Below are 72,089 nucleotides of genomic sequence, written 5' to 3'. Positions count from 1 at the left end.
ATCATCTGTCGGGAGCCTTTGTAGATTATCTGTTGGGAGTCTTTCTGCCACTTGACTCTATTTCACTTGTACAGAATTACAAGACATCTTATATTTACAATTAGCCAATCTATTCTGTACATCAATCTAGTAGTCATCATGACTTACAGAATCCTACAACATCTACTTAACAAAAACATGTTGTTTGCAGAAATGTGCTACAATACTTATTGTTACATAAGCTACACCATCGATGGATGTTCAGTTGTCATCCGTCAGGACTATAAAGCTCATCCGTCGGGACTATATTAGAACATTCGTCGAGAGCTACAAAATTCACTAAGTTAAATCTACTAAGGTGTTTTGTTTAACTTATCATCAAGTTCACAACATATTCCTAACAATCTCCCCCAATTTATGTCTACTGGAATTGTAGCCATAAATTAAGAGAAACTTGATAATAACAAAACACCCTAAATGTACAGATTGAAATATAGTAGATAAAACTGATAAGTGCTATAATTTATTGAAAATTGAACAAAGTAAAGTGTACAAAGAGTTCTCACAATCATTATCAAGGTGCTCCTCTAGTCTGAGCAGATGATTTTTATTTCCTTGATTGTCTGAATTTCTTCCCAAGCTTCCTGTTGTTTTCCTCTATTTGATTTTGGAGCTGCCTGTGAAATTCAAGTTCTTCAACATCTGACAGATCCAGCTTTTCGTGCATTTCCAATAGAGTCTCATTGCTAGAGATATTCAATTGGTCATCTAGTCTGAAGAATCTTCTATCTTCTTAAGGACCAATTGGTCATGTGAAGGGAATTGATAGAGTCTTTGGGGGTGCATATTTGGCTTTATTACTCCTTAGATCTTCTATCTTCTTAAGGACCAATTTCCTTGCAGTTACATTAAAACCAAAGTTTTTCTTGAAGGATGAGAAGATCTTTATCAGTACAAAGCAACTTTCTTGAAGAATCCTGTGAAGAGGCCATGTGATCTCTTTCCATCCCTTGTACTTAAACACCAGTCTTTCAAGAAGATGTCTGTGAGCATTAATTCCTCTTACCTCTTCCAATTTATCCAAGTAGAGATTTCTATCTGAAAATTCCTTGATGTCATAGATGTGGAGTAGATCTTAATTCTTTCCTTTTCTTCCTTCTTGGCTTCTACAAACTGAGGGTGTCCGACCACCACACAGATTTCCTTACCATTCCTGTAGATCTTGGCAATTCTTCTTTTCAGCACTGAATCAGTTGGATCTTTAAAGAATACAATTGACCTTGCCAACAACTTCTTTTCATCTGGCCTTGGTGTCTCAAACATAAGATCCACACAATTTTTGTTTGAGAACTTTGGATAGTTCTTTTTAGGCTTCAAAACCAGATTGGCCTTTGGAGACTTTATGCATGAGGGTTGGCCCTTTTCCAAGCTACCTAGACTCATTTCATTCACAGTGATTTGCTTGACTTGTGAGTGATGATGAAAGATCTTGTCTGGCTTCTGTATCTGACCAAATTTATTCTGAATTTCTTCATCTATTTTCCTTCACTTATCATCTAATTCCTTTTCAACAGCTGCAACATCAAGCTCCTTGAAATTTGACTTAGAATCCAGCTTAGCAGCTGCTATTTGGATCAGATCAATGCTGTCCATTACTGTTGGCTTTGGTAATGTAATTTCTGGAATACTTGGCTGATTTAAACATTTAACACATGCTCCCCCTCACTGTTTTGCCCTCCTTGACTAACTGAGATGGTTGAATCTTTCTCCCCCTTTTTGTTATCATCAAGTAGAATGGAGGTACAAGTTTGTGCAGCCACCAGCTTTTGAAGCAACTGAGTTTGTTGTGCTTGATGTAGATGAATAGCTGTGAGAGAGGCTTCTACTGCTTTCAGTCTTGTGTCCAAGGACTCCACTTTTGTTGCAAGATTAGAATTCTTCCTCAACTGTCCGTTGAAGTCAAGCACTATTGTATCTGGAAATTTAGCATCCAATCTTTCAGAGGCATCCTTTCTGACTTGGTCAATCTCTGTTTTGATTGAAGTGACATCTTGATTGTGTTGAAGAGATTGAATTTGATGTAGTTGTAGAGAGTTGAGGTGTGCTTGTAGGAGCTTCTTGGTGCTAGCATTAGTGGTGGCTTGAAGAGTAGTGTGTGTCTGTTGAATGATGTGAAAAAGAGTTGTCTTGAAAGGTTGCTCATCACACTCTTTAGAAAACACCCAAGGTGGAATGTTTGATCTAGAGCTAATGCCTGCTTCTCCCCCTACGTCCATGAACTCTTTTTCATCACCATCTTCATCATCAAAGAACTCTTCAAACTCACCAGTTCCATAGTCAACATCATCACCAGCTTTAGGTGGCATGGCTGTGATGGCATCCTTTGCTCTTTGCATTGAAGCAGTTGTATGCACCAAGTTAAGCATCTTTTCTGCAACCACATTATCCTTTTCAGCTAGAACTTGATATGCTGCCATAGGGTGAGTAAATGCCTCAGCTTCAAAAGAAACAGAGTCTAAAACAGCTTGATATTCTTGCTGAATTAGCTGTCTCTTGTCAGCCTCATTGACATCCATTAACTCACTTACAATGGGCTCTTCCCATTCAGTTATACCTGCTTTTCTTTCGTTTTCTCTTTGTTCTTGCATCAAGGGATCCCCTTGGCTCACCACCCTCACCTTCACCTACTAAGGTGGAACTCCCCTCACTTACTTTTGCCAGGCTGTAAGAAATAGCCTGCATTTGTTCACTCTTTTTCTCTCCTTTTTCCTGAGTGCAACTCAGCCTCTCACTCATTCACTCCCTTCCCTCGGTCCTAAGAGTGATTGTACAACTACTAACTCGTCTACACTTGTAACAATTGTTGAAATTTCAGTGTGTGTAGTGAGTACCGATGGATGAAAAACATCCATCGGGGTAGTAGTTAGGATAGCCGACGGATGACTACTGTTAGGAACATCCATCGGGATACAATCACTAACTGACGGATGAACAATATCCACCGTAATAGAAAAATTGATAGAATTTGGAGTGGAAACTATTGCAAACTCTGTGTAGATTGATGATAATTTAGGCACAGATGTCTCAACAGTTCTTGAAAGAATTGTTAAGTGAGCCAACAAATCATCTAAGAGATGGTGCTCACTTGCACTAGATTTTGGCTTCTCCAACAGAGTTAAAGAAGGAGAATTAGGGATTGATGTGTTGATCATATCCATATCCAGAGAATTTGTGGGAGAGTTTGGTGTTTGAGGTGCTTCTATGATTAAAGATTTTGGCTGCGACTCCACATTTATTGGAGCCACATCAATCTGAATTTGTGATGGTGTAGTGATTGAGTCTTTAGCTTCAGTTTGCACTGTGTGTGTTCCCTGTGCATCCCCAATGGTTTTAGATCTATTATTTCTAGCATAAGTTTGGGGTGAGCTTGTGTCCCTTACCCTCTTGGCCTGTGCTCCTGGTTGGGAGCTTGTTTCAATATTAACATCCTTTTGGGAGGATGAAACTAGAATTAAGCAGATTTCCTTATTAATCACCATAGTTTGTTGGGAAACTGTGGTGTGGCTAGGCTTGGGTACACTTACCTCTCCATCCTTATCCTTGGGGTTTCTTTGATGTTCACCATGTCCCTCACCTACCTTACCACCCTTCACACTCCCCTCTTTAGTTTTGGTAGATTTTGCAACTGGTTTCTTTTGAGAGAACTAGAGGGGGTTTTCTTTGGTTTAGATTTGAAAATTTTGGTTTTGGTGGCTTGGGTAGGAATCTGTTGGGTCATTGACACAGATGCCATAGCCCCACTCAAAGGCAAAGAAATTTGGGAGGTTGGAATAGTAGAGACAGTTGTGCTTACCTCACTTACCTGAGGGCCCTCCATGATTGGAAAATAGAAAAGGGGCACCTCTTTGTATTGACTTGCTCTGTTAAGGTCTGCAATCACTCTCCTTTCTTGAACCCAACAATCCAATTTGTTGGTTGGGTTCTCAATGACAATATCCTCAATAAGATGGTTAGCAAGAATCATAAAGAATCTAGCATAATAGACATTTTTACCTCTCTTTTTAATTTCCCCTAACTTGTAACCTAACTCAAACATGATCATGTCACTTAAATTATAGTACTTATCAGTAACTAGCATATAAAGCATGTTAAGCATGGAAGTGTTGAAAGAATTAAAATTACTTACATTACCAGAAAACACCTTGGTAACTACATCACACAAATAACTCCACTCTTTTCTAAGACCTAGCCTTCTAATCTCACTTAACTTAGTGGTAGGGAGAGCGTAGCCAATAGAATTAGGCATTGTAACTAAATTAGCATATGTGTGTGGTTCAGTAGTAGTGTTCTCAGGAATCTTAAAGCAAGCTTGAATTGTATCACTGTTAATGCAGAATTACTTACCTTTAAGAGTTAAAGTTATGGTTTTGTCGGTAGACTGGTACACAGCAGTAGTCCATATCTCCTACACAACTTTACAGTAGATTGTGGGTGAATCCAGCATGGCATAACTGAGTTTGCATCCTTTCACAAAGTTCATCATTTTGTGAAAATCTTCAGATGTACGAATTTCTTTGTTCACAAGTGCAGCAAAGTAATTCTTCTCATAGATGACCCCTGACTGAGACATGATTTTGACTACCGGTGCCATTGTTAAAGTGAGGAAATTTGAAGTGAGAGAGAGAGAGGATTTTGCTTTGAGGAAGAAGATATCAGTTAGATGTAATAGAGAATAATGAAAGTTAAAAATAAACTTGAAGTAAGGTTTTATGTATTCTCAGATTAAAAAGGAATAAAAATTAAATTTAAAAATTAAAGACCCAATCAAAATTGCCCAAAATAGCCATTTAGAAATAAAATAAACTGTCAAAATTCTGTCAATTATCTGCCGTGACATACTTACAGACTGTAAGTATATCCGATGGATAATGTTTAGTACTTTTAACGGCTAGGATGTTGACAATTCGACAAATGAGAATAAAGAAATTATCTGTCGGGTATAAAATAATCCAAAAAAGTAATTGATTTTTATTAAGCTATTCTATTTCGACGGATGATCAAACTCGATAGATAATGAACATCCGTCGAGATGTAAATTTTGACTTAGCCAAAATTTCATCTAAAACAGAAAAATCAATTAAGTTTATAGTTGCAATACAACTTGCAAAATTATCATAAATAATTTAAGAATAATTTAGCATACCTAACTCACTTACCAACCTAGTAAAGGTGGATTCATCAAGTGGCTTGGTAAAGATATCCGCAAGCTGCTTTTCACTTGGAAAAAAATGAAGTGCCACAGTACCATTCATCACATGTTCCCTAATGAAATGGTACTTGATGTTTATGTGCTTTTTTCTTGAATGCTGTACTAGATTTTCAATGATGGCAATTGCACTTGTGTTATCACAGAAAATAGAAATTCTGTCCACTTGCAGACCATAGTCCAACAGTTGGTTTTTCATCCATAAAATATGTGCACAGCAACTACCAGCAGCAATATATTCAGCTTCACCTGTAGAAGTAAAAACTGAATTTTGCTTTTTACTGAACCGGGATACTAGCTTGTTTCCTAGAAATTGACAGGTTCCTGTTGTACTTTTTCTATTAATTTTACAACCTACATAATCTGCATCTGAATAACCAGTTAGATCAAAACCAGAATCTCTAGGGTACCAAATGCCAAGTTTTGGTGTTCCCTTAAGATATCTGAAAATTCTCTAAATAGCTACTAAGTGAGATTCTCTAGGATCAGCCTAAAATCTAACACAAAGACAAGTAGCAAATATTATATCTGGCCTACTAGCTGTTAAGTACAGAAGTGAGCCAACCATGCCTCTATAGCTTGAAATATCCACAGACTTTTCGGTAGTGTTTAATTCAAGTTTAGTTGCAGTGGCCATGGAAGTTTTTGCAGATGTGCAATCCATTAGATCAAACTTCTTTAAAAGATCATATATATATTTGGTTTGACTAATGAATATTCCATCACTAACTTGCTAACTTGTAAACCAAGAAAGTAAGTTAGTTTCCCCATCATGCTCATTTTATACTTACTTGGCATCAATTTGGCAAACTTTTTGCAAAGTTTTCCATCTCTAGTGCCAAATATATTATCATCTACATAAATTTGAACAAGTATACTAGAGCCATTAACATTTCTAAAGAATAAAGTTCTGTCAACAGTATCTCTTGTGAAGTGATTTTCTAAGAGAAACTTTGACAAAGTATCATACCAGGCTCTAGGTGCTTACTTCAATCCATAAAGTACTTTCAAAAGATAGTAGACATATTCTGGAAAATTTGGATCTTTAAAACCAGGAGCCTGACTGACATAGACTTCCTCCTCCAAATCTCCATTCAAAAAGGAACTTTTGACATCCATTTGATAGACTTTGGAATTGGCATGGGCTGCATAGGCTAAGAAAATTCTGATAGTTTCAAGTCTTGTAACAGGAGAAAAAGTTTCATCAAAATCTATTCCTTCTTGTTGACAGTAGCCCTTAGCAACCAATCTAGCTTTATTCCTGACAACTATGTCATTTTCATCCATCTTGTTTCTGAATACCCACTTGGTGTCAATTGGATTCTTTCCTTTAGGCTTGGGTACCAGCTTCCATACCTTGTTCCTTTCAAATTGGTTTATGTAATATCTGGGATATACCGTGTAATTATTTTGCTAATAAATAATTATTATGTATGTTCAGTATTTATTCTGTGAATTATTTGTTAAGTGTTAAATGTGTTTGGATGTTTAATAATAATATTAATTGAGTATTTTAATTTTTATATGTCCAAAATAAAATATAAATAATTGTCATATCTTCTTATTTATTTTTATGTTGATTTATGATTTTATTGGAAATATATGGGTTTTATAAAATCTTTTTCCGAGTATTTAAAAACTATTTTATACAATCGGGAACCAACCGATGTCATCCATTTTTACGTTTTTATAACCCGAAACTTTTCCGAGAAGTCCTTCCTAACCTAATTGCAATATTCTGAGCATTTTCCATGTTTTGACTTTTTCGATCTGGCGTACGGTTTGTCATGTGCAAGTCCCGGCGCAACATTTTCGATACATTATTCGTTTCGGTAAATCAATAAAACTCGTATTTTTAATAAACGGGATCTTTTTATTAAACTATCACAATTATCACCTCGTAATACGTGTAACCAGGCGCTGAGACCAAGACCGCAGTACAAATTGTACATATTTGGATAATTATCCCGAAAACCAGTACCATTTGGATCAGTTTTTATAAATAAACATACCATTTTATATCCGGAATGATCCAACGGGATACTAATTTTCCATAATTATAAATAGCCTCTACCGTATTTTATTTTGTACCAGAAATCATTTACAAACAGTATCTACAGAGTTTTTATAGAGAAAACACTATAATTATATTTTGTTCTTCGTAATCAAACACAAATTCGGAGGCGTTATCGATATCCGATTTTGGCGTACATATACTCAAAACGAAGCTACTAAAATCTAGAATCCAAATCTTTCATCAATTTCAACCCAGAAACATCAGGTGATTTCCTTATTAATTATTTATATTCAAATTTCTTGGTATTTAAATTATGATTTTTTGTTCGAGAGATTGTTTGTATGATTTGATGATTGTATGCGGTAGAACTTGTTTTCCTGATCATTTTGGTATATTATACTCTTGATTTGGAGTTCAATAACAAGTTTAATTTTGAGTTTGATTTTCGAATTTTAGAATTAGGGTTTATATTACTTTGAATGTTTTCAATTCGATTTGGGGGTTTCTTATTACGGGATTGTTAGATTATCTAGAGGGGTGGGTTGTGTTCCTTATGCAATTTGCAATCTATTCATATAAGTTTTGCAAATCCACGAGGCCTGTAGAGGAGTGAGTTGTGATTTAAAGTTTTCACCGGAGTTTATGTCGATTTTGGTCGGAGGTTGTGTTCCAGGCATGGTTTGTGATGATTGTTACTTGATTAGTGTTCATGGGAAGGCTGTAAATGAATTCCAAGCAAAAAACCAGACCAGAACTTATTGATTTGAGCATTAATCGGGGTCGCCGGAGCTTCCTGACCTCGCCGGATTCTGCAAAATTTCCGGCGGGTCTGGGTTGTTCTTGGCAACCCGATTGTTGACCCGTTTTTTTTATCAGAAACCCGGTTTTGATTCAAATTACTCCTAAACCCAAGTTATTTTTGGCAGTTTTACAAGTTAGTACCTGAAGTTTCCAGAACTTTACAAATTATGGATTCCTGTTTTGAATTCTTTCATATTTCGGATTTCTTTTTATAAACTATTTTCAAAATTGTTTTTAATTTGAAAAAAATCCGAAAATGATTATTTTAATTCCAAAAATTATTTTTAATTCAAAAATAAATCTGAACTAATTAGTTAATTAATTTTAGTTAATAATTAATTGATTAATTGGTCAATTAATTCGAAAACTAATTGATTAATTGATTTAGTTAATTATTAATTGATTTTAATTAATTATTTAATTAGATTTAATTATTTAAAAATGATTTAAAAATTCCGAAAAATAGTTTTGAGCTTTAAAATATTATTTTAAATTATTTCCAAGGCTCGATAATTATTATAAAATTGTTTTGAAGCCAGATTTGGCCAACCGAACCCTGTTTATTACTTTGAAATTGATCCAACGACCCGTTTTAATTCCGAAAAATGTTTTAAAAATCATTTTAAATACCCGAAAGCCTGTTTATGACCCGAGACTCCTTTATAAATGATATATCATTGATTGTTTGACGTGTTATGTATTATATGTGACTTAGTGATTAATTATCGGTCTATATGTTCGGTGTTTACTTGTTTATTGCATAACTTTCAATCCGTTAATCGGATTTGGGTAAAACAAAGGGTAGATAGAAGTGTGTATCGAATAGAATCGTATAAGTTGAGTATTGATAGATGCTTATGATATGTGAGCAGAAGAGGCAAGGCGTAGGAAAGGGAAACAGATAGTCGAGGAGTAGACGGTTGTGATTGGAAGTTAGTGCAGTATAGCAAGCTAGTACCGGGAAAGTGTTTTGAATTTTCTCGAGATATATTGTAGCTGATTGATAGTCCTGTTCTATATTGCAAGTGCTTTGAAACACTGAACCCTAAACCCGGATTCCAGTAATTGATCTTGAGTCATAAACCTTATTCTTTCTAAATCATTGATTGTTGTATACCCAAATACGAACCACAAATATACGATACTACTCCACAAATACATACAAACTAAATACCAAACACTGAACCGAATTACTTACATATTCAAACCATTGTACCTTATGCTTTGAAAGACCAAATCCTTGAAACCTTGAAACGTTGATTCCTTTGTTATCCAATTCTTTCATTACCTAACGGCCAAGTTTTGAAATTGCCATATTGATCCTTGTGAAGATTGAAACCATGTCATTATTGAACATCCAATGTTATTTATGATTCTGTTTATTGCTTTACATTGTTTATTCAGTTATTATGTTAGAATTGGATTGTTTTTATATAATTGTGGACCAGATTCGTGGTCAGACCATATTAATGGTCAAGTTAGGCCAATGTGTGCCTTGGATCCAGTAGTTAGAGCAGTGTTGTGTGCTTTGCTCGGGGTTAGTGCGTGACTGATCAGCAGCCTAACCTTGGTTTTTAAAATAAAAATATAATATCCAATTCTAAATCATAATTCATTGTTCACTTAATATCATAACCCTTTTTACTTGATGATCATTATTCTCAGTTTTATCATTGTGACTTGCTGAGCTAGTTAGCTCATTTGTGCGATGTTGTTTATGTTCTTTTCCAGTTAAGAAGGAACCGGTTGGTAGCGAGGATCCCCAGTCCAGCGCGAGAGCTAGGGGTTCAGGTTGATCGAGTTAAGCTAGTAGGCATCTTTTGAGATAATTTAAGTTTGTAAAAATTTGTAATAATGTTTAATACTTAGTTCTGAGTTTGAATAGTTGGGATTTGAACGGTTTATAAAAATAAGTGTGTGTCTGGCTTGTGTACATACTTTAACCTATTGCGGTTCGTGGTAGTTGGTAAGTAGGGTCACTGCATATTATTATTATCTTTATTATTGTTATAAGCAGGTTATAAATAAGATGTGTGTATGTGTGGACCCCAAACTTCTGACCCGGGTTTGGAGGGCGCCACAGGTTTGGTATCAGAGCTACAGGTTATGAGTCACTGACACAAGTCTAGGTTGACGGGAATGGGTAGAGGGTTAGGATTAGAAGTAAGAAATAGAAAAATAGAACGTCGAGAGGTTGAGTGCTACGGTATAATAGGTATTAGTATGATTCACATCGTGGTTCGAGATTCTTATATTGCGATATGATTTCAGATAGCAGTGATGGCCGATTTTTCATCCCCGTATCAGCTGATCACTCAGAGCCCTCAGTTGGAGTACCATCTTCAGATCCATATCCTGTTGTTCCACCAGTATTGGCTATTCTACCTCCACCTGTGTTGCAGCCCGTACCACTACAGGCTATTCCACCCCCAGGCATGAGGCCACCTATTAGAGGACCCCCACCTGCTGATTCAGGATTTACCGGTCACTCAGTTTTAGGTGTACCATTCCAGTTCTCTTCCTACCCTGTCCCATATCATCAGTTTGAGGCTTGCCTTATGAAGCAGTGATTTCTATAGGGTTAGATTCAGGAGTTATTACATATCATGCGTACCAGAGAGGTTGGGTGTGGTGAAAGGCGACTTAGAGAGAGGCTCAAGGTGTTTCGTAGAGCAGCTGCTGTGAGGATTGTTGAGGCTACTCATGAGGACATTACCCCTGATTTTCTAGTGGAGTGGGCTAAGTGGGTTCTAGAGGAGCTTGAGGAGATTGGAGGTCCAGACTTGCCATGAGCCATAGATCCAGAGATGAAGATGTTGATTAGAGTTTTTATGGTTGTACAGTATGTACAGTAGTGTGTAGTATGTATCAGTAGACTTTTGGGTTGTATTTATAGACTAGATCTGCTGACTAGTGAGTAAGTTATTGTACCCTTTTGCTTTTACTTCCGAAACGTCTTTACGCTTGTACTACCTAAAACTTTTGATCTATATATATATCAGTACCTTTTCCTTTCCAGCATTGTCATTTACTTTACTGCACCTGTTTTAATTTACCTTATTTAATGCACCAGTTATACCTCTGTGACACCATGTACCCTATTCCCATAACTGTTTATATTCTGTAAAGAAGCATGCAATTTACTTAGTTCAACTTTTACAACTGTTTTTAAAAAGAGATATTTCTGTTTTACCAAAACTTTTCTTTTATGCAAAGGATTTGATTTAAAAGCTAAATAAGTTGTTTGATTCTTTACAGAAAATGCCTCCCAGAAGAAATACCCGTACCAACACCCAGAATGAAGAAACCCACAACAAAAACAACAATAACAAACAAGATGATACAAATGAGAATGTAAACCCAGGACCCGTAGACCCAGCAATAGCCCAGATTTTCCAAATCTTGGCCCAACAAACAGTTCACCTGGCACAACAATAACAAAGACAGACCAATCCCCAGGTAACTTTCAAAACTTTTCAGGCAATAAACCCACCAGAATTCAAGGATTCCCTAGATCCGATTGAAGCAAATGTTTGGTTAAAGGAAATAGAGAAGTCATTTACTCTAGTAAAAGTGAAGGAAGAACAGAAGGTTGAGTTTGCAAGTTATTACTTGAAGAATGAGGCCAACTATTGATGGGAGAATGTGAAGACATTGGAAGGTACAGATGTTATTACTTGGGAGAGGTTTAAGGAGTTGTTTTTATAAAAGTATTTTCCTCAGTTTGTTCAGGATCAGATGGAGCTGAAGTTTTTAGAATTAAAGCAAGGAAATATGTCGGTGACGGATTATGAAAGTAAGTTTGAAGAGTTGTCAAGGTATGTGCCGTCATATGTGGATACTGATGGGAAGAAGGCTAAGAGATTTCAGCAAGGTCTGAAGCCATGGATCAGAGGGAAGGTAGCCATTTTTGAGTTGGATACCTATGCAGGAGTTGTACAGAAGGCCATGATTGCAGAGAGAGAGAGTGAGATATCACATAAGAAAAAAGAAAGTAAGAAGAGAAAGTTCGAAGGGAATGAAGTTCAGTCACAATCAGGTTAGTTTCCAAATTTTAAGAAAGGCAAGTTTCAGCTAGGGAGAAATTTTAACTTCAGAAGGCAAAATGCAGGCGACGGAGGCCAGGGCAACCGTCCAGCCAATGTGAATCAGCCGAATCGGTTAAGGTTAACTTTTCCAGATTATCAGGTATGTGGGAAAAATATGGAGGAGTTTGTAACAAGTTGAATATAGTTTGTTTCTAGTGTAACTAGAAAGGGCACTATTCGAGGGAGTGCCGCAATCAGCCAGCGAGAGAGCCAGCACACAAGGACCAGCCTATCCGGAATCCAGCGATGAAGGTTCTAGCTATTGGATTTACGTGCTTTAAATGTGGAAAGCCATGGCATATAGCCAGGGATTGCAAGATACCAGCCCCAGTTAGTAATGCATTGAGAATTATGGGATCTACCCCCACAGTGAATGAGACTTCAATGGCTAGAGTTTTTGATATGTCTGTGAAGGACGCTATACAGGATACTGATGTTGTGGCAGGTACACTTAATGTGAATTCTTTATGTGCCAAAGTGTTAATAGATTCGGGAGCAACTCGATCGTTTGTTTCACAAGATTTTGTTAGTAAGTTAAATTGTCCAGTTGAGTATTTAAATGAAATAATGATTGTGGAATTAGCAAATCAAGAACGTGTATCTGTTAATCAAGTTTGTGGGAAATGTGAGATTGAGATTTCTGGTAGTAAGTTTTGTGTAGATTTGATACCATTTAAGTTAGGAGAATTTGACGTTATCTTAGGAATGGATTGGTTATCTAAGCACGATGCCCATATAGATTGTCGAAATAAGAAGGTAATGGTGAAAATGCCAGATGAGAGGATAGTAATATTCAAGGGCCAGAAGCAAGTAAAGAAATTCTTAACAATGATTCAAGCCAAGAAGTTACTACGACAAGGATGCGAGCATTTCGTTGCATATGTGCTTGATAGAAGTCAGGAGCCAGAAAAACTTGAAGATATTCCAGTAGTTAATGAATTTCCAAACGTGTTTCCCGATGAGTTACCAGGACTTCCTCCAGACAGAGAAATTGAATTTGTAATCGACTTAGCACCTGGAACGGAACCAGAATCCAAGGCCCCGTACAGAATGGCGCCCGTGGAAATGAAGGAACTAGCGAAGCAATTGTAAGAATTGTTAGAGAAAGGAGTAATCAAACCCAGTGTATCCCCGTGGGGTGCACCGGTACTATTTGTCAAGAAGAAGGATGGAAGCATGAGACTGTGCATCAACTATCGGGAGCTCAACAAGCTTACAATCAAGAACAAGTATCCGTTACCCAGAATTGATGATTTATTTGACCAATTGAAAGGAGCCAAGTACTTCTCCAAGATCGACTCAAGATCGGGATATCATCAACTAAAGATTAAGCCAGAAGATATACCAAAGACAACTTTCAAGATAGGTATGGACATTATGAATATTTAGTAATCTCTTTTGGATTGACCAATGCCCCGGCAGCGTTTATGGACCTGATGAACAGAATTTTCAAGGAATACTTGGATAAGTTCGTTATTGTATTTATAGACAATATTTTGATTTACTTAAAGACAGAAGAGAATCATGCAACACATTTAAGAATAGCTTTGGATATTTTAAGGAAAAAGAAATTATATGCTAAATTCTCGAAGTGTGAGTTTTGGCTACAGGAAGTTCAGTTCTTAGGACACATAGTCAGTAATGAAGGGATCAAAGTGGACCCAGCGAAGATTGAAGCAATTACAAATTGGGAAAGACCGAGAACACCAATAGAGGTAAGAAGTTTCTTGGGATTAGCGGGATATTATCGTCGATTCATTCAAAAAATTTCAAGGATTGCAACACCATTGACAAAGCTTACACGGAAGAATGAAAAGTTTATATGGAACGATAAATATGAAGAAAGTTTTCAGGAATTGAAGCAAAGATTAATCACAACACCTGTTTTCTCACTTCCAGACGATCAAGGAAATTTCGTAATCTATAGCGATGCTTCTCATAAAGGACTCGGATGTGTTCTGATGCAGCACGATAAGGTGATTGCGTATGCGTCAAGGCAACCGAAACCACATGAACAGAAATATCCTACTCATGATTTGGAGCTAGCAGCCATAGTTTTCGCTTTGAAAATTTGAAGACATTATCTATGTGGAGAAAAATGCGAGATTTACACGGATCATAAAAGCTTGAAGTACATATTCACACAGAAGGAGCTTAATATGAGGCAGAGGAGATGGTTAGAATTGATTAAGGATTATGACTGCACGATTGACTATCATCCCGGTAAAGCAAACGTTGTAGCGGACGCGTTGAGTCGGAAAGAAAAGTTAAATGTGTTATCAGTACCCGAAGAAATATATAAGGAATTTCAGAAACTGGAATTGGAGATTAGGGTTTGCGAGCCTGATGAAGCAAAAATGTATAGTATGACTTTCCAGCCGGAGTTGTTAGAGAAGATAAGGAAGTGTCAAGAAGAGGTAATGGATCAGGATATAAATCGTTTGGTAGGTGAAGAATTGTGTACGCAAAAGGACGAGCAATGTATTCTTAGGTTTTCTTCTAGAATTTGGATTCCACCAGTGACGGAGTTGAAGAATGAAATTTTACAAGAAGCTCATAATTCAAGGTATTCAATCCATCCAGGGAGTACCAAGATGTACAGAGACTTAAAGGAAAATTATTGGTGGCCAGATATGAAGAGGGAAATTGCGGAATGGGTTAGCAAATGTTATACATGTCAAAGAGTTAAAGCAGAGCATCAGAGACCAAGTTGATTGCTACAGCCATTGGAGATTCCAGAGTGGAAGTGGGAGCATATTGCCATGGATTTCATAGTTGGATTACCAAGGACAAAAGCTAATCATGATGCCATCTGGGTTATAGTGGATAGACTTACCAAGTCAGCTCATTTTTTGCCTATAAATGAAAGATTTTCACTAGACAAGTTAGTCCATATGTACTTAAACGAAATCGTACTTCGTCATGGAGTTCCTGTGTCTATCGTATCTGATCGAGATCCAAGATTTAATTCAATATTTTGGAAAAGTTTTCAAGAATGTTTGGGAACGAGACTGAATATGAGTACGGCTTACCATCCACAGACGGACGGCCAGAGTGAAAGAACGATCCAGACAATCGAAGACATGCTACGTGTTTGTGCTATTGATTTTAGAGGAAGTTGGGACGAGCATTTACCTCTGGTAGAATTTGCTTACAACAACAGTTATCACGCCAGTATTGGGATGCCACCCTATGAAGCTCTTTATGGATGCAAATGTAGATCTACAGTGTACTGGGACGATGTAGGAGAATGCAAAATAGTAGGACCTGAATTAGTACAGCAGACAAAGGAAGTTGTTGAAGTTATCCAGAAGAGATTGAATGCAGCACAAGACCGTCAAAGGAAGTATGCAGATCAATCAAGAAAAGATATGGAATTCGAAGAAGGAAGTTTGGTATTACTAAAAGTATCACCGTGGAAGGGATTAACGAGATTTGGAAAGAAAGGAAAACTGAGCCCAAGATATGTTGGACCTTTTGAGATTTTAAAGCGGGTTGGCAAAGTAGCTTACGAGTTGGCGTTACCTCCGCATATGGAGCACTTTCACAATATTTTTCACGTATTGATGCTTAAAAAGTATAATCCAGACTCCGGGAATATAATAGAATATGAGCCAATAAAGCTCCAGGCAGATTTGTCATATGTAGAGAGTCCGATAGAAATTCTAAAGGAAAGAGAGAAAGTATTAAGAAATAAAGTCTTAAAGTTAGTAAGAGTATTGTGGAGAAACCCAAAGGTTGAAGAGTCAACCTGGGAGTTAGAAAGTGATATGAAAGAAAACTACCCTCATTTATTTTCTTAGGAGATTCTGAGGACAGAATCCTTTTAAGGGGGGAAGAATGTAATATCTGGGATATACTGTGTAATTATTTTGCTAATAAATAATTATTATGTATGTTCAGTATTCATTCTGTGAATTATTTGTTAAGTGTTAAATGTGTTTGGATGTTTAAAAATATTATTAATTGAGTATTTTAATTTTTATATGTACAAAATAAAATATAAATAATTTTCATATCTTTATATTTATTTTCATGTTGATTTATGATTTTATAGGAAATATATGGGTTTTATAATATCTTTTTCCGAGTATTTAAAAACTATTTTATACAATCGGGAACCAACCGACGTCATCCGTTTTTTACGAACCCGAAACTTTTCCGAGAACTCCTTCCTAACCTAATTACAATATTCCGAGCATTTTCCATGTTTCGACTTTTTCGATCCGGCGTACGGTTTGTCCCGTACAGGTCCCGGCGCAATATTTTCGATACATTATTCGTTTCGGTAAATCAATAAAACTCGTATTTTTGATAAACAAGATCTTTTTATTAAACTATCACAATTATCACCTCGTAATACGTGTAACCAGGCGCTGAGACCAAGACCGCAGCATAAATTGTACTGATTTGGATAATTATCCCGAAAACCGGTACCATTTGGATCAGTTTTTATAAATAAACGTACCATTTTATATTCGGAATGATCCCACGGGATACTAATTTTCCATAATTATAAATAGCCTCTACCGTATTTTATTTTGTACCAGAAATCATTTGCAAACAGTATTTACAGAGTTTTTACAAAGAAAACACTCTAATTATATTTTGTTCTTCGTAATCAAACACAAATTCAGAGGCGTTATCGATATCCGATTTTGGTATACTCAAAACGAAGCTACTGAAATCTAGAATCCAAATCTTTCATCAATTTCAACCTAAAAACATCAGGTGATTTCCTATTTAATTATTTATATTTGAATTTCTTGGTATTTAAATTATGAATTTTTGTTCGAGAGATTGTTTGCATGATTTGATGATTGTATGTGGTAGAACTTGTTTTGTATGTGGTAGAACTTGTTTGCCTGATCATTTTGGTATATTATACTCTTGACTTGGAGTTCAATAACATATTTAATTTTGAGTTTGATTTTCGAATTTTAGAATTAGGGTTTATATTACTTTGAATGTTTTGAATTCGATTTGGGGGTTTCTTATTTCGGGATTGTTAGATGTTCTAGAGGGGTGGGTTGTCTTCCTTATGCAATTTGCAATCGATTCATATAAGTTTTGGATCTTTACTGTATGTGTGTTAATAGATAGACTCTGATACCACTTGTTAGGTCACACAACACTGTAGAAGGGGGTAAAAATACAGTGTAGAATACAATCAAATCGATTTAGAATACTAGTAACAGAAAACAAATGTATTCGATATAATAAACTCTGTTACAGTGGAACTGTTCTCTCTCAGTGATGAACAAATATCACGAGAGCTGCTAGGTTACAATGTATGATCTTGTTGATGATCGTAACACATATAGTGTAAACCTATGTCTGTGTTTATATAGACACACAGTTACAAGACAACTTCTAATTGATATGGAATATAATTATGTCTCGTAAAATATATCAATCAGATATCTTACATAATTCTTCTAGTCCTCTAACTCTTTCCATGCATATCTTCTTCTTGTATTAGTCTCGATCTTCTTTCTTATAAATCAACTTCTTTCCTTAACTGTTAGTCCTCCAGTACTTAAGTTCTGATATCCATCTTCTGATATTATCTTCTGATAATCTAAGTCCCGATATCCTGAAGTCCTGACTTCCAATAAGTTCTGATTCCAGTAAGAACTGATATTTCATGTTAGTTAAGATCTGAAAACTAAACATGAAACATATTAGACATGACATCTCAAATATATCCAACATTAGATTTCTTATTCACACCTACCTTTCCATTCTTGTTCTTCTTAGACTTAACCTTAACACTTTCATCAATCTTAGATTTATCTATGGTGTCTGATTTCTTAAGTGTATCTGGTCCTTGCTTATCTACCTTGTTACCTTGGCCAGTTTTGGGTTTTGCCTTACTAAGTAAAACCTTGGGAGTTTTATGGGATACCTCTACCTTCTCTTTTTTCTTGTCCTCATCAATCAATTCCTCATTGATCAACAGACTTACCTCGTATATGGGTTCTGAAACAGGTTCAGTTAATAGCGGATATATAACATCATTAATAATATATGGTACCTTCTCTGAGACAAAAATGTTTGTCTCTGATGCACCAACATGTTTCTTACCTGCTAACTTAGAATAGTCAAGTCCTATGGATGTCTTAGACTTAAACCTCTGACTATATATTATCTCTTTCTAAACCACAACTGCATTCTTAAAAGCCTGTAACTTCTTTTCTAAATCAGCAATTTGGGTTCTAAGAATGGTTTTTATGTATGCATTGCACTTAACCTTATTCTCTAAATACTCATTCTTCTGCTTAAGATCTTTTAAGGAAACTACAAGCAATTCTAGTTCTTCATTTCTAGAGCTCTGACTCTCAATTTTAAGAACTAACTTATAATTTTCAAGTTTATATGCAAGCATGCTTGGATGAACATTATACAATTCTAAATTAAGTTCATGCACCGTAAATTTCTATTCAGGTTCAGATATATCAATAGTGGTAAGTTCAGGAACCTGAGATAATTATGGTGATTCTTATGCAGAGTCTGCCATAAGAGCTAGATTTACATACTCTTCATCTTCATCTGAATCAGTATCATCCCATATTTTTCTTTCAGCAATGTATGCTATTCCTTTCTCCTTTACCACATATACATTCAGCTTTTATTTCAGTTTCCCATTCTGTTTCTTCAGATCTTTGTAATTTTCTTTATTTTTATAGGAATCCTTTCCTTTGCTGCCTTGGGCTTTCTGCATTCAGATGTAAAGTGCCCCAATTCATTGCAGTTGTAACATCTTGTCTTGATTTTATCTACCCGGCTTGACTTGTAATCTCCTCTGGAGCTTGACCCTGACGAGTAGCTTCTTTCTAAAATCTGCCAAATGAACCCCTTGACTTGTAGTTGGGCTTTCTTCTGAATCTAACATGATTAAATTTTGAAGCCATGTATGCCATTTATTTATCCTCCAACTCTTCAAGTTCTTCCTGAGTATATAACTCATGTTCATCTTCCGGCTTACCATGAGCAATTTCAGCTACAACAATTTCCTTTATTGTTGAGGAGGGTGTAACCTTGACTTCTGAAGTTTCAAGTTCACGAGCAACAAGTGCAGTGGTTTTTGCAAGTGCCGTACACTTACTGTCAACAGAACCAGAGCCATAGATTATAGTTATATGCTCTTGTTCCAATTCATTGGTTTTCAATTTTCCATAAATTACATCTAGTGGCATGGTAATAAATTCACTCTTTCTCTGATGGATGTGTTCTTTTGTTCCAAGTGAACTGGTAGCGTCAGCAAGAACTACCTGTTTATCTCACGCATCGGATAAACTTTCCCTTGTAATTTCAGTTCGATCAACAATCTTGCATATCTTTCAAAAAGAGAAGACAGTGTTTTTACGGGTTGTAGTTTAAACGCTTCATATTTAGTCATCAAGATATTCATTCTGTTTCCGTGACTTCAACGGTACCTTCCATTAACAGCTCAATAGTTTCCCACATTTCCTTTGCACTATTACCTCGTAAGAGTTGATGACTCATATCTTTATCGGCCGATTCCACTATTATGAGTTGAAGGCTTGTGTCCAGATTTATCAACTCCATGTTAGTCTCCGTATATATCTCTAAGAGTAGATGTAAAAGGAATTCTTACACCGGTTGCGGTATACGATTCAACATCAACTTTCATTAGAACATAAGGACCATTCAGTAATATCTCAATATATAATGGATTCGAAGCTTTAATGAACATTGTCATCTTTTTCTTCCATAGGTTGTAATTTTTTCTATCAAATGGAGAAACCTTGATACTTTCAATTCTTTGGTTGTTCATCATCTTGGAGAAATTAAAATTTTTTGAGATTCAAAAATTTCAAGATTGAGAATTTTTTAAAATTAAAAAATTTTAAGAATTTTTCAAGAACTTGTTTCTTTCTCAGGATCTTGATTTATATGTCAATCAACAAGCTCTAATACTAATTGTTAGTCCCAAAGTATCGTAGAAGGGGGGGTTGAATACGATACCTAAAATCTTTTTCGACTCGTTTTAAGTACACAAAATAATTCAAGGAATATATTATTTTATTAATATAAACCTTGAGGTTGCTACACTCTAATCAATCAAATGATTATTTATAATAAATTCCACAGCATAACAGTATATTTACAAGCTAATAAATTTGGCCTTCAATGGAGCTTCATAAAATACAGTTGAGAGCTGAGGAAGATAAGTAAATGAATTCAATTTACTCTGCTTCTATATTTGTAGTCTTTAATTGCTTTGGACATGTGGCTTAATATTGGCCAAGTAACAAATCAATTGCTTCTATAACAATGAATTTCACCAATCCTTAACTAGCGACTAGAGGGGAAGTTTCCTTGCCTTAGAATATTTCTTCACCTGCGCACACAGGAAAGAAAATCTTCCTTGTTAAACTTATTCTAAGTTGCGAGTACATGGGAAAACTTTGCCTTAGTCAAATCTTCTTGAGTTGCGCATACAAGGAAAATGCTTGCATATTTATCCAGTATTCATCTTCAGGATTCCTGTGTTTCATAGTTAATATTATTTTATTTATTTTTGTTTCATGTTGAATTATATTTTCTCGGTCACATATTACGTTACATTATGCTTTACAATACCACTACCCGTAGTTTGATAAAAACTCTTTATGGTTCAGGGGTTCATAATTTTTAAATGATAAATGTCATTGGTAGCATTCATGAAGATAATGATAAAGTTGGTTTTGATGCTCTACGTGTTATGAATGTGATAAGAGATAAAGGGAAGAAAATGTTTGATTGAAGAAAATACTCAAGCGAGGTTAGATTTGTTATATAGGTTGAATGAAGAAATTGGTTCATGAAGAGAATCGTTTGAAGTGTCTTGTATGGATTGATCCGAGATGTTTAATGGCCTACCAAAATTTTGGCGATGTTGTTGCTTTTGACATGAGTTATCGGACAAATAGATTTGCCATTTGTCCCATTTATCAGAGTGAGCCATCATTATAAATCGGTGATTTTTGGGTTTGCACGAATACGAGATGAACACACAACAATTTTTCATTGGATTCTGCATACTTGGCTTGAAGGTATGAGGAATAAGCCTCTAATGACTATAATTACTGATCAAGATCAATCCATTGAAAGTGCTATTACGGATGTACTCCCGAATACTACCCATTTATTGTGTTCTTGGCACATAATCAAAAATTTCTCAAGAAATTAGCTTTTTATAATTCGGCTTTCCCGGATTTCAAGAATGACTTCAACGATTATATTTATAAATCCCTCATAGAAGATATTTGTTACACTAGATGGGAATCCTTGGTGGCTAAGTATCCCTTGTAAGAGCATATGTGGTTACAAAGATTATATGAGTTGAAGCGCAAATGGATAATTGCATATACTTGAAACACATTTTCTGCGTTTCAAAATAGTACATCGAGCAATGAGGGGATGAATTCTTTCTTTAATAGTTATGTGAGTTCGGCAATGGGGTTGAAGAAATTCATTGAAAATCCACATAAAGCATTGAGAAAGCAATTCATGAGGGAGAAGGAAAGAGATTATGTCACGATTAATCTAAAGCATTCCATAAAAATGCATACCACATTGGAGTATCATCCTTCTTGTCTTTACACCAAGGAAATGTTTAAAAGATTTCAAGATGAATTGGTTAAGTCAACAAAATACTTTGTTGAAAAAAACTGAAAAGCTTGTAAAGATGGGAAAAGACAATGGGATGTCTATACGTATTATGGTTGTTATAGGCACATGTACGAGCCTACGAGAAGAAAAGTTTATTTTTTTGCATTTAACAAGGTAGGCTTGATGGGAATTTGTATGTATAAAATATTTGAACATTTGAGGCTACTTTATAGACATATATTGGCGATTTTCATTAAGAATTTTTTTTGGAAATTCCCTCATCTTTTATACTCCGGAGGTGGACAATACATGCCGCTAGAGTAGATGGTGTGTTGTCTTATAATTTAGAATTTGGAGAAAGTCATTAGATGACCCCCAACTGATAGATTTAATATCATGACAATGCTCACCATGAGTTTTTTTCAAAGTAGCATGGCATCTAAGAAATGGTATGATTATACCGTTGAAGTGAGAATCGAGAAATATGAATTCTTGAAAGAATGAGTGTTGATGGAATTAATTCTTACGAAAGCCATTATCATACTCCAAATGCACGTGCTCATGAAGAACCAATTCTTGACCCTATAGTGTCCCAAACTAAAGGAGGAAGAAGGGCGTTCATTTCAAAAATCCCATAGAATCACTTGGTAATAAAGAGAAGCCTTCAAGAAAGTGTTCTTATTGTCAAAAGGAATGCCATGATAAAAGAAAATGTGTTACTAGACTAGAAGATCTTAAAAATTCTCAAGAATAGTAATATAATTAGTAATGTAATATTTGTAACAGAATATTGTAATATTTAATAAATTTTCAATTTAGTATTTAATTTTGCTTTATTTTTATGTTGTTTTGTCATAGGTTAAATGGCTAGCAAGTATAATGGTGACAACAACTCCAATCATAGTCTCTATTGTATCCCACGTTAGCAACACATTTTCGGACTCCCAACTAAGCGACTCGTGGTATGAGGACAATAATGAGGGAATTGGGATCTCACCACCCGTTAGTAAGATAGAAGAGGCATGTCGCGAGTTGATGGCCCTTGTGGACAATGATGAGCCACCCCTTATGGAGGAAGAAGAAACAGACTTGTACCCGCCTGAGGAGGAGGCTTATAGGGCCAAAAATTGGACCGAGGCATGTGGTTGGATGGGTATTTAACAAAAATACTTGGTGATCTTTCATCCGGATCCCTACTTCCTTGCGATCTTGAATTTGGGCAATAACACGCCCGATGGCCGATGAAAAAAATCCGGATGGAATGGTGGTGATCTTGTTGAATATGGTAGGATTGCCGATATTAGAGAGTTGAATCCTCGTGATGGTTGTAATATGGACCAAATGCGCATTGAATATATGAAGGATTGGGTTTTACACCTAATGGGAGGTACATAGAGGGAACACGTGACATGCTTTACAAAATTTTGTCTCTAAGATGGCTCGAGTACCATTCCCGTAGCCATTTGGAATGACTTCAACACACACCCATGTAAGCTTACACAATGGAATATCTGTGAGGGTTGCATACTTGTGCTCTACCATATTACGTGCTTCGTGGATACTATTCAAGGAGTTGTTCAATACCGATTATCTGGCAGTCTCTCTAACATACTAGGTATTTTTGGTTAAAGGACCAAACATTTGTTACTTTGTAATGTATTTGCAACTTCAGTGAATTCTAGCTATTATGTAATTTTAAGTGGATTCTAGATATTATGTAATTTTCAGTGGATTCTAGATATTATGTAATTTTCAGTGGATTCTTGTTATTATGTGATTTTCAATGAAATTCTAGCTATTATGTAATTTTGAATGAAATTCCAGTTATCACATCATTTTAAAATTTGAAGTATGTTGCTTTATAAATGGCTTTAAAAAGGTATAAATTAAAACTTAAACTTGCAAAAAGGATTTTAAAGGGATTTTTAAAAGTTTGTTCCAAGCAAAATGAAATTTTTTAACCAATTTCAAAGTATGTTGACTTCTTAATTTTTTTTTAAATTTATAAAATTATATATTTTTTTCAAAAAAAGTTATTTGTTAATGTATTTTAAGGTCTTAGGAAGTGATTTGATGTTTTTTAGTTAGTTTAAGACATACTTCCAAAATTTAAAAAATGTCAGCAGAGAGTATTTTCTATGGTTTGTGGAATGCTATGTTTTGTGCTCTGGAGAAATTTGTCCCCGCAGCTTGCAAACAGAGCAATCAGGCCTGTCACAAATCAAAATCTACAATGACAACCAAAGTTCACGACCAAAATCTGCAACTACAGTTCTTCCCCAAATTCACAACCAAAATAACAACTACATTATAAAATCTAAATCATCCAACTTGTAAAATCCAACCTACATTATCCAACTTGAAAAAGAAAATTTAAATCCACATACATTATCAAAATTTAAAAAGTAAATTAAAATGTAACTACATAATGCAAATTAAACGAAACAAAGACTAGGAATTTGAATAGAAGCTAACTACTAAAAGATTTGTTACGTTTACGCATATGAATCCCGAAAATTCCCCTTGACTTCCCAGGTTTAAGCTCCCTCGCTATCATATACCTGAAGATCTTCACCTCCTCTTGTGAACAATTTGCTATCGAGGCTAAGTCATAATATTGAGTGAAATAGTCCATGAATTTCATTACATAAATACCGCAATCATTGCAGTTTCGCTGTTTCGGTCTAGATGGTAGAGACATGAACTTGGCTGAAGTAGGGTCACGTCCTTCGACTGGTTGTATCACACATATCCAATAGTTTCGGGAACAGAAGGCCCAACATTAGCAGTGGAAAAACCATTAAACTACGTAATACTTTATGCCATGCCTTTTTCAAGCTATCTTCACCCTGCTTAGATGATTTTCTAATTTTCTTCATATGTGATTTTCCAAGTGTAATATCCGGGATATATCGTGTGATTATTTTTGCTATTAAATAATTATTATGTGTGATCAGTATCTATTATGTGAGTTAATTGTTAAATGTTATATGTCCTTGGATATTCGAAAATAATATTAATTGAGTATTTTAATTTTTATATGTCCAAAATAAAATATAGATAATTGTCATATCTTCCTAATTATTTTTATGTTGATTTATGGATTTATAAGGATCATATGAAATTTCTAAAATCTTTTTCCGAGTATTTAAAATCTATTTTATAAAAACGGGAACCAACCGACGTCAACCGTTGTTACGTTTTTGGAACCCGAAACTCTACCGAGAACTCCTTCCTAACCTAATTTTAATATTCCGAGCATATTCCATGTTTCGACTTTTTCGATCCGGCGTACGGTTTGCTCTGCGCGGGTCCCGGCGCAACATTTTCGATACAATATTCGTTCCGATAAATCAATAAAACCCGTATTTTCGATAAACGGGAGCTTTTTATTAAACTATCCCAATTATCACTTCGTAATACGTGTAACTAGGCGCTGAGACCAAGACCGCAGTACAAATTGTACTGATTTGGATAATTATCCCGAAAACCGATACCATTTGGATCAGTTTTTACAAATAAACGTACCGTTTTATATCCGGAATGATCCAACGGGATACTAATATTCCGTAAATATAAATAGCCTTTTTCGTATTTTATTTCGTATCAAAATCATTTGCAGATAGTTAATTCTATAATTTTCAGAGAAAAACCCTAATTACATAAACTGTTCTAAGAATCAAACAGCAAAACGAAGGCATTACCGATCTCTGTTTTCAAAGCTTGGGTAACCAAAATGAAGGATTTGAAGTGTTCTATCAAATTCTGAGCTTTGTTTCACTGCAGAATCAAAGGTTTATTTTCTGGAAATTTATTTATTTTCGAATTAAATTTATTAAAAATATGAATTTTTGTTCGGATGATTGTTTGTATGATTTGATGATTGCATGTTGTAGAGCTTGTTTTCCTGATGATTTTGATATATTATACGTCTGATTTGGAGTTCAATAACATGTTCAAATTTGAGTTTGATTTTCGAATTTTAAAATTAGGGTTTATAACCCGTATGAATGTTCTTAATTGAAATTTAGGGGTTTCTTATTCTGAAATAGATTGATGTTGTGGTATAGTGTATTGTATTCTCTCTGAAATTTGCAATCTAGTCGTACAAGTTTCATGAATCAACGAGGTCTGTAGAGAAGGGAGTTGTGTTTTGAAGTTTACGTCGAACCCGCCGGAAACCGGCGAATTTCTTGATCAAATTCCGGCCAAGTCTGGGGTTATTGATGAATTTTGATTGCAGATATAGGTTCCCGGTGTTGTGTAGTTTAATTCTGGAGGTGATGGTGGTGGGAGGATGCCTGAGGTAAGTTCTCCGGTCACCCCCGATTTTCCGGCGACTGGAACTGCAAAATTGCAGTTCAGTCCCTGTATTTTTTAAGATGGTGAAGTTTAGTCCCTGTAGTTTGCAAAGTTTTCAAAAATAGGATTCATGTTTATAAAATGTTTAAAAATCATATTTCCTATTTATTTTTATTATAAAAATTCATTTTTAATTTCTGAAAATTCTGAAAATTATTATTTTAATTCCGAAAATTATTTTTAATTCAAAAATAAATCTAAATTAATTAGTTAATTAATTTTAGTTAATTTTTAATTAATTAGTTGGTTAATTAATTCGAAAATCAATTGATTTAATTAATTATTAATTGATTTTAATCAATTATTTAATTAGATTTAATTATTTAAAAATGATTTAAAAATTCTGAAAAATAATTTCGAGCTTTAAAATATTATTCTAAATTATTTCCAAAGCTCGATAATTAGTATAAAATTGTTTCGGAGCCAGAATTGGCCTACCGAACCCTGTTTATTGACCCGAAATTGATCCAACGACCCGTTTTAATTTGGAAAAATGTTTTAAAAATCATTTTAAATATCAGAAAGCGTATTTATGACCCGAGACTTCTTTATAAATAATATATAATTGATTATGTGATGTATTATGTGCTATATGTGACTTGTTGATTGACTACCAGTCTATATATTCGGTGTTTACTTGATTATTGCATTACTTTCAATCCGTTAATTGGATTTGGGTAAAACGAAGGGTAGATAGAAGTATGTGTTGAATAGAACTCTATGAGTCGATTATTGATAGATGCTTATGATATGTGAGCAGAAGAGGCAAGGCGTGGGAAAGGGAAACAGGTAGTTGAGGAGTAAGACGATTGTGATTGGAAGCGAGTGCAGTGTAGTAAGCTAATACCAGGCAAGTGTTCTGAACTTTCTCGAGATATTGTAGTACTTGATAGTCTTGTTGATATTGCGAGTGCTTTGAAGCACTGTACCCTAAATCTTGATTCCAGTTATTGATCTTGAGTCGTAACCTGATTCTTTCTATATCATTGATTGTTGTATACCCAAACACGAACCTCAAGTATACGATCCTACTCCACAAATACATACAAACTAAATATTAAACACTGAACCAGATTGCTTACACAATTAAATCTTTGTATTTTATGCTTTGAAAGACCAAATCCTTGAAACCCTGAAACATTAATTCCTTTGTTATCCAATTCTTTCATTACCCAGCATCCAAGCTTTGAAATTACCTTATTGATCCTTACAAGGATTGAAACTCTTTCATTGTTAAACACTCATTGTTGTTAATGATTCTGGTTATTGATTATTATTGCTTATTCTGTTATTATGTTAGAATTGGATTGTTTTTATAAAATTATGGACCAGATTCATGGTCAGACCATATAATGGTCAAGTTAGGCCAATGTGTGCCTTGGATCCAGTAGTTAGAGCAGTGCTGTGTGCTTTGCTCGGGGTTGGTGCGTGACTGATCAGCAGCCTAACCTTGGTTTTTAACATGAAAATATAATATCCAATTCTAAATCTTAATCCATTGTTCACTTGATATCATAATCATGTTCACTTGATGATCATTATTCTCAGTTTTGTCATTGTGACTTGCTGAGCTAGTTTGCTCATTTGTGCGATATTGTTTCTGTTCTTTTCTAGTTAAGAAGGAACCAGTTGGTACCGCGGATCCCCAGTCCAGCGCGAGAGCTAGGGGTTCAGTTGATTGAGCTGAGCTAGTAGGCTTCTTTTGGGATAATTTAAGTCTGTAAAAGTTTGTAATAATGTTTAATAGTCAGTTTTGAGTTTAGAATAGTTGGGATTTGAACGGTATGTAATATAAGTAGATGTGTGGCCTGTGTGCATACTTTAACCTGTTGCGATCCGTGGTAGTTGGTAAATAGGGTCACTGCATATTATTGTTATCTTTATTATTGTTATAAGCAGGTTATAAATAAAGTGTGTGTGGACCCCAAACTTCTGACCCGGGTTTGGAGGGGTTGAGGGCTTCGGTATATCAGGTATTAGTGTAATTCGCGTTATGGTTCGAGATTCTTATATTGCGATATGATTTCAGATAGCAGCGATGGCCGACTCTTTTATTCCCGTATCAGCTGATCACTCAGAGCCTTTAGTTGGAGTGTCGTCTTCGGATCCACATCTTGTTGTTCCACCAATGTTGGCTATATTACCTCCACATGTGTTGCAGCTCGTACCATTGCAGGTTATTCCACCTCAAGGCATGAGGCCACCTGTCAGAGGACCCCCACCTGTTGATTCAGGCTTTACTAGTCATTCAGTCATAGGAGTACCTTTCCAGTTCTCTTCTTATCATGTCACATATCATCAGTTTGAGGCTTGCCTTATGGAGCAGCGATTCCTACAGGGTCAGATCCAGGAGTTATTGCATATCATGCGTACCAGAGAGATGGGGAGTGGTGAGAGGCGAGTAGGGAGAGGCTCCAGGCGTTTCGTAGAGCAGCTATTGTGAGGATTGCTGAGGCCACACATGAGGACATCACCCCTGATTTCCTAGTGGAGTGGGCTAAGTGGGTTCTAGAGGAGCTTGAGGAAATAGGAGGTCCAGATTTTCCATGAGCCAGAGATTCAGAGATGGAGATGTTGAGCAGTGTTGTTATGGTTATGTAGTATGTACAGTAGTGTGTAGTGTGTATCAGTAGACTTTTGAGTTACATTTATAGACTAGCTATGCTGACTAGTGAGTAGGTTGTTGTACCCTTTTGCTTTTACTTCCGAAGCGTCTTTACGCTTGTATTACCTAAAACTTTTGATCTATATATATCAGCACCTTTTCCTTTCCATTACTGTCATTTACTTTATTGTACCTGTGTTACCTTACCTTATTTATTGCACCAGTTATACCCCTGTGATATCATGTACCCTGTTTTCCATAACTGTTTATATATTCTGTAAAGAAGCATGCAATTTACTTAGTTACAACTATTGTCAAAAAGAGATATTTCTGTTTTAAAACTGTTCTTTTATACAAAAGATTGATTCAAAAGCTAAATAAGTTGATTGATTCCTTACAGAAAATTCCTCCCAGAAGAAATACCCGCACCAACACCCAGAATAAAGAAACTAACAATAACAACAATAACAACCAAGATGATATAAATCCAAATGTGAACCCAGGACCCATGGACCCAGCCATAGCCCAGATTCTTCAAATCTTGGCCCAACAAACAGTTCACCTGGCACAACAATAACAAAGACAGACCAATCTCCAGGTAACTTTTAAAACTTTTCAGGCAGTAAACCCACCAGAATTCAAGGGTTCTTTAGGGCCAATTGAAGCAAATGTTTGGCTAAAGGAAATAGAGAAGGCATTTGCCTTAGTGAAAGTAAAGGAAGAACAGAAGGTTGAGTTTGCAAGTTACTATCTGAAGAATGAGGCCACCTATTGGTGGGAAATGGTGAAGATATTGGAAGGTACAGATGTTATTATTTGGGAAAGGTTTAAGGAATTGTTTTTAGAAAAGTATTTTCCTCAGTTTGTTCAGGATCAAATGGAGCTGAATTTTTTAGAATTAAAACAAGGGAACATGTCAGTAACGGATTATGATGGTAAGTTTGAGGAATTGTCAAGGTATGTACCGTCGTATGTGGATACTGACAGGAAGAAGGCTAAGAGATTCCAGCAAGGTTTGAAACCATGGATCAGAGGGAAGGTAGCCATTTTTGAATTGGATACCTATGCAGGAGTAGTACAGAAGGCTATGATCGCAGAAACAGAGAGTGAGATGTTCCAGAAGGAAAAGGAAATCAAGAAGAGGAAATTTGAAGGGAATGAGGGCCAGCCACAACCAGGGAAGTTTTCAAATTTTAAGAAATGCAAGTTTCAGCCAGTGAGAAATTTTAATTTCAGGAAACAGAATGCAGGAGACGGAGGCCAGAGCAACCGTCTAGTTAATACGAATCAGCCGAATCAATTGAGATTAACTTTTCCAGATTGTCAAGTATGTGGAAAGAAGCATGGAGGAGTTTGTAACAAGTTGAATGTGGTATGTTTCAAATGCAATCAGAAAGGGCACTATTCGAGGGAGTGTCGAAATCAGCCAGCAAGGGAGCCAGCAAATAAGGATCAGCCTATCCGGAATCCAGCAGTGAAGGTTCCAGCCATTGGATTTACATGCTTTAAATGTGGGAAGCCTGGACATATGGCCAGGGATTGCAAGACACCAGCCCCAGTCAGTAATAGATTGAGGATCATGGGATCTACCCCAGCAGTAAATGAGACTCCAAGAGCTAGAGTTTTTGACATGTCGGTGAAAGATGCGATCCAAGATACGGATGTCGTGGCAGGTACGCTTAATGTGAATTCTTTATGTGCCAAAGTATTAATAGATTCGGGAGCAACTCGATCGTTTGTTTCACAAGATTTTGTTAGTAAGTTAACTTGTCCAGTTGAGTGTTTAAATGAAATAATGACTGTGGAATTAGCAAATCAAGAATGTGTATCTGTTAATCAAGTTTGTGGGAATTGTGAGATTGAGATTTCTGGTAGTAAGTTTTGTGTAGATTTGATACCATTTAAGTTAGGAGAATTTGACGTTATATTAGGGATGAATTGGTTATCTAGGCACGATGCCCAGATAGATTATCGAAATAAGAAGGTAATGGTGAAAACGCCAGACGAAAGGATAGTAACGTTCAAGGGTCAAAAACAAGTAAAGAAGTTCTTAACGATGATTCAAGCCAAGAACTTACTACGACAAGGATGTGAGCATTTCATGGCATATGTGATTGATAGAAGTCAAGAACTTACAAAACTTGAAGATATTCCAGTTGTGAATGAATTTCCAGACGTATTTCCCGACGAGTTGCCAGGACTTCCTCCAGATAGAGAAATTGAATTTACGATCGACTTAGCACCTGGAACAGAACCAGTATCCAAGGCACCGTATAGAATGGCGCCCGTCAAGATGAAAGAGCTAGCGAAGTAATTGCAGGAGTTGTTAGAGAAAGGAGTAATCAGACCCAGTGTATCCCCGTGGGGAGCCCCAGTATTATTTGTCAAGAAGAAAGATGGAAGCATGAGACTGTGTATTGACTATAGGGAGCTCAATAAGCTGACAATCAAGAACAAGTACCCGTTACCCAGAATTGACGATCTGTTTGACCAGTTGAAGGGAGCCAAGTATTTCTCCAAAATTGATTTAAGATCAGGATATCATCAACTAAAGATCAAGCCAGAAGATATACCAAAGACAGCTTTCAGAACAAGATATGGACATTACGAGTTTTTAGTGATGTCTTTTGGGTTGACCAATGCCCCGACAGCGTTTATGGACCTGATGAACAGAATTTTTAAGGAGTATTTGGATAAGTTTGTTATTGTGTTTATAGACGATATTTTAATTTATTCAAAAACGGAAGAGCATCATGCAGAACATTTGAGGACAACTTTGGAGATTTTAAGGAAAAAGAAGTTATATGCTAAATTCTCGAAGTATGAGTTTTGGCTACAGGAAGTTCGACATATAGTCAGTAACGAAGGGATCAAAGTGGACCCGGCAAAGATTGAGGCAATTATGAATTGGGAAAGATCGAAAACACCCACCGAGGTAAGAAGTTTCTTAGGATTGGCGGGATATTATCGTCGATTTGTTCAAAATTTCTCGAGGATTGCCACACCATTAACAAAACTTACACGAAAGAATGAGAAGTTTATATGGAACGACAAATGCGAGGAAAGTTTTCAGGAGTTTAAGCGACGATTAATCACGGCACCTGTTTTGTCACTTCTAGATGATCAAGGGAATTTCGTAATTTATAGTGATGCTTCTCACAAAGAATTAGGATGTGTTCTAATCCAGCACGAAAAGGTGATTGTGTATGCGTCAAGGCAACTGAAACCACACGAACAGAAGTATCCTACTCATGATTTGGAGCTAGCAGCCATAGTTTTCGCTTTAAAGATTTGGAGACATTATTTGTATGGAGAAAAGTCCGAGATTTTCACGGATCACAAAAGCCTAAAGTACATATTCACACAAAAGGAACTTAATATGAGACAAAGGAGATGGTTAGAGATGATCAAAGATTATGATTGCTCGATTAATTATCATCCTGGTAAAGCGAACGTGGTAGCAGACGCATTGAGTCGGAAGGAAAGGTTGAATGTGTTATCAGTACCTGAAGATATATATAAAGAATTTCAGAAATTAGAATTAGAGATTAAAGTTTGCAAGCCTGAGGAAGCGAAAGTATACAGTATGACTTTCCAACCAGAATTATTTGAGAAAATAAAGAAATGTCAGGAAGATGTAATGGATCAAGATATAAATCGCTTGGTAGGGGAAGAGTTATGCACGCAGAAAGATGACCAAGGTATTCTGAGGTTTTCATCTAGAATTTGGATTCAACCAGTGACGGAACTGAAAAATGAAATTCTACAGGAGGCACATAATTCAAGGTATTCCATCCATCCAGGAAGTACCAAAATGTACAGAGATTTAAAGAAGAATTATTGGTGGCCAGACATGAAGAGGGAAATTGCGGAATGGATTAGCAAATGTTATACCTGTCAGAGAGTTAAAGCAGAGCATCAGAGACCAAGTGGATTGTTACAGCCATTGGAGATTCCAGAGTGGAAATGGGAACATATTGCCATGGATTTCATAGTTGGATTACCAAGGACAAGGGCTAATCATGAGGCCATTTGGGTTATAGTGGATAGACTTACCAAGTCAGCTCATTTTCTGCCTATAAATGAAAGATTTTCGCTCGACAAGTTGGTCCATATGTACTTGAAAGAAATTGTAGTTCGTCATGGAGTTCCTGTGTCTATTGTATATGATCGAGACCCAAGGTTTAATTCAAGATTTTGGAAGAGTTTTCAATAATGTTTGGGAACAAGACTGAATATGAGTACGGCCTATCACCCTCAGACGGATGGCCAAAGTGAAAGAACGATCGAGACAATCGAGGACATGTTACGTGTTTGTGCTATTGATTTCAAAGGAAGTTGGGACGAACATTTACCTCTAGTAGAGTTTGCTTACAACAACAGTTATCATGCCAGCATTGGGATGCCACCCTATGAAGCCCTTTATGGATGCAAATGTAGATCTCCAATATATTGGGACGAAGTAGGAGAACGCAAGATACTTGGACCTGAACTGGTACAGCAGACAAAGGAAATTGTTGAAATTATCCAGAAGAGATTGATAGCCGCACAAGATCATCAGAGGAAATATGCAGATCAGTCAAGGAAAGACATGGAATTTGAAGAAGGAAGTTTGGTATTACTGAAAGTATCACCGGGGAAAGGACTAACGAGGTTTGGAAAGAAAGGAAAGCTGAGTCCAAGGTATGTCGGACCTTTTGAGATCCTAAAGCGCGTTGGCAAAGTAGCTTACGAGTTAGCGTTACCACCGCACATGGAGCACATTCACAATGTTTTTCATGTATCGATGCTCAAGAATATAAAACGGATTCCAAGGTATATCTGAAAACCGATACCGTAAGCTACTTTGCCAACGCGCTTTAGGATCTCAAAAGGTCCGACATACCTTGGACTCAGCTTTCCTTTCTTTCCAAACCTCGTTAGTCCTTTCCACGGTGATACTTTCAGTAATACCAAGCTTCCTTCTTCAAATTCCATATCTTTCCTTGACTGATCTGCATATTTCCTTTGACGATCTTGTGCGGCTATCAATCTCTTCTAGATAATTTCAACAATTTCCTTTGTCTGTTGTACCAGTTCAGGTCCAAGTATCTTGCGTTCTCCTACTTCGTCCCAATATATTGGAGATCTACATTTGCGTCCATAAAGGGCTTCATAGGGTGGCATCCCAATGCTGGCATGATAACTGTTGTTGTAAGCAAACTCTACCAGAGGTAAATGTTCGTCCCAACTTCCTTTGAAATCAATAGCACAAACATGTAACATGTCCTCGATTGTCTCGATCGTTCTTTCACTTTGGCCATCCGTCTGGGGGTGGTAGACCGTACTCATATTCAGTCTTGTTCCCAAACATTCTTGAAAACTCTTCCAAAATCTTGAATTAAACCTTGGGTCTCGATCATATACAATAGACACAGGAGCTCCATGACGAACTATAATTTCTTTCAAGTACATATGGACCAACTTGTCGAGCGAAAATATTTCATTTATAGGCAGAAAATGAGCTGACTTGGTAAGTCTATCCACTATAACCCAAATGGCCTCATGATTAGCCCTTGTCCTTGGTAATCCAACTATGAAATCGATGGCAATATGTTCCCATTTCCACTCTGGAATCTCCAATGGCTGTAACAATCCCCTTGGTCTCTGATGCTCTGCTTTAACTCTCTGACAGGTATAACATTTGCTAATCCATTCCGCAATTTCCCTCTTCAATTCTGGCCACCAATAATTCTTCTTTAAATCTCTGTACATTTTGGTACTTCCTGGATGGATGGAATACCTTGAATTATGTGCCTCCTGTAGAATTTCATTTTTCAGTTCCGTCACTGGTGGAATCCAAATTCTAGATGAAAACCTCAGAATACCTTGGTCATCTTTCTGCGTGCATAACTCTTCCCCTACCAAGCGATTTATATCTTGATCCATTACATCTTCCTGACATTTCTTTATTTTCTCAAATAATTCCGGTTGGAAAGTCATACTGTATACTTTCGCTTCCTCAGGCTTGCAAACTTTAATCTCCAATTCCAATTTCTGAAATTCTTTATATATATCTTCAGCAACTGATAACACATTCAACCTTTCCTTCCGACTCAATGCATCTGCTACCACATTCGCTTTACCGGGATGATATTTAATTGAGCAATCACAATCTTTGATCAACTCTAACCATCTCCTTTGTCTCATATTAAGTTCCTTTTGTGTGAATATGTACTTTAGGCTTTTGTGATCCGTGAAAATCTCGCACTTTTCTCCATAAAAATAATGTCTCCAAATCTTCAAAGCGAAAATTATGGCTGCTAGCTCCAAATCATGAGTAGGATATTTCTGTTCGTGTGGTTTCAATTGCCTTGACGCATACGGAATCACCTTTTCGTGCTGAATTAGAACACATCCTAATCCTTTGTGAGAAGCATCACTATAAATTACGAAATTCCCTTGATCATCTGGAAGTGACAAAACAGGTGCCGTGATTAATCGTCGCTTCAACTCCTAAAAACTTTCCTCGCATTTATCGTTCCATATAAACTTCTCATTCTTTCGTGTAAGTTTTGTTAATGGTGTTGCAATCCTCGAGAAATTTTGAACAAATCGACGATAATATCCCGCCAATCCTAAGAAACTTCTTACCTCGGTGGGTGCTTTCGGTCTTTCCCAATTCGTAATTGCCTCAATCTTTGCCGGGTCCACTTTGATCCCTTCGTTACTGACTATATGTCCTAAGAACTGAACTACCTGTAGCCAAAACTCATACTTCGAGAATTTAGCATATAACTTCTTTTTCCTTAAAATCTCCAAAGTTGTCCTCAAATGTTCTGCATGATGCTCTTCCGTTTTTGAATAAATTAAAATATCGTCTATAAACACAATAACAAACTTATCCAAATACTCCTTAAAAATTCTGTTCATCAGGTCCATAAACGCTGCCGGGGCATTGGTCAACCCAAAAGACATCACTAAAAACTCGTAATGTCCATACCTTGTTCTGAAAGCTGTCTTTGGTATATCTTCTGGCTTGATCTTTAGTTGATGATATCCAGATCTTAAATCAATTTTGGAGAAATACTTGGCTCCCTTCAATTGGTCGAACAGATCATCAATTCTGGGTAACGGGTACTTGTTCTTGATTATCAGCTTGTTGAGCTCCCTATAGTCAATACACAGTCTCATGCTTCCATCTTTCTTCTTGACAAATAATACCGGGGCTCCCCACGGGGATACACTGGGTCTGATTACTCCTTTCTCTAACAACTCCTGCAATTGCTTCGCTAGCTCTTTCATCTCGACAGACGCCATTCGATACGGGGCCTTGCATACTGGTTCTATTCCAGGTGCTAAGTCGATCGCAAATTCAATTTCTCTATCTGGAGGAAGTCCTGGTAACTCGTCGGGAAATACGTCTGGAAATTCATTCACAACTGGAATATCTTCAAGTTTTGTAAGTTCTTGACTTCTGTCAATCACATATGCCATGAAATGCTCACATCTTTGTCGTAGTAACTTCTTGGCTTGAATCATCGTTAAGAACTTCTTTACTTGTTTTTGACCCTTGAACGTTACTATCCTTTCGTCTGGCATTTTCACCATTACCTTCTTATTTTGACAATCTATCTGGGCATCATGCCTACATAACCAATCCATCCCTAATATAACGTCAAATTCTCCTAACTTAAATGGTATCAAATCTACACAAAACTTACTACCAGAAATCTCAATCTCACAATTCCCACAAACTTGATTAACAGATACACGTTCTTGATTTGCTAATTCCACAGTCATTATTTCATTTAATCACTCAACTGGACAATTTAACTTACTAACAAAATCTTGTAAAATAAATGATCGAGTTGCTCCCGAATCTATTAATACTTTGGCACATAAAGAATTCATATTAAGCGTACCTGCCACGACATCTGTATCTTGGATCGCATCTTTCACCGACATGTCAAAAATTCTAGCTCTTGGAGTCTCATTTACTGCTGGGGTAGATCCCATGATCCTCAATGTACTACTGACTGGGGCTGGTGTCTTGCAATCCCTGGCCATATGTCCAGGCTTCCCACATTTAAAGCATGTAAATCCATTGGCTGGAACCTTCACTGCTGGATTCCGGATAGGCTGATCCTTATTTGCTGGCTCTCTTGCTGGCTGATTTCGGCACTCCCTCGAATAGTGCCCTTTCTGATTGCATTTGAAACATACCACATTCAACTTGTTACAAACTCCTCCATGCTTCTTTCCACATACTTGACAATCTGGAAAAGTTAATCTCAATTGATTCGGCTGATTCGCATTAACTGGACGGTTGCTCTAGCCTCCGTCTCCTGCATTCTGTTTCCTGAAATTAAAATTTCTCCCTGGCTGAAACTTGCCTTTTTTAAAATTTGAAAACTTCCCTGGTTGTGACTGGCCCTCATTCCCTTCAAATTTCCTTTTCTTGCTTTCCTTTTCCTTCTGGAACATCTCACTCTCTGTTTCTGCGATCACAGCCTTCTGTACTACTCCTGCATAGGTATCCAATTCAAAAATGGCTACCTTCCCTCTGATCCATGGTTTCAAACCTTGTTGGAATCTCTTAGCCTTCTTCCTGTCAGTATCCACATACGACGGTACATACCTTGACAATTCCTCAAACTTACCCTCATAATCTGTTACTGACATGTTCCCTTGTTTTAATTCTAAAAACTTCAGCTCCATTTGATCCTGAACAAACTGAGGAAAATACTTTTCTAAAAACAATTCCTTAAACCTTTCCCAAATAATAACATCTGTACCTTCCAATGTCTTCACCATTTCCCACCAATAGGTGGCCTCATTCTTCAGATAGTAACTTGCAAACTCAACCTTCTGTTCTTCCTTTACTTTCACTAAGGCAAATGCCTTCTCTATTTCCTTTAGCCAAATATTTGCTTCAATTGGCTCTAAAGAACCCTTGAATTCTGGTGGGTTTACTGCCTGAAAAGTTTTAAAAGTTACCTGGGGATTGGTCTGTCTTTGTTGTTGTTGTGCCAGGTGAACTGTTTGTTGGGCCAAGATTTGAAGAATCTGGGCTATGGCTGGGTCCATGGGTCCTGGGTTCACATTTGGATTTGTATCATCTTGGTTGTTATTGTTGTTGTTGTTAATTTCTTTATTCTGGGTGTTGGTGCGGGTATTTCTTCTGGGAGGCTTTTTCTGTAAGGAATCAATCAATTTATTTAGCTTTTGAATTAATCTTTTGCATAAAAGAACAGTTTTGCAAAACAGAAATATCTCTTTTTAAAAACAGTTGTAACTAAGTAAATTGCATGCTTCTTTACAGAATATAAAAATAATTATGGAAAACAGGGTACATGGTATCACAGGGGTATAACTGGTGCAATAAATAAGGTAAGCTAACACAGGTGCAATAAAGTAAATGACAGTAATGGAAAGGAAAAGGTGCTGATATATATAGATCAAAAGTTTTATGTAATACAAGCGTAAAGACGCTTCGGAAGTAAAAGCAAAAGGGTACAACAACCTACTCACTAGTCAGCATAGCTAGTCTATAAATGCAACTCAAAAGTCTACTGATACACACTACACACTACTGTACATACTACATAACCATAACAACACTGCTCAACATCTCCATCTCTGAATCTCTGGCTCATGGAAAATCTGGACCTCCTATCTCCTCAAGCTCCTCTAGAACCCACTTAGCCCACTCCACTAGGAAATCAGGGGTGATGTCCTCATGTATAGCCTCAGCAATCCTCACAGCAGCTGCTCTACGAAACACCTGGAGCCTCTCCCTAAGTCGCCTCTCACCACTCCCCATCTCTCTGGTACGCATGATATGCAATAACTCCTGGATCTGACCCTGTAGGAATCGCTGCTCCATAAGGCAAGCCTCAAACTGATGATATGGGATAGGATAAGAAGAGAACTGGAAAGGTATTCCTATGACTGAATGACTAGTAAAGCCTGAATCAGCAGGTGGGGGTCCTCTTATAGGTGGGCTCATGCCTGGAGGTGGAATAGCCTGCAATGGTATGAGCTACAACACAGGTGAAGGTAATATAGCCAACACTGGTGGAACAAGAGGACGTGGATCTGAAGACGGCACTCCAACTGAAGGCTCTGAGTGATCAGCTGATACGGGAATAAAAGAGTCGGCCATCGCTGCTATCTGAAATCATATCGCAATATAAGAATCTCGAACCATAACGCGAATTACACTAATACCTGATATACCGAAGCACTCAACCCCTCCAAACCCGGGTCAGAAGTTTGGGGTCCACACACATACTTTGTTTATAACCTGCTTATAACAATAATAAAGATAACAATAATATGCAGTGACCCTATTTACCAACTACCACGGATCGCAACAGGTTAAAGTATGCACACAAGCCACACATCTACTTATATTACATACCGTTCAAATCCCAACTATTCCAAACTCAAAACTGAGTATTAAACATTATTATAAACTTTTACAGAGTTAAATTATCCTAAAAGAAGCCTACTAGCTCAGCTCAATCAACCTGAACCCCTAGCTCTCCCGCTGGACTGGGGATCCACGGTACCAACTGGTTCCTTCTTAACTGGAAAAGAACAGAAACAATATCGCACAAATGAGCTAACTAGCTCAGCAAGTCACAATGACAAAACTGAGAATAATGATCATCAAGTGAATATGATTATGATATCAAGTGAACAATGGATTAAGATTTAGAATTGGATATTATATTTTCATGTTAAAAACCAAGGTTAGGTTGCTGATCAGTCACACACTAACCCCGAGCAAAGCACACAGCACTGCTCTAACTACTGGATCCAAGGCACACATTGGCCTAACTTGACCATTATATGGTCTGACCACGAATCTGGTCCACAATTTTATAAAAATAATCCAATTCTAACATAATAACAGAATACGCAATAATAATCAATAACCAGAATCATTAACAACAATGAGTGTTTAACAATGAAAGAGTTTCAATCCTTGTAAGGATCAATAAGGTAATTTCAAAGCTTGGATGCTGGGTAATGAAAGAATTGGATAACAAAGGAATTAATGTTTCAGGGTTTCAAGGATTTGGTCTTTCAAAGCATAAAATACAAAGATTTAATTGGGTAAGCAATCTGGTTCAGTGTTTAATATTTAGTTTGTATGTATTTGTGGAGTAGGATAGTATACTTGAGGTTCGTGTTTGGGTATACAACAATCAATGGTATAGAAAGATTCAGGTTACAGCTCAAGATCAATAACTGGAACCAAGGTTTAGGGTACAGTGCTTCAAAGCACTCACAATATCAACAAGACTATCAAGTACTACAATATCTCGAGAAACTTCAGAACACTTGCCTGGTATTAGCTTACTACACTGCACTCGCTTCCAATCACAATCGTCTTACTCCTCAACTACCTGTTTCCCTTTCCTACGCCTTGCCTCTTCTGCTCACATATCATAAGCATCTATCAATAATCGACTCATAGAGTTCTATTCAACACATACTTCTATCTACCCTTCGTTTTATCCAAATCCAATTAACGGATTGAAAGTTATGCAATAATCAAGTAAACACCGAATATATAGACTGGTAGTCAATCAACAAGTCAGATATAGCACATAATACATCATGTAATCAATGATATACTATTTATAAAGAAGTCTCGGGTCATAAATAGGCTTTCTGATATTTAAAATGATTTTTAAAACATTTTTCGGAATTAAAACGGGTCGTTGGATCAATTTCGGGTTAATAAACAGGGTTCGGTAGGCCAATTCTGGCTCCGAAACAATTTTATACTAATTATCGAGCTTTGGAAATAATTTAGAATAATATTTTAAAGCTCGAAATTATTTTTCGGAATTTTTAAATCATTTTTAAATAATTAAATCTAATTAGATAATTGATTAAAATCAATTAATAATTAATTAAATCAATTGATTTTCGAATTAATTGACCAACTAATTAATTAAAAATTAACTGAAATTAATTAACTAATTAGTTTAGATTTATTTTTGAATTAAAAATAATTTTCGAAATTAAAATAATAATTTTCAGAATTTTCAGAAATTAAAAATGAATTTTTATAATAAAAATAAATAGGAAATATGATTTTTAAACATTTTATAAACAGGAATCCTATTTTTGAAAACTTTACAAACTACAGGGACTAAACTTCACCATCTTCAAAAATACAGGGACTAAACTGCAATTTTGCAGTTCCAGTCGCCGGAAAATCGGGGGTGGCCGGAGAACTCACCTCCGGCATCCTCCCACCACCATCACCTCCAGAATTAAACTACACAACACCGGGAACCTATATCTGCAATCAAAATTCATCAATAACCCCAGACTTGGCCGGAATTTGATCAAGAAATTCGCCGGTTTCCGGAGGGTTCGACGTAAACTTCAAAACACAACTCCCTTCTCTACAGACCTCGTTGATTCATGAAACTTGTACGACTAGATTGCAAATTTCACAGAGAATACAATACACTATACCACAACATCAATCTATTTCAGAATAAGAAACCCCTAAATTTCAATTAAGAACATTCATACGGGTTATAAACCCTAATTTTAAAATTCAAAAATCAAACTCAAATTTGAACATGTTATTGAACTCCAAATCAGACGTATAATATATCAAAATCATCAGGAAAACAAGCTCTACAACATGCAATCATCAAATCATACAAACAATTATCCGAACAAAAATTCATATTTTTAATAAATTTAATTCGAAAATAAATAAATTTCCAGAAAATAAACCTTTGATTCTGCAGTGAAACAAAGCTCAGAATCTGATAGAGCACTTCAAATCCTTCGTTTTGGTTACTCAAGCTTTGAAAACAGAGATCGGTAACGCCTTCGTTTTGCTGTTTGATTCTTAGAACAGTTTATGTAATTAGGGTTTTTCTCTGAAAATTATAGAATTAACTATCTGCAAATGATTTTGATACGAAATAAAATACGGAAAAAGGCTATTTATATTTACGGAATATTAGTATCCCATTGGATCATTCCGGATATAAAATGGTACGTTTATTTGTAAAAACTGATCCAAACAGTATCGGTTTTCGGGATAATTATCCAAATCAGTACAATTTGTACTGCGGTCTTGGTCTCAGCGCCTGGTTACACGTATTACGAAGTGATAATTGGGATAGTTTAATAAAAAGCTCCCGTTTATCGAAAATACGGGTTTTATTGATTTATCGGAACGAATATTGTATCGAAAATGTTGCGCCGGGACCCGCGCAGAACAAATCGTACGCCGGATCGAAAAAGTCGAAACATGGAATATGCTCAGAATATTACAATTAGGTTAGGAAGGAGTTCTCGGAAGAGTTTCGGGTTCCAAAAACGTAACAACGGTTGACGTCGGTTGGTTCCCATTTTTATAAAATAGATTTTAAATACTCGGAAAAAGATTTTAGAAATTTCATATGATCCTTATAAATCCATAAATCAACATAAAAATAATTAGGAAGATATGACAATTATCTATGTTTTATTTTGGACATATAAAAATTAAAATACTCAATTAATATTATTTTTAAATATCCAAGTACAGATAACATTTAACAATTAACTCACAGAATAGATACTGATCACACATAATAATTATTTAATAGCAAAAATAATCACACGATATATCCCGGATATTACACAAGCTCTGCATGGAAGACTCATGTACATAATAGCCCTGAACAGTAAGACCACCCAGGATCTTCGGCTCAATTCCAATGCCCCATCCCCCATCCCCAATCCTCATATATCTCATTCTTCTATTTCATGCTTAAACTCTTCGTGATACTCCACTTTTCTTCTTCATTATGTGGTATGCAAGCTTCGCATGTCTACTAGATGAAACATTAGTATGGGGAGGCTGAGACATAGGGTTGGGATAGCTGTGTCATATCAATAACATCCTGAGTAGGAATGGCTGCAATATCAATGTCATCACTGGAAGGTGCAATAAAAGCTGCTTTGATGTTCTCAAATGTGGGAGCTCTATAGGCCGTTCCTTTAATCTTCTTCATCAACTGTGTGCAAAGTGTAAGGAAGGTATCAGAAATCCTCCCAAAATCCTCCAAAAACTCTACAGGAACCCTAGGATCCATCTGTTTCAACATATTAAGCTCGACAACCATCTACAAAGAAAAACATCCAGTTTAAGATTAATTTCACACGGATAATATATGTGAAGGATGAAATATGATAATGGGTCATGTAATATGTGTAATGTGAAATATAAAAAAAATTAGAATACTTACAACTTCATATCCCTCAAGGCTATCATAAAACTCACTGGTCTTGTACTGTTGTTGAGGGTATGGATCTGTTTTCCCTATTCACATACGAGATACATTTGCATACCATGCCATGTAATGAGCCTCAGAAGCAATGCCAACTCTGTCATCAAAAATCTCATTTAAATCTGAACAAAATCTATCCCATCTTTCAATATCAATAAATCACCGAATGTTACATATTAAATTCTCAATGATCAGAAGAAGCTCAGGATCTGGCTGTTCGGGTGTCATCAGTATTTGATGTGTCATCAGGATTTGACACATCATCAGTATTTAGATGTCATCAGTATTTGAAGATAGTCATCCTAGAAGATTTGTTATGTTCTTTATATTATGGAGCAAATATCTTTTACGTCTCAGTTATAGGACTTTATCTATTCAGTTGAAGATATGTATCAGTTTCAGTTAGCTTTTGATAATACATATCTTAGATTGATTTGTTGTAGCTATATAGTATATAAACACAGTTTAGGTCATCACTTAGTGTATCGATCTCGAGTATCATTTGACCTAGCAGCTCTCAAGAACATCAGTATTTCTTGAGAGAGTTTTGTAACAGTTTTTATTAGATATATAAAAAGTTGTTATATTTTATTACTTGTTCAAAATATTTATACAATTGTATCCAACCCCCCTTAAACAATTGTATCTTCACTGGGCAACAATTGGTATCAGAGCTCACTGATAAACTTACAATCAGAAACGATCTAAACATGTCTCTGAACAAGTATGAAAGTATTAAAATTCCCATTCTGAAAAAGACTGAATATCCTACATGGAAGGTTAAGATGCTCATGCGCCTCGAAGCTAAAGATCCAGATTATCTCAATGTGATTAATGATGGACCATACATGCCAACAAAACTGGTGCCTGCAACTCCTACTGTTGCTGAACACTGTCAGCTAAAGGAGAAGAGTGAGTGGACTCCAGAAGAGAAAGTAGCTATGCTGAAAGATGCAAAGGTAAGAAACATTTTGCATAATAGTCTTGATTGTGTGATGTCAAATAGGGTGATAGCCTACAAGACTGACAAAGAGATCTGGGATGCTCTTGAAACTCAATGTCAAGTAACCATGGCCATCAAGAAGAACAGAAGGGCTGTTCTAATTCAAGAATATGAACACTTTGAGGCCAAGCCTGACGAAAGTCTCACTGACATCTATGACAGATTTCTGACCTTGCTCAACAATCTGTCTTTGGTAGGAAAGGTGTATGATCGAGAGGATTCAAACACCAAGTTTCTGCGAGCCTTAAGTGAAGAATGGGAGACTCGGACTTCAATCATACGACATTAATATGATTTGGAAATAATTACCCTGGATGAAGTCTATGGCATGCTGAGAACTTATGATTTGGAAGTCCAGCAAAGGAAAGAGAGGAAAAGCATCAAAGGAAAATCTGTTGCTTTGAAATTAAATGATAAAGCTTCAAAAGAAAAGTATGTTGGAGTTATAAGTAAGAAGAAAAATTTTCCAGAATCAGATACTGATGACTCATCATCAAATCATGATGATGATACTGATTCTGAAGTTGATGAGAACATGATAGATTCTGATGTCATGCAAATGGCCGCATTGCTGGTTAAGGGCTTCAGGAGGATGCAATTCAAGAAATTTAAGAACAACAGAAGCTTCAGGAAGAAGTTTACTGGAGGTGAAAGGAAGTCAACTGGGAGAAAAGATGGAAAAGACTCTAAAGCAGGAAAGGTAGACATGACAAAGATCAAGTGCTACAACTGTGATGAACCTGGTCACTTTGCCACAGAGTGCAAGAAAACAAAGCATGATAAAGGGAAGAGCAAAGCCCTGATCACATCAACCAAGAACTGGATGGACTCCTATGATTCTGAAAATGAAGACACATGTTATGCACTAATGGCTAGTCTTGATGATCCTGCCTCCTCTGAGTCTAAGGTACCAACTTCCTTCTTCTCTTTTAATACTGAAGATATTTCTGAATTGAAATCTATTCTTAAATCTCTGCATGGTAATTTTAAGAATAAGACTCTAGAAAATGATAGACTTATAACTGAAATTGAGATCCCGAAATCTAGGAATGAATAGTTAGAGTCTGACTTAATAAATCAGATAGATTTGAAGAAAGAATGTGAGAGAGCTAAACATATAGTAAAAATTATTGAGGCTAGATATGGTATGTTGGAAATATATTTAGAAAATGTAAGAAAAACCCTTATGGCCTGGACTGATTCAGGCAAAAAGGTTCATGAGATGATCTCAAAGAAAAACTGGAAAGAATGCCTAGGCTATAAGGATGGAGTTAAGGATGTGGACACTGAAAATAAAATTTCCCTTAAAACTCATGTTAAGTTTAGTTCTTCAGAAGCTGATGATCCCAAATTCATCTTTGAAAAGGGTTCAACATTAGTATCACAAGAAAAACTGGTAAGTAATAAATCTCAAAGAAAGGAAAGCAAGGAAACCATTAAGTTTGTTAAGAAAGAAAAGAACATAGGACTTTTGTCAGCAAGACAATTGAAAAAGAAAATATATGAGGTCGCTGATAAACCTCAAATAAAAAGTCCTAAAAGAAACAGGAATGGTAAGCAAGGTATTTCTAAGGATTCAAATTACAAGGTTGTTCCCAATGCTCCTAGAAAAACTTGTTTTAACTGTGGAAATACTAATCATCTTGCTATTGATTGCAGGAGGAGTAAGAAAATGAAAACTGTTATTCTTGATTCTGATGTTAGAGGTAGATCAGTATTTATAAACCACAAAATCCTTGTTTTCATTGTGATAGTAGTTGGCATTCGATTTATACTTGTATTTCTTATCACAAGTTGTATCATAATTATTATGAACCTTTGCCTAAGTTTAATAAAGTTGCTTGTATGCTTAATTCTGTTGGTTTTACTAAATCTGCTTCTGACAAGACAAATCCTGACAAAGAAAAAACTGTCGAAAGTACTCCTGACACACAAAGGCTTAAGTTGTCCAAAAAGAGGGTCCAACGAGTGTGGGTCCTTAAAAATCCTTCTAGTTAATTATTCTTCTGATTGCAGGGTAACAAGAAAAATACACTTGTTTTGGATAGTGGATGTTCAGGACACATGACTGGAAATAATTCCCTGCTGTCAGAATTTGAGAAGAAGGCTGGCCCAGATGTATCTTATGGAGATGGAAATGTAGGACACACTCTGGGATATGGCAACTTGATAATTGGAAAGGTAGCAATAGAGAATGTAGCTCTGGTGGATGGACTGAAGCATAATCTTCTGAGCATCAGTCAAATCACTAACAGAGGTTATCATGTGGTAATCTATGACTCACACTGTGAAGTTGTTCATAACAAGTCACAGAAAATTGTCTTGATAGGATACAGACATGGTAACATATATGAAGCAAGGCTACATGAAAGTCTTAAAAAGGAAGCTACTTTCCTCATCTCTAAGGCATCAATAGATGAAAGCTGGAACTGGCATAAGAAGCTCTCACATCTCAACTTCAATTCAATTAATGAACTTGCCAAGAAGGAGTTTGTAAGAGGATTACCAAACATCCTATAATCAAGTGATGGTCTTTGTGATGCTTTCCAAAAGTCTAAACAAAGAAGAGTATCTTTCAAAAGCAAAACAGAATTCTCTATTTCTGAGCCATATCACATGCTACACCTGGACCTTTTTGGACCAGTGAACATAATGTCCATCAATAAGAAAAGGTATACACTCGTAATTGTTGATGATTTCACTAGATATACTTGGGTTTATTTTCTACACAGGAAGGATGAAACTCTAGAAATTCTTCTGGACCATATAAGGCAAACTGAAAATGGATCTACTCATAAAGTGAAAATCCTGAGAAGTGATAATAGAACTGAATTCAAGAACTCAAAAATGGAGGAATTCTGCAAGTACAAAGGCATAGAACAACAATTCTCAGCTCCTGGTACACCTCAGCAAAATGGTGTTGTTGAGAGGAAGAGCAGAAACTTGATTGAAGCTGGCAGAACTCTGCTAGAAGAAGCAAAATTACCCACGTACTTTTGGGCTGAAGCAGTAAACACAGCATGTTATACTCAGAATATCACTCTGATAAACAGACATGGTGTTACTCCTTATCAAATTCTAAAAGAGAAGAAGCCCAGTCTCAAAAATCTTCATGTATTTGGATGTAAGTGCTTTGATTTGAGAACTCATACTGATCAGCTTGGAAAGTTTGAATCAAAGGGTGATGAAGGAATCTTTATTGGATACTCACCATCAAGAGCATACAGAATTTTCAATTTGAGAACAAGCACTTTAATTGTCTCCATCAATGTATCTTTTGATGATAAGAAGATTCCTGGCTTTGCAGAAGATGCTCATGAAAGTCTAATCTTTGCAAATGAAAATACATTGTTGGAATCTGGATCAAACTCTAATGAACTGACAAATCCTGATGATCCAAATCCTGACACTCTTTCAGATCCTGAAGATAATCATTGTACTAATGAACCTGCACATATTGAGGGGGAGCAACTGCATGGGTCAGCTGATGGGACTAACACTGAAGAATCATCTCAAGGTTCTTCTCAATCTAATCTCTCAGAATCCAATGCTGATTCAAAATCAGATGAACATGAGTCAAGTCCCAATATCTCATCAGGAGATAACACAACAGATTCAGGGGGAGCCTCAAATGCATTTGATAAGGCATACAATTCAGGGGGAGCATCTAGCTCCAGAAGGACACTTCCCAGTTCCAGAAAATGGACTAAAGATCATACTCCTGATCTGATCATTGGAAATCCTGATGATGGTGTAAAGACAAGAAGTACAACTCAGAATGAATGTTTATATCATAATCTACTTTCTAAAGAAGAACCAAAGAAAGTAGAAGATGCACTTAAGGATGCAGATTGGGTCATGGCTATGCAAGAAGAATTGAATGGGTATGAAAGAAATGAAGTATGGAAGCTGGTGTTTAGACCTAAGAATAGGTTAATTGTAGGCACAAAGTGCGTCTTTAGAAATAAGACTGATTCTGATGGAACGATCATCAGAAACAAGGCAAGATTGGTGGCTAAAGGTTATTCTCAACAGGAAGGTATTGACTATGATGAGACATTTGCTCATGTTGCTAGGCTGGAAGCAATCAGAATCTTCTTGGCATATGCTGCTCACAAGAAGTTCAAGGTCTTCCAGATGGATGTCAAGAGTGCATTTCTCAATGGAGAACTTGAAGAGGAAGTCTATGTTGAATAACCAACAGGATTTATGAATCCTAAACATCCTGACTATGTTTACATACTTGATAAAACACCCTATGGACTGAAGCAAGCACCTAGAGCATGGTATGAAACCCTTGCTCAGTTTCTACTTGAAAGTGGATTCAAAAGAGGTGCAATAGATAAAACCTTATTTTATCTGAATAAAGGTAAAGATTTGCTTTTAGTTCAAATTTATGTGGATGATATCATTTTTGGATCAACTAATCAAACACTGTGTGATAAGTTTTCAAAGTTGATGCAATCAAGATATTAGATGAGTATGATGGGAGAGATGAGCTATTTCCTAGGCTTGCAAATTAAACAGACTGATAATGGAATCTATATTAATCAGTCCAAGTACACGAGAAATCTACTGAAGAGGTTTAATATGAAATAAAGTGTAACTGCAAGTACACCCATGACAACTGCTACAAAACTTGATCCTCATGAAGGTACAATAGTTGATGTCACAAGCTATAGGTATGATTGGTTCTCTTTTATACCTAACTGCTAGTAGGCCAGACATTATGTTTGCCACTTGTTTGTGTGCAAGATTTCAGGCAAATCCAAGGGAGCCACATCTAATTGCAGTAAAGAGAATTTTTCAGATACCTTAAGGGTACTGTTTCACTTGGACTTTGGTATGTGTTAGTGCGAAAACACGCTAATATTCACGCAAGTATACGCGTTCACAAGTAGTATAAGATATAAATCAGATTCGTTCCCACAGAGACTGGTTTAGGTTAAGTTCAATTTATGCACCTATGCAACAATGTATGGTTATCGCTCAATGCTAAGACAAATAACAAATTGGGTTTTTATTAAACTAAGAGATTATACTAAATAACATTAACTAAGAGAATTGAAGTTGAATTAATATATATGACAAACATGGGATCCTAACTTCATTAAATACTTCATTCAATAGCCTTATTGTTCTTAACCTTAACATGTGATGGTGAGGAAACTAATCAGATAACACGAAACTGATAAACGCCAACTTTCGTTGCACGAGTACCATTCTACCAGACATCCACAAAAGAGATAGAAGCTGAATAGGCACCAATTATATTGAGACCCTATATGTCTATAGAATTTGACAACATAACGGTTTAAGCACAAGTTATCTATCTTGATTACATAGGGCAAGTAAAATGGTTAGAGTTACCTACGAATCATGTATACACATACAAGAACCTATGCTAGCATGGCAAGTTCTAAACCTCTATATTCACTGTCGCTTCAATAGAGATTAACACGCTATCTTATATGTTAGTTACGCACATAAGACGAATAAGCACAACCAATACTAGGATATCATACAATCACCACACACCAAGATATCGAAACAATTAATTATTGAAATCCATAAGTAAATCCGCTAGAATCCCATGACAACGATTACCCATAATCGAACTCATCGTCACCATGGGTTCCAATGAAAGCATGGTATAAACAAGGTCTTAATAAACTAAATAATAATCAAAGTACGAATAAACGAGATCTAGGTTCAACAAGAACGAAAACGAGCATCCAAAGTTACAACTAATTCAAAGAATCACAAGTTGAAAACAAGATCTTCTTTTTCGGAGTTGTTTTGTGCTTCTATGCCTTCTCCTTGGTATCCCAATCTTCCCGGATGATGAAAACCCTTTTTTTAAGTATATATACGCCCCTAGTGGACCTGGACCCTTAAAATCGTCAAATTCTACTCAAAAAAGGCTTTTTCAGCGAAATCAGCGACCAGCCGCGCCCTGAGCGGCCGCTCAGCTCTCCTGAGCGGGCGCTCAGCTACTGACTGGGAAAAATATTCTGATGAATCTTGTTTTGGCCATAACTTGAGTTCTACTCGTCAGAATTAGGCGATTCAACTGCCCACGCGAAGCTATTGAGATTCTCTACAACTTGACAATAGCCTTGGCTTCCAATTCTGATCACTTTTAATCATATTTCCTTTAAAAGCTCTTTTCTTCATTTAACTGATACCTGAAATGCATTAACACAAAAATACATCAAAATACCAACAACTTGAGTCCAAAACACCAATTTAAGCTTGTAATAAAGCATTCCAAGTGGATATAAAATCCACTTATCACACCCCCAAACTTGAATCGATGCTTGTCCTCAAGCATAAACAGACTCAAAACTACAAAACAAACCTAATGCATGAATGCAACTACGTGAATGCAACTAAATGACAATGCAATCGATCCCCTCAGAATAACCATAACCAAATGAATAAGCCAATGCCTCTAAGAATGCAATAACTTGAAACAGAGTTTGAATAAATCCCACAAACCAACTCACAAACCAGAAACGTGCGTGTGTGGATGCTTAACAGATATACTCTCGATACTAGATCAATAACCCTAACTTATCTATCATTGAAACAATCAAAAGTTTATAAACAGAATAGACAATAAACACATTATGACTCACAACACCTCCTTTCTACTAGAGTTATACAAGGATTCACACTATTATTGAACACATAGCAAATATGCTTATTTGATCGTGCAATGAATGAGGTCCCAAAAGACTTATACAATAATACCCATGTAGCGAGCGTTAGGTTAGCGGATCCCAGACTATAAAAGCCTTAGGTCACTAGGCACAAAGTCCCCTCGAACTTAATAACTCGAGTATTAAAGAGCTCACTCTTGATCAATTGTGCATAAACACATACTTTTTTTCTTTCTTTTTTTTCTCTTTTTTTCTTTTTTTTCCTTTTTTTCAACAATTTCTGAATTAGTGTGTTTCACTCCATCTCATTCAACCCTAGACTACTCATAAAAATATGAGCCGGCTACTAGCCATTTGACGCCTAGTCTTACAACAACTAGCAATGAAATCCAAGTTTTTCTCCAGATAAAAAAAAACCAGTATTTTTACGTCATTACGAGAATATCACAAATTCTAAATATAACCAAGTGATTAAATCTCAATAACAAACAAGTATGATCATGATCTAGATCAAAAGCAACCCTATAAGACTTTGTGAAAATATTTATTTCTGGCATGCAAATCAATTCATTAAGACTTAAACATCCCTTTATTCCTCATCACCACACTCAAATCAACATCAACTTATCCAATATCATAGTTCATCTTAAGGGATCATGCTAAATATGCATGCAAATGCAACTATATGAAATTACATAAAAACAAACAAATATGTCCTAAATGAACAATCATGCAAAAATATGAATGAACTACAACTAGTATGAACAAGTATTTTTACGTCATTACGAGAATATCACAAATTCTAAATATAACCAAGTGATTAAATCTCAATAACAAATAAGTATGATCATGATCTAGATCAAAAGCAACCCTATAAGACTTTGTGAAAATATTTATTTCTGGCATGCAAATCAATTCATTAAGACTTAAACATCCCTCTATTCCTCATCACCACACTCAAATCAACATCAACTTATCCAATATCATAGTTCATCTTAAGGGATCATGCTAAATATGCATGCAAATGCAACTATATGAAATTACATAAAAACAAACAAATATGTCCTAAATGAACAATCATGCAAAAATATGAATGAACTACAACTAAACATGCAACATAAATCTATATGAATCTATATGGACACACACTACTAATCCTTACATTATCACCCCCAAACTTAAAATTTTCAATGTCCTCATTGAAGGTAATAATAAGGATTTCAGGCATACCTAGTCGTCGGAAAGATCACCCTCTTCGGGTGGAGGATCAGGTGGCCAATCAACCTCTCCACTAGTGTCTCGGAAAATAGTACCGAAAGCGTGTGTCAAATCTTCAGCAAAATGACGGTGAATGTCGTGCATGGCCTCCATACGCCTAATTACTCGCCTGTACTGCTCATCACCAACACCAGTCCTATCAACTACGTGCTGCACATGAGAAGAACCCTCTATAGGCACTGTAGGATCCGTTCGGCTACCCTCTATATCATCAAAGATATATCCCAACCCCTTGTCAGGGGGTGCACCTAAGAATGAATAACTCAAGTAATCTGGTAGTGGGTTGAGCTCAAGTGTGGGAGCATCTTCAATAGACGGCTCGAGACGCTCCTGAGAAATTTTCAGCTCAGCTAACCTAAGAGAATCGAATGGCACATCCAACTTCCTCTTCCACAGAGGTGCATTCAAAACCTGAATTTGCTCTACTTTAAAGCACTCCTCTTTAGCTGTGGGTAATTTTATTTCCTTGAACACATTGAAAGTGACCTTCTGATCATGAACCTTCATCGAAAGCTCTCCTTTTTGCATATCGATCATAGTTCGGCCTGTAGCCAAGAATGGTCTTCCCAAGATAATGGGAATCTTCTTATCTTCCTCGAAATCAAGAATTACAAAGTCAGCAGGGAAGAAGAGTTTATCCACCTTGACCAAGACATCCTCCACTATACCTCGTGGATAAGCGATGGAACGGTCAGCTAGTTGCAATGACATGTATGTTGGTTTCGGCTCAGGCAGACCAAGCTTCTTGAAGATAGATAAGGGCATCAGATTGATGCTAGCTCCTAAATCACATAAACACTTGTCGAATGACAAGTTTCCTATGGTGCAAGGAATAGTGAAGCTTCCAGGATCTTTAAGCTTCGGAGGCAACTTCTGTTGCAGCACAGCACTGCATTCCTCCGTTAGAGCAACGGTCTCTAAGTCATCGAGCTTCACTTTCCGAGAGAGAATACCTTTCATAAACCTCGCATAGCTAGGCATCTGTTCAAGAGCTTCAGCGAAAGGTATGTTGATATGAAGTTTCTTGAACACCTCCAGAAACTTCTCAAACTGCTTATCCAACTTTTTCTTCTGCAGCCTTTTAGGAAAAGGAGGTGGAGGATAGATCTGTTTCTCCCCTATATTACCCTCAGGAGGAGTGTGTTCCACAGTAGTCTTCCTTGGTTCCACCTCTACTTCCTTCTGCACATCTTCTTCAGCCACAACTGCATTTTCTGAATCTTGAGATTTTTCAGGCTCTTCGTCTTGCTGAATTTGGGGGCTTGTGACCTTTCCAGACCTTAAGGTGATGGCGTTCACATGTTCTTCAACTTCCCTCTTTCCTGGATTGGCTTCTGTATCACTAGGAAGCGTTCCTGGTGGTCGATTTAATAAGGCATTAGCAATTTGCCCTATTTGGTTCTCCAAAGTCTTGATAGAAACAGCTTGGCTTTGGCATATAAGAGCCTGGTTTTTGCACATAAGCCTCAACTCCTCTAATTCAGATTTTTCATTCGAAGATAGACCTTCATCATGAGTTTGTTGTTGAAGTTGGAGTTGTTGCTGAAAACCAAGAGAGTTGAACAGCTTATTTCCAAACGGCTGGAATGGCTATTGCATCACATTCTGATTGTTGCTCCAGCTGAAGTTAGGATGATTCCAGTTGTCAGGATGATAAGTGTCTGGAACTGGTTGTTGCGATCTCTGAAAGTTGCTCATAAACTGAGCTGAGTCGCTAGATATAGCGCATTGCTCTATCGTATGCGGACCTGCACACAGCTCACAAACACTAATTATCTGCTTAATACCATAGTTAGCCAGAGAATCGATCTTCATAGACAACGCCTTTAGTTGAGCAGTGATAGCCGTAGCTGTATCCACTTCAAGAACTCCTGCTACCTTGCCCTGTGGATATCTCTGGGTTGGATACTGATATTCATTAGCAGCCATCAGTTCAATTAGATCATAAGCTTCCTTATAGCTCTTTGCCCATAATGCTCCGCCTGATGCTGCATCGAGCATGGGTCTGGATTGTGCTCCTAACCCATTGTAAAAACAACTGATGATCATCCAATCAGGAATTCCATGATGAGGACACTTCCTAAGCATCTCCTTGTAGCGCTCCCAAGCTTCACTTAGCGATTCTCCCGTTTGCTGCGCAAATTGAGTAATAGCATTCCTGAGTGCAGCTGTCTTCGCCATAGGGAAGAATTTAGTAAGAAACTTCTGAGCAAGATCTTCCCAAGTAGTAATCGAACCAGCTGGTAGAGAGTGTAACCAGCTCTTAGCCTTGTCCTTCAGAGAGAATGGGAACAGTCTCAGCTTCACAGCATCTTCAGAAACACCGTTGAACTTGAAGGTGTCGCATATTTCAATGAAATCACTAATGTGTGTATTGGGATCTTCCGTTGGAGAACCCCCAAACTGGACTGAAGTCTGTACCCATTGAATTATGCCAGGCTTGATCTCAAAGGTATTAGCTGTGATAGCTGGCCGGACAATGCTAGATTGAATGTCATTGATCTTGGGTTGAGAAAAATCCATCAAGGCTTTCGTTCGTGCTGCTGGATCTCCCATTGTAATGAGTACCTGAAACACAAACAAATAAACCGTGAAAGTAAAAGAATCCGAGTCAGTGAACTTTAACGACCACTGATGACAAGCACATAAACTAAAAATTAACACCGAGTCCCCGGCAGCGGCGCCAAAAACTTGTTAGTGCGAAAACACGCTAATATTCACACAAGTATACGCGTTCACAAGTAGTATAAGATATAAATCAGATTCGTTCCCACAGAGACTGGTTTAGGTTAAGTTCAATTTATGCACTTATGCAACAATGTATGGTTATCGCTCAATGCTAAGACAAATAACAAATTGGGTTTTTATTAAACTAAGAGATTATACTAAATAACATTAACTAAGAGAATTGAAGTTGAATTAATATATATGACAAACATGGGATCCTAACTTCATTAAATACTTCATTCAATAGCCTTATTGTTCTTAACCTTAACATGTGATGGTGAGGAAACTAATCAGATAACACGAAACTGATAAATGCCAACTTTCGTTGCACGATTACCATTCTACCAGACATCCACAAAAGAGATAGAAGCTGAATAGGCACCAATTATATTGAGACCCTATATGTCTATAGAATTTGACAACATAACGGTTTAAGCACAAGTTATCTATCTTGATTACATAGGGCAAGTAAAACGGTTAGAGTTACCTACGAATCATGTATACACATACAAGAACCTATGCTAGCATGGCAAGTTCTAAACCTCTATATTCACTGTCGCTTCAATAGAGATTAACACGCTATCTTATATGTTAGCTACGCACATAAGACGAATAAGCACAACCAATACTAGGATATCATTCAATCACCACACACCAAGATATCAAAACAATTAATTATTGAAATCCATAAGTAAATCCGCTAGAATCCCATGACAATGATTAGCCCATAATCGAACTCATCGTCACCATGGGTTCCAATGAAAGCATGGTATAAACAAGGTCTTAATAAACTAAATAATAATCAAAGTACGAATAAACGAGATCTAGGTTCAACAAGAACGAAAACGAGCATCCAAAGTTACAACTAATTCAAAGAATCATAAGTTGAAAATAAGATCTTCTTTTTCGGAGTTGTTTTGTGCTTCTATGCCTTCTCCTTGGTATCCCAATCTTCCCGGATGATGAAAACCCTTTTTTTTAAGTATATATACGCCCCTGGTGGACCTGGACCCTTAAAATCGTCAAATTCTACTCAAAAAAGGCTTTTTGAGCGAAATCAGCGACCAGCCGCGCCCTGAGCGGCCGCTCAGCTCTCCTGAGCGGGCGCTCAGCTACTGACTGGGAAAAATATTCTGATGAATCTTGTTTTGGCCATAACTTGAGTTCTACTCGTCAGAATTAGGCGATTCAACTGCCCACGCGAAGCTATTGAGATTCTCTACAACTTGACAATGGCCTTGGCTTCCAATTCTGATCACTTTTAATCATATTTCCTTTAAAAGCTCTTTTCTTCATTTAACTGATACCTGAAATGCATTAACACAAAAATACATCAAAATACCAACAACTTGAGTCCAAAACACCAATTTAAGCTTGTAATAAAGCATTCCAAGTGGATATAAAATCCACTTATCAGTATGCAAGGGAAGCTGATTTTGCACTATGTGGTTATTCAGATGTTGTTTGCTGGATGCAAAATAGACAGGAAGACTACATCAGGAAGTTGTTAGTTTTTGGGAGGCAGATTAGTCTCATGGTTTAGCAAGAAGCAGAAATCTATTTCTACTTCAACTGCTGAGGCTGAATATATTGCAGCTGGAAGTTGTTATGGTCAGTTGTTATGGATGAGGAATCAGCTCATGGACTATGGATTATCATTTTCAAAAATTCCTATTTATTTTGATAATCAAAGTGCTATTGCTATGATAGGAAATCTGGTGCATAACTCTCTTACAAAACAAATCAGTATCAGATATCACTTCATAAGAGTGCATGTCATGGAAGGAACCATAGAACTTCATTTTGTTCCTACTGATCAGCAGCTGGCTGATATCTTCACAAAGCCATTACCTGAAGTAACATTTACAAAGCTTGTGAATGAACTTGGTATGGTTAATTGGGATAAATAAAATTATTTCAATTTATATTTGATCAAATCCTAATGTATACTGATCAAATCTTGATATGTCCTAAATGTTGTGTTTTTAAATATTATGCCAGAAATATTTGATGTATTTCATTTTTATATGCATGATAAATTAAGTGAATTTATTTGCTAAGTGTGCATGTATGAATACATATATCATTGTTATCATTACACATCAGTCTAGGGAGACGCGCCTTCAAAAAAAATCTTTTGGTTAATTCATTAAGTTAACTCTTCACTTAATAATTGGTCAGTCTCTTAGTCTCTTGATATTCCTTCTCTATCTCTCTCGGTTATTTAAATGACCACTCACCCCTAAGTCATTTTACCTCTTCTCATACTCAAACACATCTCTTCACTTTTACTTCTCACACATAATGGCGAATTCCAGCTGGTTCTACTGCTATGGCACAAATAGTGTGACAATTTTTCAAAATGGAATCCAAACTCTATATCCCAACAACAACATTCCACATGACATCTGGATTCAACTTCCAGACATCATCAAAAATGATCTTCTGTTTTTCCAAAGAGAATTTCATCTCCACAATCTTAAACAGCAGGAGAAAATTATTCGTCTTGCTGTTCTCTTTGTTGAAAGTAGGAAGAATCATTAAACATTCTCCATCTGTTTCTTCTCACCATCAGCTTTGTCAGGCTTTTTAGACCAAGGCTGTTGATGTTCACCATCTTAGACTAGGACTATCTTGTAATCTTTTTACATTTAATCTACAAATTTCATGAAATGTACTCTTCTGATATATTAATGAAATTTCTTTTGATTGCAAGATTTAGTCTATGCTTATCTCATACTGTATGGATGTGAATATTCTTATTGAAGCATGTTAATCTTTACATCATCTACTTAAATTGTATATCTTGATGATTGTTTTGATTAAAATTGTGGTTGCTAATAATTTGTGGTGCTTTGACAAACAAATGTTGAATTCGAATCGACATATCCTGAGTATGTCAAATCCTGACAGAAACAAGGTCTCAAATACTGACGATGGGTCAGCACGCTCTAATTCAGATTATTAGTCTTAATTAATTTCTGAGTAGTTTTCTTGCTGCAATTAAGTATCTCACTTAATTATTGGTTAATGGTGGATTATCTGATAAAAATTTCTATGGTTGTGTCTTGACATATCTATATGTATTTTGTCTTTACTTCCGCAATTTACTCCACCGTCAAATTCTATATCTCGGTAATTGTTACCTGTTTAAAGTCATATTCACTTAATTACCTTCTTCATATGAATGTGTTACACTCCAGAATAGAAAAGTTATTAAATTAGAAGAAATTATATGACACAATTCATCATACACATAGCTTCACTGTGCATATCTCACTTATTCTCTCTCTCACAAGCTATACACATCATGACAATGTCTGAAGTTTCGCCACTCTTCAGTCAAACTATAATCATTCATGGAAATACATTTGGCACAAACAATTACTTAGCTCTGCTTACACATCAGCAGCTACCATCATCTTTTCATGATATTCAGGATTTTCTCCTTCTATGTCCAATTGGGTATGCTCTCACGAATCCTATCAAGGTGTCATACAGGGCTGTCATGCAGGTCTGGAATACAGTTGTGGTAAATTCAACAAACAGTGGCTTTTTCTTTGAATATAAGGGCCAAAGATATGAAGTTGATGCTGATATTCTGCTTCAAGCCTTGAGATTGCATGCCCTTAAAGGTGCTCCTGATACTAATACCACTGAACAGCTGTTTGATATGCTAAGGACCTTAGGCTATCAAAGAGAAATCACAACCATTGGAAAACTAGCTAGGACTAAACTGAAAAGAGAGTGGAACTTTTTCTTTGACTGCATCAGTAGGTGTTTCTTAAATAAGACAACAAATTTTGATGCTCTTCCATCCACGTCTCTGAGAATTAGGTACTCTCTTCTTTACTCTGGTAATTTTGATTATGGTAATACTATACTATAGTTCATAATTGCTAGGAGAGTAGATGCTTCAGGAGTAATAGGGTATACTAGATTTCTACAAGTGATTTTCAATTTTCTATGCCCTAATGCTATTTTTGATGATGATGAATTACTCCCTATTTTTCAAATTTCTGAAAAAGCAATCATTGGTCATATTAAAAGGGATTAAAAGAATAAATTTTCGGGACCTCCCTTTCTTCCTAGAGAGGTCAGACAATTTCTGTAAAAAATAGACCTACTCCTACACAAGTGCCTGCAAATCCTGATGCAGGAACCTCTGTCACAGTTCCTGATGCTGAGAATCAAGAAACCACCCATCTTGTTTCTAACCCAAGCATTTCTTCTTCCAAACAGCAAACACATCAAGCTCTTAAATTAGCCTTTCCTGCTGTCTCTCAAAAGACACGGTTGTAACAAAGAAAAGGATGTTTAAGAAATCTGTCACATCTGGACAGAAAGCTAAATAAGCCTCACTGAGTAAAAGTGAGAAGAAATAAGACTGCTTTCCAATCAGGAAATGAAAACTGATCATACAAGAAGATTCTAACTCAGATGATCATATGCCAATAAGGTCCTTATCAAAAATCAGGAAGTCCATTGATCAACATCCTGATGACTCTATAAACACTACTGGAACCAAGGAGCCAACTACTGATGCTAGTGCTCTGCTTGACAATCTTCCAGTAATGAAGCAACTGGTGAACACAAGAAAACTTCAAAGATCCAGTTGAAAAGAAAAAGTGAAGAAGTAGTTGGATACATCAGAAAGAAGAAGAAGACTCGGCCGCTTGCCAAGGATGTCAGTACACAAGAACCTAAGTCTCAAAGGGATTTAGCAACTGCAACACATCCAGTCACACAAGAACCATCTTCTCAACGGGAAGATACAAACAATGAGGCTGCACAGATTATTGTTAATATTGCTCAGAGTGATCTTCTTGCTGACTCTGTTCAACTACTACATGAAAATCAAACTCATCTGGAGATACTGTCAAAGGTGGATGCAATCATAAATGATCTATTTTTAAGAAAAGCACACAGGAACCTTCACCAAGTACTGTTGAAGCAGCTCACATGTCTCAGACTCCACAAGAACCATCAGTTCAAAGTACTGATGCTGATCTTTCACTTTCTCCTGACAAAAAAAATCCTGATGTTACAACAGCTCCTATTGAGAATCATCCTTCAACTGCACTAGCTACTATTGATGATCCACTACTGATTGCTAGTTTGCAGAAGCATCCTGATGTGTTGTTTATTCCTCCACTATCCTCACTTCCACTTGAGGACTCACCTTCAAGTATTGCTAACTTTCTCATATATATTCTCATGTTTGTATGATTATAAATAGTCTCTTCTTTGAGATTACCTCTATTTATATGACAAGCATATAACTTTTTTTAGCCATCTCTAATTTCTATGCTAAATGTGTGATTGAGCCTTTCTGTGAGACTGTGTGAAAATATCATATTAAAAAAATTGAGTGGCAGTCTCATGTACTGGTAAAAGGAGAGGTAGCTTTGAGACAAGAATCTTATAAGTTTTTCGTTACTTATAAAGTTTCTTCTATGAGAACAATATTACTCTTAAAAGTAATATATTGTGTGAGAAGTGATGAGATCACTTGGAAAGAACAGAGAGATTTAGGTGTTATCATCTTTTCGTTTCAGGATCTCATCAGCCACAGGCATCTCTTGCAAAGAATCTGGATAAAGGCAAGGCAACTCTGCCTGATTTTGCAAATTCTTCTGATGGGCTGTCTGATGCAGATAATGACAGTGATAAGGATGATTCTAACACAGCTCAGCTTAAGTCTGCAATTGATGCATCTAAGAAGTCCAATGTTGGTTCTTCTTCGCACTTCAATAAAAATCCTTCTTATTACAATGTTGATGTTGAGCATTTCAGACAGACAGAATGGGATTATAAATGGAGACTTGCAAATACTTCTATCTCGTCTGCTGTTGGCCTGCAACATATTCATTGTGCCTATGATGAAATTTAAACTCCTAATTTGAAGTTGCATCTTAAGGCCTCCACTATTTCTATTAAAGGAATTCACTCTGACCTTGATGAAATGAAGAAGTCTCATGTTGCTGTCAAGGAGAAAATTGATGGATTTTTGCTTCACACACCTACCTCAGCTGAATTCAAAAGTGTGAAAAATACTATCATAGATGTTGAATCTCAACACAGCATGGCCTCTCGAATTTCCTCCTTACAAGATAAGGTCTCTTCTATTGGTGACAAACTAGATGCTCTGTTTTCTCTTCTTTCAAATACTGATGCCAAAATGGGGGAGAAGATAGTTGCTACAAAATGTACACCAGATTCTATCCAGACAAAGGATAAAGATATTGATGATGATGGTGATAAGAATAATCCGGTTACAGATGTTCAAATTGCTTTTATTGCTCAACAGCCTCAACATTGCAAGAAGACTCATTCTTCAGGATAAAGGAAGTCTACTGGTACTCACAAAGCTAAGCACAAGACTACTGATGGTGCTCCTGAGGATGATGATATTACAATCTCTAATATAGCATATGCTAAGGGATTATTCTTTCCTTACAGGCATAAGGAAACAGGTGAAGAGATTGTCTTATACTACAAAGACAAGAGGTTTGAGCAAAAGAATACTAGGAGTGCTCTTGGGTATATAACTGAAGAATTTCCTGATCTAACACCTGAAGAAGCAGTTATGCAACAAAAGGAGTTAATGGCTCAAATTGAAGCTGAAGCTAACACTTCTAAAGGAAGAGGAAAAAGATGTGGTAGATCTACAAGAGCTAGAGGAAGAGGAAGAACTTCTAAATTAAGTCAAGTGACTGCATTTAACTCTACTTTTATGAATTTCCTTTCCAGAGAAGGTTATGTTCCTCTACAAGGACATGAAGAAGATGAAGAAGTTCAGATACCATAAGAGTTGATTATACAAAGGAAGAAAAGATCAGCCACTGACATTGATCAAGCTGATACAGTAAATCAGAATGTAACTCTTGATGCAGACACAAATCCTGAGGTCAAAGCAGATCCTGATGCTATGAACCTGATAACTAATTTTGACTCTGATGAAAAGGTGATCGAAGCATTAAATGATTCAGCCCTTACTCCAGTAGTCACTCCTCATTCTTCAGAGGTTGATGAAAAAGAAAAGGTTGATAGGAGTAAAGTTGATCAGGCATGTAAAGAATATTTGCAGATAGTTTTAAAATCAAAGAGAGAGTTATGGCATAAAACAATAGGGAAGATTAATGATCTGTCTACAAGTTATGCTCCTCTCAGTAAGAAGGGTAGAAGATGGAAAGATATTTATACATTTGACTATCCTAAAGGGTTCAAGCATGTTGAATTTGTGTCAGTAGGGTTAAGAGAGTCTATTCCAAAACAGAATGATGTTGATAAGTCCATCAAGAAACCTTCTTGGGTGGAATACAATGAAAAACTGAAACTTGTCAAATCTCGAACCAGATGAGAGATTGGTCATTCTGATATGGAGATTCTAAGATCTGATCTGCTGGATACAAATACTCTGACAGAGAATCTTGGTGAAAAAGTTTCTCCTTCACATCTTGAGAAAGTTGAAGCTATGAATATCGTCTATAGAAAGATAAATGATAATGATGTCAAAGAAGAGATTCTGTACTTTTCAGGGATGGTAAAGTAAAGAACTTTACATTGCAGCAACTCTTAATGAAGACTGTGACAGAATTGAAATACATTCATTATCTTCTTAGAGTTGAGAACAGTGTCACTAGAAACTGGTCTTCTATGATACTTGAAGTCATCAGAAGAAGAGTTATGAAAAAAGATGATAAATACAATGGTGATTATGTTCCTGAGTACAGAACTTATAATGGTCAAGAAATGAAGATGAAAAAGGGAGCTGCAGTGCTACAAGTTTTTCTCAACAATCCTCAGTTATCCTTCAGTCCTGATCATGAAGATGTCAGTTTAAGCTACATGTTGATTGGTGATCTTGAGATAGGCAAAAGCTCAATTTCTAAATTGAGATCAGCTATCTATCAGCTTGGAGAAGACACTGAAGAGAAGAGAGAGTTGAAGAAAAAACTTGTTAAAGTCCTATGAGACAAGGAGGAAGAAAGATTGAATAACTTTCTAGAAATAACCGTTAGTTATCTGAAGATACTGAAGTAAGCTTTACTCCTTGTACATTTTGTAGATTGGTTTTGGCATCATTGAGAATGGAATTTGTGCTTCATTACATTAAGCATAAATTGGGGGAGATTAATACATATTGTTAGGTCACACACACTGTAGAAGGGGGTTGAATACAATATTTAGCACAATCAAATTGAATTAAGAACACAAGTAACTAAACACATATTTTATTCAACACAATAAACTCTGTTACAATATGGAACTGTCCTCTCTCAGTGATGAACAAATTATCACGAGAGCTGCTAGGGTTACAATGAATAATATTTTTGATTAAGATAACACATATAATGTAAACCCTACGTCTGTGTTTATATACTACACAGTTACAAGATAATGTTCTAATTGATATCGAATACAATTTTGCTTCCTAATATATATCAATCAGTTATCTTTTCTTCCAAGTATTCTATTCTTCATAGAATTCCTTCTTCATGCATATCTCTTCTTGTATTTGTCTTGATCTTCTTTCCTTTCAATCAGCCGCCATCCTTATCTAAAAGTCTCCCTAAGTCCTGATATTATCTCCTGATAAATATCTCTTGATAACTTAAGTTCTGACAACTTAAGTTCTGATATCAAGTCCTGACTTCAGTATAAGTACTGATTTCCAGTTAACTACTGATTTGTCCTGTTTAAGTAAGATCTGAAAACTAAACACAAATCATATTAGACATGACATCACAAATATATCTAACAATCTCCCCCAACTTATAAATTAGCATAATATACAAGTTTAACAGATATTTGATGATGTCAAAAACATTAAGTACAAATGCATGAGAATTTGACTAGATAACTACAACTTACAGTCCTTTCAGCTTTACCATCCTTAAGATCTGATATCAGCTTCAGTCTATATATACTTCAGAATTTAAGCAGTTGTAGATCTTCGACTTGGCTTCAATTTCTGATCTCTTTGATGTCAGGAATTGTTCTGAGATAGTTCTTCAAAAGACATCTCTTGGCATATTCAAGTTCATTGACCATCCTCCTTTTAGCATTTTTCAGTTCAGCTGTATCTTCACCAGTTTGAAAAATAGCTGTTCTGAGATCATTTATCTTAGATTTCCTTATATCTTGATCAAGTCTGATCAGATATGCCTTGTCAGACTCTAGATTGAATTACACAGCCTTATAACCCAGAAAAGTAGTTATGATCTTAGCAGTGTTAGGCTTCATTTCAACAATATCACCTTTGTGATCTCTGTACTTGGGAAAGTATGGGCTGTCAGACTTTACAGAGTAAAGCTTCTTCTGTATTTGAATTTGTGACTTTAAATAACCTGCAGCACCATATGTTAATCTATTTTTCACTTGAAGTAGGAATAGAACATGTTCCAGTTCTTCAAAATACTTCAGTGGAATAACATTCTTCCTGATCTGGAATACCCTACCATCTGTCATAAAATATAGCATGATGTGCTCTTTCAAAACAGAATGGTAAACCATTTGTACAGATTCAAGTTGATTCAATCTTTCAGGAGTTGCTCCTACTCCTGGTTCACTTAAGGAAGTTGGATCATTGGTAGTGTTGTGTATTCTTCTTTCATCAGAACTACCCAATCCATATTTATCTCTTGCTTCCTTTCCTGTAACAACTCTTGCTTCAAAACCACTTGATGTAGTCTTCAAAGGTTGAGTCTGTTGAGCTTTGGTGAATTCTGGTAGGAGTATCTTTGAAGGTTTAACATGAGCAATGTTAGAGGTTTCCTTTTCCTTAACTTCTGATATCAAGTCAACTTGAGCTATGTCAGAGGTTGCTTGCTTCACTGTCATATCAAAACTTACTAAGTCTTGACTCTGAACAACATGAGCCATGTTAGAGGTTGTTTAAGAGATATTCTTTTTCATCAGAGTAAGACTAGCATCTTCTTCATCAATTATTTCTGCATCCATGATTGGCATATAAACCTTTACAGGTTCATCAACTTTTTCTTTGCCCTTGGACCTTGGATCTACTTCCACTTGTGATTTAGCTTTGGTTGCCTCAGAATTTGTTCTTTCTTTTATCCCAATACCCTTAAGCTTTGGAAGTTTCTTTTCAACAACAGAAGCTTTAGATTTTGTCTTGATACTTTCTGCTTTGAGTCTAGAAGAACACCAGAACTTATCCTTTTACCAGTATCAGAACTTATTCTTCTCCCGGTATCAGAACTTGTTCCTTGACTTGTAATTCTAGATTTACTTGATGAAAATCTTTTGCCTTGACCTTGACCTCTACCCTTATCAGAGTTTCCCTGGTCATCATTTCCATCATCCTTTCCCTTCAGTGTCTGAATAGATTTGCATTTGGACTTAATCACTTTCTCCCCCTTTTTGGCATCAGCAGGTAAAAGAAGAGAGACAAGCAATTCCACTGAGGATTGGATCTCATTGAGTTGAGTTTGCTGAGAAGCTTGATTTTTTAGAATTTCATCAATCTGAGTTTGTTGCTTCTCCTGAGTTTTCTCAATGTAGGCAATTATGTCAAAGGCAGGCTTGAAAAATCTGTTCTTTTCAAGTTTCACATTCATATCTTGCCGGATCAAGGTTTCTTGAATTTTATTCACCTTGGCATGAGTTGTTGAGTGTTGACCTTGAAGGTGCCTAGTACTCAATGCAGTAACTCTCAGTTGTGCCTTAAAATCATTATTTATCAGCATTTCATCAGCTTTTGCCAGATGCTCAGCAAGAATCTTATCAGAAGGAATAAAACTAACTGTGTTCCATTCCTTAGTCCACTCCTTTCCTCTAGGAGTTTCATTCTAAGGTACTGGTGCTTCCCCTCTAACAAACTTCTTGACTAAATCAGCTTTATTAACTGTTTGTTGAGGTGCATGTCCTGATGGACCAGCTGCATCAGCATCTAGATTAGTAGCAGCTTCACCAGTAGTTTCAGCATTATCAGCATCAGAATTATAGATCCAGCAGTATCAGCATCCTCTGATAGAATAGCAGTATGTGAGGCAATCGAGGTTTCAACATCATCCTCTAAATTCTGATCTGCAGCTAAGTTCTGATCAACAGCCAAATCTTGATGCCCACCTAAAATCTGATTTTTATCATCCAGATTCTTAATTGGTGTATTTGGAACATCTTCATTGAAATCAGCATCTTGAATTGGTGTTGTTGGTGGAGTGAATTAAGTTGTTGGAGCTTCCAAGTACAGAATCTCAGGCACAATCAAGTTATGAATATCAACTTCAGCACTTGTACCTGGGTCTTCAGTATGTACTTGTTCAATTATAGGTGACACAGGAGGTGTAGGCACTCTGTCTTGAGTAGTTTCTAGTTGTGCAGAAGGAAGTGATTCAATAACAATTGGTTCTGTTGGGATCAGAGATTCCTGACCCCCTTCCTTAGCTGCTTCCTCATCTTCTGAATCTGACTCAACTGTGTCCCTGTGAGCTCTTTGCTTTTTCATTTTCTTCAAGGGTGGAGACACTGTAGGAGCTTTATCATCAGGATTTAGTTTTCTAAGCCTTTTGAGAGGCCTAGAACTCCCAGTTACAGTATCTTTCTGAGAAGAGACCTTCTCAGCTTCTACAACAACAGGTTCTGATATGGGAACCTATTCCTCCAATGTTTTCTCAAATCATCAAAATTTATTATTGACCATTATTAAATCAAAACATTCATCACAGGATAAAATTTAAAATTGATGAAGTAAAGATTAACAAATTTCAATTAGAACATGTACAGTCACAGAATTTGAGAAACAAAGATCAAATCTTGCAATTAAATAAAATTTCATTCATATATCAGATGATTACATTTGATGAAATTTATCAATTACATGCAAAAGTACAAGATAGACCTAATCTTAGAATCTTAACATCAACAGCCTTAGTCCTAGTCTAAGAAGACCTAACGACTAGCTTCTTCTGCTGCTGACGAAGAGCACTGCAAGACGAATTATTCGTTCTTGCTGACGGAGAGCTTCTCTCCTTTCCTCTTCCAAATGATCACAATGGAGATGATAGTCCATATAAAAGAATAAGAGGTCTGTGTGAACCTTTTATGGAACTGAGTTCCAGATCTCTTCAGGAATGACAGTTACATGCCACTCCTGTCGCCAATCATCACAACTCAACTCGATATTAAAAGTATCATAGTTCAGGAGCAAGTTGAAATGAATCATGTTTTTGAGGAAAAAAATGAGTTTGTGAGAAGATGTATTGGCTGGAATGAGTAGTTGGTTTAAATAACCAATAGAATACCAAGAGATGCAAGAAATATTGAATAGTTACAGGTAAAAGTAATGATACCTCGTCTCCCTAAACCAATGTGTAATAATAACAGTCATTAAGCGATCTAAAGCCAGAGTTAATGAGCACGGGAAATAATAACAATTACTGTGCACATGTAGGTTTTCAAGACATACACGCTAACCACTAACCCATAATGATTATGACTGATTTATCTCACATAAACCAATATTCTGAGAAAATATAACCGTTCAAGTAATGACCAAAAATAAACCAAGTAAATAAATACTGCCACGTCAGCATCATAACTTGATTATTATCAGTATTTAAAAGTCATCAGAATATAGCTCCTTTACTCGAAAAGTGATTATTTATTCCTGTAATTCTTCACACAAATACTAATATGGGTTCAACAGAACTTAATCATCAGAACTTCCATCAGAACTTGTCCTTAGAATTTATGCAACTGACACTTAAACTGTTCATCTAAAACAACATTTATCACCACAGTAATTTTCATCATTCATATGGAGTGTATATGTGTGCAATAAGCTAAATATCAGACAAAGAGTAAAGTCTGATTCACTTCAGTACATCTTAGAAATAAGGCATAACTAAGAACTTTGCTCAAAATATGTCATCATTCTGAAGTCTACTTTAGAATGAGTTCATGCATGAGTCCACCTCAACTGTTTTGTGCTTATTTTATGCATCTTTTGAAATTCCTTTTTACAGTGGCTTCTCAGTGTAAGTGAGTCACGACTGCTTATCAGAATTTATGATGTTATCAGAGTATTTCTCCAGTAATCAGAGAATGTGAAAAGTCACCAAGAAAATTTTATGTTGCTTTTCTAATGCATATTACTTAATACCAGCAATGCACTTGGGTCGTCCCTTCCACATTTTTACTCTAGATCTCAAAGGAGTACCTGATATTTATTTCTTTTCTTTTCTTTTTCTTTTGATAAGTGAGGCTTATCAGCACTTAGTACATCCATCAGATTTACTAACATCAAAACTTAACAGATAAGAAGCACTATTCTAGTTTTTGACTTAGTAATAAGATACACAAAGTAAACTTTAACTAAGCTCAATATCAGAATTTACTTGTGTAAATATATTTCCACATAAACAATTACTTCAAACATACGAAATAGACATGCATATATACCATATCACATGCTCCAATATGTCGCAAGATTTTCTAATTAACCATCATGCATCTATCACAAGATAATGCATATACATATGTATACATCAGAACAACAGTATAACGGGTAGAAAACTTGCCTGAGCGACTGGGGGTGGTAAAAGTCCTGGGATGAGTCTGGTAACCTATAAACCACATATAAGTTGGAATTAAACCAAAGTCGCTTACGAATCTATACTTTAACCAATTAGACTCTAACGCTCACTTTGCGCTCAACGATTCTCTTAAGTCGCTCGAGTACCCTCGGCTCCACCATTTTTAATAAATTAACCATTAAGAGTTTTAAGGCGATTCTTTCACGAGCACCTTACCAACTGCCTAATCCACTTTACATAAATGTTTCATACTCCAATTAGTCATTTAAGGTCTTTAACCAATGTTTCAAAGTAAGGCGAGTGGTAATGGTTCGTTCGCGAAACGCCGTTATTTAAAACGGTCGTTTCTCCTAAACCGTACATCGGATTCAAACGAACCACATATCAAAACGAAGCTCATAACATGAACTATCTAATCATGGCAATGGTCAAAACCTAACAGTGAGTTCTCGGGTCCTGATGTTAAGAACGAAAACAGTCTAAAGTAAATTGGACATTACGACGGCTATGTTTACGCGATTACCAATTTTTATCCTACTCCAAATCAACCACCAATCAACCAAAATTCAATCATTCAACCTAACTCCATTCATACAATGCTACAACAGCCCCAACAAATCAATATTTCCAAATTTATACTACTTCCCAACATGAACTAAAAGCTTTACTTAAGTTCTTTAACTAATCAACAAGATTTACAACTCCAAACACATCACAAAACCAACACATCTCTAATTACACAATAATCAAGCTTCCCATGAACCATACCAAACACAAAATTTCTAAATATACAAAAGTAGGGCTAGGGTATGAGATTATACCTTCCTTGGTGAGTAAAAGTAACTAAGGAGCTTCGAATCACCCTTGAAAGTCCTTACCAAAGCTTAATCTAAACAAAAACTCAAGAACAAAATTTTAAGTTCTTGAAAAACACTATTCACCAAGAACTTTGATGAATTGATTAGCTATGATAATCATGGAATCTTGAGCTTAAACTTATGGCTCATCTAAGTTATGAATTATAGAAGCTAAAGAAACAAACCTCTTGAATTATGAAGGTGTGTAGCTTAAGTTTTGAAAAACTTTCCCTTGCTTTCCATGGAAAAGCCGAGAGCTTTCTTGAAGAAAAAGAAGTCAAGTTGTGTTTTTTGTGATTTGTTTTTGCTTGCCTTGGTTGGTTGCTTTGTTTTGATTAATTATTTTTTAACCATGGTGAATTTTATGTGGTTCACAATCAACCAACAACACACTTCTCTTTTGGTCATGCTTAGGTCATCATGCTATGTCATCCTCCTACACTTGTCCTCTTCTTGTTGGTGAGATGACATCACTCCCCACTAACCCTTTGATTAACTCTTAATCACTTGGCTAATGACCGCTGATCTGTTATACGGTTCGCTTAACTTTCATTTTCGTTTATCGTTTGAGGGATCATACCCGGGATCTTATTACTTGGGTTCCCTTAACCTTTCTCAATACATTATTTTCCTTTTATGATCCTCTCTTATAATCTTTGAATTTAAATCCTTTTTATCCTGTTACCTTATACTCAATTCTTTCGGTATCTGGTGAATTTTCGGGAAAAATCAAAGTGTTCGAATTTGGATTCTGACGATCTTTACATACACTTATATACCATACAGAGTACCAATAAGATCTCATAATAACAATAAAAGAACCCCTACATAGTGTGGCATGAAAAGTTTTCTTATTCAGCATAATCAGCAAAAACACTATTCATAAGGGTTACAAAAAGTTAAAAAATTTGGGGTTATTACATACCGTAATTAGGAAGGGGTTTGTAATGGGTTGATAATGAGCCCCAAAATCGCCTCATTTCTCTATGTTGTTCGTTGTGTTTTTCTGTTAGGGTGTATATGTCGTTTGCTGCCCAACTGTTGCGCGTTTAAAACTCGTTTTATATAGGGCCCAACCGCGGACATTGTCCACGGTCCGTGTACGGGGAAAAAAAGGTAAATAGCCTATATCGCGGACATTGTCTGCGGTTCGTATGAGATGTTTATAAATCACAGTCGTTGGATAGTTGATCCAACAGTGACAACATTATTTGTTGCGTATCTGGTCCCTAGAAAACATTTGCTAGGGACTACCCCTTCTAACAAATGCCATTTAAGTCATACATACAGAGTTCCACCCTATATGCTACTTCTCTTTATTTTCTCCTACTTACATACAGAGTTTTACATAGGGTTCTGGGCGAATGGAAGTACAGGTCGCTGTTGAGTACTACGTATTTGTAGACGAAGTTCTATGTGATGTTTTCTTCTGAAAGAGATATTGTTGCAACTGTTAGTCCCTAACAATACAACAAGAATTACAAAAGGGGGGTTGAATGTAATTCTGGATACTTTTTGAGATTAATTAAAAGTGGTTCTAACTTAACAATATATAAGTGTTTGATTTGCAAAGTGCGGAATGAATAGTTAGATAAATCAAAATACAAGTAATTAAAAACACAAGTCTTTAAAAACTTTCTGGTGGATTTGAATGTATCCACCAGATATATATATATATATCAAGAGAACCCTATGAAGCTTGAAAAGCTCACAGCTGCTTACAAATATGAACAACTAAACTTACAGAGAAATGCTACAGAATAAAGCTTAAAATTGTTTCTATGAGAATGTATTTGCTTAGTCTTCTTGTTGTTCTATTTTCTACTCTTGGTTTATATATCACCAAGATTACATAGTAATAAGACAAGATAATAAAACAAACCATATCAAGTCTAATATCATGCTGCTTCACTACTCTATTCCAGCATCATTGAATATCTTCATAATAGCATGGAAATGGTAATGCTTCTTTGTTCTCAAAAACCCAGCTGAATAGGCTGCCACATTCCTTTTGCAAACACTCAACGTATGTGATTGTGTTGTCACTGTCAACAGATATTTGAATTGATCATTCGTCGGGTACATGATTATCATCCGTCGGGTAGCCTTGTTGATCATCCGTCGAGTAGCTTTGTTGATCATCCGTCGGGTAGCTATTTGACACTTGACTTCATTTTATTTATGCAGAACTACAAGACATCTTATATTTACAATTAATCAACCAATTCTGCATATCTAATTAAAGTCAACATGACTTATATGCTACTACAGAATCTATACAAAGGTGTTTGCAGAAATGTGATATATGACTTATTGTTACATAAGCTACTCACTCGATGGATGTCAAATCATCATCCGTCGGGACTATATTGAGTCATCAGTTGGGACTATATTTGAACATCCATCGAGTGCTACATTTTTCACTAAGTTGAATCTACTAAGGTGTTTTGTTAGTGTAATCATCAAGTTCACAATATATTCCCAATAATCTCCCCCAATTTATGTCTACTAGAATTGTAGCCATAAATTAAGAGAAACTTGATGATAATAAAACACCCTAAAAATACAAATTTAAAAGGTAGTAGATAAAACTAAAAAGTGCTGCATAATTTACTGAAAAATTTACAAGACAAAGTGTACAAAGATTTGCTCACAATCATTTTCAAGATGCTCCTCTAGTTTGAGCAGATTGATCTATTTCCTTGATTGTCTGGATTTCTTCCCAAGCCTCATGTTATTTTCTTCTATCTGATTTTGGAGCTGTCTATGGAATTCAAGTTCATCAGATTCTGAAAGTTCTAGCATTCCTTGCATTTCCAGAAGAGTCTCATTGCTAGAGATGCTTAACTGGTCCTCTAATCTGAAGAATCTTCTAACTCCCTTATCATCCATGAATTCCATCAGCCAGTAGGGCCTTAGATGCACTCTACTCCCTATGTAAGGAATAGTTAA

General features: G+C 36.3%; 1 non-coding gene across 1 annotated transcript; it reads left to right on the top strand.

The window, feature by feature from the left end:
• Positions 1 to 54,050: 54,050 nt before the first annotated feature.
• On the top strand, positions 54,051 to 54,157 carry LOC141683372 (small nucleolar RNA R71). Its single transcript, XR_012560249.1, has one exon. It is a non-coding gene; the product is annotated as a small nucleolar RNA R71 (small nucleolar RNA).
• Positions 54,158 to 72,089: the final 17,932 nt, after the last annotated feature.

This window comes from Apium graveolens, chromosome 1, assembly GCF_009905375.1.
Source record: "Apium graveolens cultivar Ventura chromosome 1, ASM990537v1, whole genome shotgun sequence".
NCBI lineage: Eukaryota > Viridiplantae > Streptophyta > Magnoliopsida > Apiales > Apiaceae > Apium > Apium graveolens.
This window is presented reverse-complemented; position numbering and strand designations above follow the sequence as displayed.